We start from the raw sequence: 72,089 nt of genomic DNA on the forward strand, positions 1-72,089 counted from the left end.
GTTGGTAAAGAATTTGCCTGCAATGCAGGAGACCCGGGTTTGATTCCTGGGTCAGGAAGATCCTCTGGAGAAGGAAATGGCAACCCACTCCAGTATTCTTGCCTGGAGAATCCCATGGACAGAGGAGCCTGGCGGGCTACAGTCTATGGGGCTGCAAGAGTAGAACATGACTTAGCAACTAAACCACCACCACATATGCTCTCTACTCCTCCAGATCCTCCTCTTGTCTTTTTATTTCTTCTCTCTGAGCTGGGTGTCAGTGGACACTGCCCAGCACTGAGAGGGCAATGAACAATTGAGCTGGGATGGGGGTGAGTGTCAATTTCCTTAACATCTTGAATCCTGTGGGTCCAGGAGTAGTCCTGGTGACTTAACTAATACCCCTGGCTCCCACTCCCTTTTCCAGCTGTGTCTATGCCCAGGAGAGAGGCATTATTTCCTTGGGGCGACACCCAGCTCAGAGGTCGATTCAGTCCATCTTGATATTGGTGTCCCAGCACTGGGGAGCTTTCAGGCAAAAGTGCAGAAGGAGTGATGGGTGCGCCCTGGTGACCTTCAGCATCTCATTCCTCTCATTTGTAAAATGGGGTGGGGGGGAATGTGGTGGACTCTGGAGTCTGAGATAACCAGTTTGGAATCCTGCCATTTAGTAGCTGTGTAACCTAGGCTGAGTTACTCAACCTCTCTGTGCCTCAATTTCTCCGTTTGTGAAGCAAGAGACTCTAACAACTCATAGGGTTCTTGTGAGATGATCCATACAGAGCCCACAGCAGCATGCCTGTCATAGCTCGAGCAGCCACCAAGTGACAATAACTGATGACTTTTCTGTATACCACAGGCTAGTCTAGGAAAGCCTCTGCCCTCTGCTACAAGGTCAAGAATCACTGGGGTGGGGGGAGTCGGGGTGTGGCAGGCCCTGGTTAGTATTTTGACCTCCAGAGGTGATTCCGATGCATAAGACATTCAAATTGCATAAGGTGTCTTCTCAGCATCCCCTGGTACGTGAGCACAGCATTCTCTCACTGCACCAGGTTGGCATCACCTGGGGGCTGCTGGGCCCATCCAGAGTTTCTGATTCAGCAGGTCTTGGTGGGGAACCTAGGAATCTGCATTCCCCAAAATTTCCTGTTGATGCCTTGCTGGTGGTCCAGGGACCACACTTTGAGAAGCACTGCCCACATCAGGCCATTGAGATGTGCAGCCACAGATGAGCCATTGGCCTAAGGGCTGAGCACCACCAGAGGGCTCTTCTCACTGGTCCAGCCTCACCCCGCCATCTACCTTGGCTGCGTATTCATGCAGAGAGAGGGCACAGCCCTGCACGACGAGTCCTAAACAGCCCGCTACAGGGCTGAAGTTCAGAACTCAAGGGATTGAAATCTAGTCCCATCTGACAGCAATGCCAGTGCTTTTCAGTTTTACACTGACGGTGGTTCCCATTCCCACCACTGACACCCGGGAGCCAGGCGTGAGAGGGCGGGCAGGTTGAATTCTCAGGGTTCTCTCCTGCCCTGTCTCCCAGGGTCAGGGTCCTGACCTCAGTTACGATTTTTATGAACCTTGGAAACTGCTGGGTGGGGCTGCCTGTCTGGCTGTGAGTGGCCGCCAGGGAGAGCCCTTGGACCATCTCTCTCTAAGACTGACTTGCATGTGGGATCAGCCTGAGAGTCACTCTGGCAGGAGATGTGAGGGGCTGGGTCTTTCATATGAATAGGGGGAAGCTCCAGGACCCTCTAGATGCCCTCACTCACCCGTGAGCTGAAGCTCAGGGCAGCCAGAGCAGTGGTGAAGCCTGGCCTGGAAGGTGACCCCAGGCTCTCTGACTCCCAGCCCAAGTTCCTTCCAAAGGATCAGGCTTCCTTGAAAGGAAGGTAGCCAGGATTCCCATCCCCTGAGATTTGGGGCTGGGACAGAGGGAGAGGGGTGCAGACTCTGCCCTGCCAGTCAGTCCCAGCTCTGCCCACCATGGGGTCCTCAGTGGAGGCTGGAATTATTCTGCCTGATGGACCCCCACCCAGGACCCGCCGTCTGGAGGAAGAGCTCAGGCCGCAGGGGAGCTGGTAGGGCCTAGTGGTTCAGTCTAATTGCACCGGGAGTCACTGGAGTCTATGTAATGAGCGGTGGATTTGCAATAAGAATCCTCTCTATGTGAGTTAGCATCTGTCCTCTAAGGGAAGGAAAGGCTGGAAGACAGCGACCAGGCTGAGGCTCCCCTGCTGTTTGGAAGCCACAGGAGGCTGGCCCAAGGTGCAGCCACAGGAAGGGCAGGACCTGGCTGGCAGAGGCTGGAGGCCAGGCCAGCTCAGTGGTTCCCGGGCTGGGAGGTCCTGGGCTCTAGCCCCGCTGACATTCTGATTCCTGATGTGTAGACAAGGGATAATAATAAGCCTTCCAGGTTAATGTGAGGGTCAAAGACAATGATGTGAGGGGCTGGGCACAGAGGGGGGCCAGGTTAATGTGAGGGTCAAAGACAATGATGTGAGGGGCTGGGCACAGAGGGAGTCCCTACAAGGGACTTGTAGGTCTTGTAGGGCCTTGAAGAAAGACTCACCTGTGATCCATCCATCCAAATAGGGCCATAATAATCTACCCATGACATGTCAGTCATGTTTCAATACAAAGTTATGACTTCCTACGAATGGACGGGTGCTTGTGCTGCCCTATTTGCTTAAAGATACAGAAAATGGTGTGTTTATGTGCCTGTATTTGATCAAGTCTGGTTTACATTCAGTTCAGTTCAGTTCAGTCGCTCAGTTCTGTCCGACTCTTTGCGACCCCATGAATCACAGCACGCCAGGCCTCCCTGTCCATCACCAACTCCGGGAGTTCACCCAGACTCACGTCCATCAAGTCAGTGATGCCATCCAGCCATCTCATCCTCTGTCGTCCCCTTCTCCTCCTGCCCCCAATACCTCCCAGCATCAGAGTCTTTTCCAATGAGTCAACTCTTCGCATGAGGTGGCCAAAGTACTGGAGTTTCAGCTTTAGCATCATTCCTTCCAAAGAAATCCCAAGGCTGATCTCCTTCAGAATGGACTGGTTGGATCTCCTTGCAGTCCAAGGGACTCTCAAGAGTCTTCTCCAACACCACAGTTCAAAGGCATCAATTTTTCAGCGCTCAGCCTTCTTCACAGTCCAACTCTCACATCCATACATGACCACAGGAAAAACCATAGCCTTGACTAGATGGACCTTTGTTGGCAAAGTAATGTCTCTGCTTTTGAATATGCTATCTAGGTTGGTCATAACTTTCCTTCCAAGGAGTAAGCGTCTTTTAATTTCATGGCTGCAGTCACCATCTGCAGTGATTTTTGAGCCCCAAAAAATAAAGTCTGACACTGTTTCCACTGTTTCCCCATCTATTTCCCATGGAGTGATGGGACTGGATGCCATGATCTTCATTTTCTGAATGTTGAGCTTTAAGCCAACTTTTTCACTCTCCACTTTCACTTTCATCAAGAGGCTTTTGAGTTCCTCTTCACTTTCTGCCATAAGGGTGGTGTCAGCTGCATATCTGAGGTTATTGATATTTCTCCCGGCAATCTGGATTCCAGCTTGTGTTTCTTCCAGTCCAGCGTTTCTCATGATGTACTCTGCATATAAGTTAAATAAGCAGGGTGACAATATACAGCCTTGATGTACTCCTTTTCCTATTTGGAACCAGTCTGTTGTTCCATGACCAGTTCTAACTGTTGCTTCCTGACCTGCATACAGATTTCTCAAGAGGCAGATCAGGTGGTCTGGTATTCCCATCTCTTTCAGAATTTTCCACAGTTTATTGTGATCCACACAAAGGCTTTGGCATAGTCAATAAAGCAGAAATAGATGTGTTTCTGGAACTCTCTGGCTTTTTCCATAATCCAGAGGATGTTGGCAATTTGATCTCTGGTTCCTCTGCCTTTTCTAAAACCAGCTTGAACATCTGGAAGTTCACGGTTCACATATTGCTGAAGCCTGGCTTGGAGAATTTTGAGCATTACTTTACTAGCGTGTGAGATGAGTGCAATTGTGCGGTAGTTTGAGCATTCTTTGGCATTGCCTTTCTTTGGGATTGGAATGAAAACTGACCTTTTCCAGTCCTGTGGCCACTGCTGAGTTTTCCAAATTTGCTGGCATATTGAGTGCAGCACTTTCACAGCATCATCTTTCAGGATTTGAAAGAGCTCAACTGGAATTCCATCACCTCCATTAGCTTTGTTCGTAGTGATGCTTCCCAAGGCCCACTTGACTTCACATTCCAGGATGTCTGGCTCTAGATGAGTGATGACACTATCGTGATTATCTGGGTCGTGAAGATCTTTTTTGTACAGTTCTTCTGTGTATTCTTGCCACCTCTTCTTAATATCTTCTGCTTCTGTTAGGTCCATACCATTTCTGTCCTTTATCGAGCCCATCTTTGCATGAAATGTTCCCCTGGTATCTCTAATTTTCTTGAAGACATCCCTAGTCTTTCCCATTCTGTTGTTTTCCTCTATTTCTTTGCACTGATCGCTGAAGAAGGCTTTCTTATCTCTTCTTGCTATTCTTTGGAACTCTGCATTCAGATGCTTATATCTTTCCTTTTCTCCTTTGCTTTTTGCTTCTCTTCTTTTCACACCTATTTGTAAGGCCTCCTCAGACAGCTTTTTTGCATCTCTTTTCCATGGGGATGGTCTTGATCCCTGTCTCCTGTACAATGTCACGAACCTCATTTCATAGTTCATCAGGCACTCTATCTATCAGATCTAGGCCCTTAAATCTATTTCTCACTTCCACTGTATAATCATAAGGGATTTGATTTAGGTCATACCTGAATGGTCTAGTGGTTTTCCCTACTTTCTTAAATTTAAGTCTGATTTTGGCAATAAGGAGTTCATGATCTGAGCCACAGTCGGCTCCTGGTCTTGTTTTTGCTGACTGTATAGAGCTTCTCCATCTTTGGCTGCAAAGAATATAATCAATCTGATTTCAGTGTTGACCATCTGGTGATGTCCATGTGTAGAGTCTTCTCTTGTTGTTGGAAGAGGGTGTTTGTTATGATCAGTGCATTTTCTTGGCAAAACTCTATTAGTCTTCGCCCTGCTTCATTCCATATTCCAAGGCCAAATTTGCCTGTTACTCCAGATGTTTCTTGACTTCCTACTTTTGCATTCCAGTCCTCTAAAATGAAAAGGATGTCTTTTTTGGGTGTTAGTTCTAAAAAGTCTTGTAGGTCTTCATAGAACCATTCAACTTCAGCTTCTTCAGCATTACTGGTTGGGGCATAGACTTGGATTACTGTGATATTGAATGGTTTGCCTTGGAAACGAACAGAGATCATTCTGTCGTTTTTGAGATTGCATCCAAGTACTCATTTCGGACTCTTTTATTGACCATGATGGCTACTCCATTTCTTGTGAGGGATTCCTGCCTGCTGTAGTAGATATAATGGTCATCTGAGTTAAATTCACCCATTCCAGTCCATTTTAGTTCGCTGATTCCTAGAATGTCGACGTTCACTTGTGCCATCTCTTGTTTGACCACTTCCAATTTGCCTTGATTCATGGACCTGACAGCCCAGGTTCCTATGCAATATTGCTCTTTACAGCATCAGACCTTGCTTCTATCACCAGTCACATCCACAGCTGGGTATTCTTTTTACTTTGGCTCCATCCCTTCATTCTTTCTGGAGTTATTTCTCCACTGATCTCCAGTAGCATATTGGGCATCTACTGACCTGGGGAGTTTCTCTTTCAGTATCCTATCATTTTGCCTTTTCATACTGTTCATGGGGTTCTCAAGGCAAGAATACTGAAGTGGTTTGCCATTCCCTTCTCCAGTGGACCACATTCTGTCAGATCTCTCCACCATGACCCACCCATCTTGGGTGGCCCCACGGGCATGGTTTAGTTTCATTGAGTTAGACAAGGCTGTGGTCCTAGTGTGATTAGATTGACTAGTTTTCTGTGAGTATGGTTTCAATTTCTGCCCTCTGAAGCCCTCTTGCAACACCTACCATCTTACTTGGGTTTCTCTTACCTTGGGCGTGGCATATCTCTTCATGGCTACTCCAGCAAAGCGCAGCCGCTGCTCCTTACCTTGGACGAGGGGTATCTCCTCACCGCTGCCCTTCCTGACCTTCAACGTGGGATAGCTCCCTAGGCCCTCCTGCGCCCACGCAGCCACGACTCCTTGGACGTGGGGTCCTCCCGGCCGTCGCCCCTGACCTCGGACGCGGGGTAATTCCTCTCGTCGCCGCCCCTGACCTCAGAGGCAGGGTAGCTCCTCTCGGCCACCCCGCCCCACCCCAACCCCCCCACTCCACCCCACGCCTCCCCCCCACTCCCCCCCATCCCCCCTGCCGACCTCGGACGCAGGGTAGCTCTTGGTTCCTGCGCCATCGCAGCCTGGCACTCTCGACCACTGCCCCTGACCTCGGACGTGGGATAACTCCTCTTGGCCACCTATTAGAACAAAGCTTAAACTGAGTTTGAGGTGGGTGGAGGAGAAAGCTGGGGTATCAGGGTCCTATGGGAGAGGGGCAGAGAATAAGAGAGATGATGGAAGGATCTCAGACTGTGTTGGCCTCTGACGGGTTCAAGGAATAGAACATTCTGGTAGTGCTTCATTCTTCCCAAAGCAACAGAAAGAACAAGCTCTTTTTGTTTTAAGGCATTTGCATAAGGAGTGGTCCCAGACTAGTAACAAGAGTGTAACTGGGGGCAGAAGTCTGGGCTGATGGGCAGCTGGCCCCAGCTCAGCATGGACATGTACCACTGCGGTCACCTGGTGGCCTGAGGGATGGCATGCTGCGGGCAGCAGTGGGCAGCCAGGAGCCCGAGAGGCAGGCGGGCTGCAGCTGGGACCAGGGAAGTGACTTCCCTTGGCAGTCGTGCTAACAGCGTGTCATTGGCCTTAAGGCTTGTTGGGATCAATGAAGGGAGGGGAGGAGCCCTGAGGGACCCCCACCCCATGAGCAGCCTGGTTGTCCAGATAGATTGTTTTGGAGAGCTTTGTGGCCTGAGGAAACTTACTTTCCCTCCAGACAAAACACTGGGGGGATTTATGGAAACACACGCTGGTTGGAGTGGAGGTGAGAGCATGGGCTTGAATTGAGCTCCCCACCCCATCTCCCCACCCTTGGTTAGATGCAGACCCTGAAAAGACCAACTGCGATGAATCCTCACCCTCCCAGCCGGGCTCCAGAAAAGACCTCAGGTTACAGTTCATAGGTTCTGTCGGCTGAGAAAGGGGCCCTGAGGCCTTGGGCTGCAGCGGGGCTGCTGTGGACACAACAGTTACAAGAGGTCACACGTGTCATGCTCACTGCAGGTCAAGCTCTGCTCTGATTCATTTGTTCCTCCCAGCAGCCCCTGAACTATGTCCTCACTGTCCCCATTTTCACAGGCACAGAAAGGTCAACTGGCCAAGATCACACAGGTTTAAGTGGCAGAGCTGGGATTTGAACCCAGTCATGGGGGTTTAGGATCTTAAATTCTGTTTGGCATTCGCCTTGCAATTTATACCCAGGGGAAAAGAGTAACCAATATTTTTTCATACTAACCATCTGATTTGGTGACTTGTTACATTTATTAATTTTATCTTCAGGGAGACTATTATTGTCATCCCCATTTTATAGATGATGAAACTAAGGCTCAGAGAGTACATTATGTAATTTAAACAAAGTCACAGTTACTCCCTGACAGAGCCTGGATTTGAATACAGGTCTGTCTCCCTGCAAAGCTCAGCAGGTAGTAGAACCTCAGGAAATGTGGAGCCCCTTCTCACTTTTCTCAGGTCCAGGAATCATCTCCTGGCTCTTGTGTGTCCTGCTTTGGCTGGACCCACCAGAGGTTCTGCAACAACCAGACCACTTTCTGTTGGAAAGCCAGCCAGAAAATGCCAGAGAAAGTGTGGAGACTCTAGGCAGGGGCTAATGGAACATAACTGTCCTCTTTCCACCCACCAGCCTCTCTACAGGGACCTTTGAGAGGAGACAGCCACACAGACAAGGACCACATGCATTGGCAGCCAGTACTGCCGCCCCCAACCAGGGTGGACAGCCAGGTGCCTGAGACTGCAGGAGAGAGGGGTCCCTCTTCTCTCCACTCACAGGAGAACTGAGAAACGCTGACTCTGTGATTTTTCCAAGAAGCTGGTCAGAGCCAGAGAATGGGACCATCTGTGCCACGGGCTCTGTTCTGGATGTGGCTCAGACCACAGTCTGAGGGAGCGTCAGCTGGAAAACTCTGCATGGAGGAGGCCAGAGGAGCAAGGGTAGGGCAGCTGTCCCAGGAAACAGGGAGCCCAGGCCAAGCAAGGAGCAAGAAAAGGGCCTGAGGATAGGGCACCAGAGGGCTTCTCCATTAACTGTTTCTGCTAAAGGGCTGGGGGAAGCCCTGGGGATCCAACAGGTGGGCTTCAGGGCCACAGCTCCCCCTCCCCAGACCTCTGGACCCAAGGCACCTCCCTCCCCTCTGCCTTTGGAGACAGGCCCATGCAGGCATCTCTCAGCTCCTCCCCCAGCCTGTCCATCAAGGCTGCAGGGAACATGCAGACCATTTGCCAACCATCCCTCTTCTGACCTTCCTTCTCCACTTGGTCTATTTTTCAAACTGAAATTTTCTTTTCTTAAAGATAATTTACTTGCATGTTTCAAAATCAAAATGCTCTAAAAAGCCACATATCGAGAAACCTCGCTTCCACGTGTGGTCCATGCCCTCTCCCCTCAGCTGCCCTCTCATCAGTGCCAGGTAGTAGCTGCTCCATTGCACCTTCCCGTGCTCCATGATACAGAGCAAGTACATGCAGATTTATTTTCTATTTCTCCCACTCACTTTACATTAAAAAAGGATATAATATGTTGTTCTGTATCTTACTATTTTTACTTAGGGTATATTGGACATTTTTCTTTATCATTATTTTGAGAGCATCCTCATTTTTTCCAGCTGTATAGAATTCCCTCTTCTGTCTACACCTTGGTTCATTAACCAGCATCTTCAACATGACCATGTGAGTTGTTTCCAATCTTTCCAATCTTGTTTTCAAGCGAGATCTTGAGTCGGACCTTGATTCTCACCAGGCTGCTCTGGTTAGAGAAAGTGGTGAGTGAGGAAAACACCCTATTTTCAACCCCCATCAGCTCACCAGAAACTCACATCAGGGACAAGACTCATCTGTTATATGGTGGCAGAACTAGAACTAGAAACCAGATTTCTTGGGTTCTGCTTTCCATACTCCTCATGGTTCATCCCTAAGGGGCCAGACCACAATGGTGGGACCACTGGACTGGAGGCAGGATGACATGTGACTGTGAACCCAGACGTGGACCCAAGATCTGCCCCTCTCTCTTACTCTGGGATTCCACTAAGCCATCAGGGAAGCCTAGGGAGGACTACGCATGCTTGCTTTTCTTGATGAAAAATGAATCATTAGTCAATCTAAGAAAGAAATGGAGTTTTTTATTTGAGCTCAGTGGTAAAGAATCCACCTGCCAATGCAGGAGGTGCAGGTTTGATCCCGGAGTCAGGAAGATCTCCTAGAGAAGGAAATGGCAACCCACTCCAGTATTCTTGCCTGGAAAATCCCATGTACAGAGGAACTTGGCGGGCCACAGTTTATGGGGTCGAAAAAGTTGGATACAACTGAGCGAGTAAACAGCAACAACGAAGAATATGACCCGAGTGACAATCTTTCCAGAAGCTATGAAACTGTTCTGAAGAGGTAAGGGAGGAGGCCAGTATGTATGTGACTTCAGGGGTACAGGCAACCAAGCACATAGTTTTGGTGGAATGTTACTGTTCTTCATGAGGAATAGATATTAGTTAACGGTTTGAGTGCTTTTCTAGGTATGGGAAGATGCAAGAAACTGGGATCATAAAAATTTCTCTTGAGAAACTCTTGCTATCTGAGGTCCAGCTTTATAGATCACAGTGTCTCATCCTGATGTTCAACCTAAATTCCTTCCAGGGTGGATTGTAGGCCAGTGACTATGGTGGCTAACTACTTGATTCTTGTAGAACTGAACAGTGGGTGACATTTTTTATTTCACAGTCCTCTCCCTTTTTATCTTAATTTTGACCAGGATTTAGGAAGCATTTTAAGGCCATTTTGTCACAGGTCACTAGGAATGTCTATTTTGGTCGCTCAAGTGCTATTACTCACCCAGTCCTGGTAACAGTAGCCTCTGGACCACCTGTCTTACAAGAGTGTCAGCTCCAGGAAATGGTTCCTTCCTATCACTTCTTCCCATATCTAGAGTCACACTATTACAATCAAGGATCTTATAGACTATACATCAGGTCAATCATTTCAAGTCAACATTAATTTTTTACCAGAGGCTCAGTCACACACTTGGCAATGCAAGAAACAATAATCTTGTAAAATAGGCCGAATACAAATAATACAGCTGTGACATTAATAAGGTCATAAGTTGTGTTAATCTTCTAAGGAGTTATATGACTGGGGCCAGAAGAAGGAAAATTCACCTTTAAGGCTGAGCAGAGAGGTTGGTTAACACATACTACAGATGCACAATGGACTCTAGAGGGGAGGGAGGAGATTCAAATGGACAGAGAACAATTTTATCCTGAAATTTTTCATCTTGCCTTAAATATGAATTTTTTTTAGTCCTTCTTAAGATTTCCCCAGGATAGGGACAGCCTCCTGGGAGCCCGCCCCATTCATCCCACCTGCCACTGGGTGAAGATCACATGACTTCATCCCAGTACAGGAGTGAGGGGCAGCAGTGGGCGTCCTTCCCCTCCCCTCCCCCACAGCCATGCTTGCCTGGCTCCTCTGGCCCTGGTGAAGCTACTATGCTGGACTCTGAGGCTTTGTGACTGAGAACAGGAGAGGAAGAAGGTTTGGGGTGGCTTCCTCACCACAGTTTACAAGGGGCTGCTGGTGCCAATGCCAGCGTGCACATGGACATGCACGCTCATACCCAGGCAAACATGCTGTGCATGCACACAAGCACACAACTTTTTAAAAAAAAAAAAAATGTTTTTGCCTGCGCTGAATGGCAGGTGGGACCTTAGTTCCTAGACCAAGTATAGAACCCACTCCCTCTGCAGTGGAAGCCAGGAGTCTCAACCAGTGGACTACCAGGGGAGTCCCTGGCACAAACTATTAAAGAAAGACATCGAGGAGCTGGCAAGAGCCTTTTAAGAGTTATCTGATGGGATATTGGGCACTGGGGTGGGGCCCAAACTCTAGTTTTCCAAGGATGGCCCACTCCCTAAGGTCTAGCTCAGGTGAGGGCGGGAAGACAGTGGGAGGGACCCCACCCATGTTTGGGTGGGTGAGGAGGGAAATCTGTTAGGCCTCTTCTGAGCTCTAGATAAATTTGGGTTAACTAGGATCTCTTGATTAGTGAGGAGGGGACAAGGCATGGTTTCGTTTTGTTTTCCTTCATCTTAATATTGAGGTTAAAAAAGTACATTGTGATTGTGGAGAAGGGACGAGATTTTCTCTATGACTGATGGCAAAGGGCTGATGGAACCAGAAGCTCCTGGGAGTAAGATATACATACTTATACATTCATTTAGACCATCTTATTCATGAGTCCCAGAGAAGCAGGAAGCAGCAGAGAAACCACTGATACATAGAATCGTACTTCTGTGTGCAGCAGTCAGGGATGCAATTCCTTTCACTATGGCAGAAGGAATTTCCACTGTTTGAAGTAACCCCGCTGGGAAAAAGAATGAAAAGAAACTTCCCTTTTAGGAATAGGGATATTCACTAATTTTTGCCTTCCTGATGAAGGGAAAAAAAATCCAGGCTAACATCACCTTTAAGGCTGCAGGGGCCACACTCTTTTCCCTGCAGAGGCAGGACCTGCCATTTTGATCACTGAGGCAGGAGGGCCACATCGCTGCCCCTCACCAACACTGCAGACAGGTGTCTTTAAGACCCTGGGGTTCTCTGCCAGCTCCTACTTTGATGTCCAGAAAGTAATTGGGATGAAAGTCATCACAACTTCCTCTAAGAAGCCCTCTAGGCAGTGGGTGTTTAGTGAACCTGCAAAAATTCTGGAGCCAATCTCAGGTGGGGCTGAGCACCGGATGGGGCCCAGGGACCCAAGGTCTCTGCTTCAAGACTCCCACCCACTGGGAATTATTGACCTCCAGAGATTTTGTTTTAACTTAAAAAGAAGCCGACTCATTAGAAAAGACCCTGATGATGGGGAAGATTGTAGGCAGGAGGAGAAGGGAGTGACAGAGGATGAGATTGTTAGATGGCATCACTGACTTAACGGACATGCATTTGAGCAAGCTCCAGGAGATGGTGAAGGACAGGGAAGCATGGTGTGCTGCAGTCCATGGGGTCGCAAAGAGTCGGACACAACTGAGAAACTAAACAACAATAATACTCTACAACCCCCTCCACTGGGAAAAACGGGGTCCAATCCCTAGCTACCCGCACTCACCCCACTCCACACACCTGTACCAACTAAGACATAGCCAGAGTGACAGACAACCAGAGCCTCCAGAGGCCCAGGGTGTGCACAGCTGCACAGAGGGCTGTGTGCTGTGGAGTCAGCACCTTAGGAGGTGAGAGGGCAGAGGGGGAAGGAGTCTCAGGTCCTGATGGATCAGAAGAAGGAAGATGGAGAGTGGTGATCAGGACACAGGAGATGAGAAAACCAAGGAAGAACAGAAAAGGGCCAAAAAGCAGAAAATGTAGAAAAGATGGAACACAAGAGAGAGGCAAAACAGAATTACGGGCAAGCACAGGAGACAGAAGGGAGACAGAGAAGAAGGAGGGAAGGAAACAGGAAAGAGCAAGATGAATGGGAAAGGATGTGAGAAGGGAGAGAGGGAGCCAGGAAGAGGACATCAGAGGACGACTGAGCTTGGTGAAGATGCCTCCACTGACAATAAGAGGGAATCGGGGGGCCTGGTGCAGAGCCTCAGAAGCTGATAAAAAAAGCGGCGGGCCAAGTCCACCAGGTCCACCACGTAAATCAGCAGATTGACGGCAGTCAGGACGGCCACAGCCAGTCGCTGGTCCCAGGTGCACATGTAGGAGCTGAGTTTATCACGGCAGCTCACGTCGCTGGACCTCTGGGGCTGCCCGCCGAACTCCCCATTGAACTGGTAGAGCGGCCAGAGGACCACAGCGGAGGCATAGAGGAGGGCGGAGAGCAGGGTCAGCCCCAAATGCACAAGGGGGACGGGGACAGGCAGCCTGTTGTCCCAGTTGTACCAGTTCAGCAGGAGGGTCACGGCTGACAGGAGGAAGCAGATGGAATACACGGCCACGCACCACTCCAGGGCCGGCTGGTGCACGTACAGATGGGGGCTGCTGATGAAGGCGAAGATGACACAGGCCACGAAGATCTCCAGCCTGTGAAGCAGGCCTGGCAAGGTGAGCACAGAGCAGGAGAACTCTCCAGACCGGGCGCAGGTCCAGACCACTTCAGTGGCATAAGCCACAGATGCAAGGCTGGAAAAGGCAGTGACCGCAATGGCGTGGTCACCGAAGGGGCTGTGAGGCAGCAACTGGATGCAGGCGGTGGCAAAGACGATGGAGCCTGAGAGACATAAGAAGGTGGCACAGGAGGCGCTGGTGATGAGAAAGCCATCCCAGGAGAGGTGGAGGCGAGACTGAAGCCCACACAACTCTACTATGAGGATGATGAAGGTCACGATGAAGCAGAAGCACCAGACAAATATGGACCAGTTACCTGCAGCCACCTGCAAAGTGCTCACACCAGCCACCAGGGAGAAGGCCACGCAGGTGGAGAGCAGCTGCAGCAGGCGGAGAAAGTAGCCCATGATGATGGTCAGAGCCCAGGCCTGAGGACGATCCTGTGGAGGTCCTGATGGTTGTGCAGGCCTAGGTCATCGATACGGCAGTGGTCTTTGCTGACACCCACCAGAAAAAGATCCAGCTCTGGAGTCAAGATGCCTGGAAAAGGCTCAGGGCCCTGTGAGGGCCGAGGCTCAGGATCTGCGGAGTTGGAACCAGTGGCTCAGACACTCGGGTGACAGCACAGCCGCTGCAGAATGTTTCTCCCACATCAGCCTTGGCCTTGTCAGGAGACTCGTCTTATCCCAAACCTTATAGCCATGTTTGGTCTGGCCTCAAAGCATGAATATTTTCTCTGAGCTGTGTACCTTTATCTATGGAGACAGAAGTTAGGCTGGTCCTTATCTGCAATCCCAACCTTTCAAGGCTATAAAAACTGAAAAAAGAATTTTGAAAAAACTCATTTGGTAACAAGTTTTGACCTGAACAAACATGAGAAATTTATGTTCAAAAGTTCAGTTGCAGAAACACTCCTGTATCTGATTAGAAGGTGCTTTCAGACCCCAGTGAGTGTGATATCACACAGAGTAGATGCACCATGGAGCTGAAAAATTCAGAATTCTGGAGCAGACCCAAAGGTTTCAGAAATGGGATATTGGATTGTACTGCTAACCACATTTTACAGATGAGAAAACTGAAGCTGGGTGGTTAAGCATTTCCCTGAGGTTGCCCCATAGATAGGAGTGGGAAATCCAGATGAAAATGCCAAAGCTGTAGGTTTGAGCGCTTTGCTCTACAGTTCAGCAGGTCAGCCAGAGTGGGAGCCCAGGACCAAAGCTCGGGGCTCTGAGACCCAGGACACACCTTCAGGGCCATGGCCTCCTTCCACAGCAACCTGGAGACACGTGTCCTGGCCTGTCCTCCCAGGAGCCATCACTGGAAGGAGCTGCCATCTGAGAGGACACAGCTCCACCCGGGGGAGGGCAGCTTCAGAGATTAACAGGGAGGAGCCATGGGTGAGAGCAAGGCCTGTGGGTGCCGGGGACCAGCCCCGGCTGATCCAGGGTATTCGAAGGAGAGACGGCTAGGCGAGGGTCAGGGAATAACTGCTTAATTACACTTTAATTAAGGATACAAAGAGTAATAGAATAAGGATAGCTCAGTGAGGAAATTCAGTGGAGAAAAGCGGCTGAAATAAGGATAGCTCAGTAGGAAAATTCAGTGGAGAAAAGAAGCTGAGTGGCTTGGTTTACGCGGAAAATCAATATAACCCGTGACACCAGGTTAGCTCTGACCACGGAGGCCGCAGGCGCCCTCTCGAATAGCGGAAGGTGCCCCACCTTAGACACCTTCTCGAGTGGGTCTTAGAAGCCCAGGCAAATAAATGGTCGCAGAGGATATCCACGCTCCAGATGGACACTCAGCTGGAAGTTAAAGGGAAGAATGACATGGGGAGACCAAGCGTTGGTGAGCAAGGCCCGCACTTTATTTTCCAAAGTAGTTTTTATACCTAAAGTTGTGCATAGAGGATAATGGGGGAAGGGGTGGAGTCATGCAAGGACAGCAGTTCCTGGTCCTAATCGAAGCCAGGCTTTCAAACTTATCATATGCAAAAGTTCAGGTGATTGACATCATCTTCTTGCCCGGAGGCCTGTTAACATTTTAAGAAACTTATTTTTCTCTAAAGGTGATTATTCCAAAGTCAGGCACCAGCCTTCCAAAAAGCATTAGACAAAGCTGCATTTTACATTTCTATACACCCATTATATCAATCAATACACTGCCAAGGACACAGTAGGTAAGGAGTATGGAGACTTAGCAGCAAACATTGGCCCAACAAGTGAAAAACCCTTCACCAATACAATTTCTAATCAATCTTTTAACTACTCAAAGGAATCTGTGTTTAGGCAGTTTAGAACATCTCCTGCCTCTCACAGTTGGGAGGCTCTGAACAATCACATGTGGCCGGAAAAACCCATTCAGGCAGGCTAGAGGATTTCCAAAGGAGTTTGTAGGTTGAAACACTGTCACATCCAAGAATTATTAACTGGAGCTGTAAGCTAACTCTCTTTTCAGAGAGAGGTAGTGGGAGACAGCCCCCCGTAAAGTCAGAGGTGTAGGTGAAAGCACAAAGCAGAAAGTAGGCAGACTCTGGTTTTGGGGGTAGATGCTCGAGAATTTCCAGGGGGACTCCTGAGGCTCGATCCCGCCTTTGCGTATGCCGAGCCTCCTTCCTCATGACCTTTGTCATGGGCGGAGTGCCTCACGCTGGCTCCCAGCAGTGATAGAACTCCAGTTGAGCTATTCCAGATCCTGAAAGATGATGCTGTGGAAAGTGCTGCACTCAATATGCAATATGCACTCAATATGCAATATGCCGGCTCCCGGCATCGGGGATGTGGGGACAAGATGACATGGAAAATAGGAACTGTTCTGAATCCCCTCCCCTGCATTTTTCCTTCCCATGTGACTCTTGCGCACTGGGGCAGGGAGACTCCAACCCAGCATGACTCCAAGGTGGAGTGTCCCGGAGGAACCACAGAATAAATTAACATAATGTTTAGCTTATAAGCTCCAAAATTGCCATCCAGATTCAAGTCTGGAAATATCTAGAAGTATGGCACCCCACTCCAGTACTCTTGCCTGGAAAATCCCATGGACGGAGGAGCCTGGTAGGCTGCAGTCCATGGGGTCGCTGAGGGTCGGACACGACTGAGCGACTTCACTTCCACTTTTCACTTTCATGCATTGGAGAAGGAAATGGCAACCCACTCCAGTATTCTTGCCTGGAGAATCCCAGGGACGGGGAAGCCTGGTGGGCTGCCGTCTATGGGTCACACAGAATCGGACACAACTGAAGTAACTTAGCAGTCCTACCTGAGTGAGGATTCTCCTGGCCTGGGAGACTGGTTAGCAGCTTCCAAGCTGGGAAGAAGGGATTGGAAATGAACAAGGATGCTGTGTCTGATTCTGATGTGAAGTCTTTCAGGGCATCCCAGGGAGGGGGTGGGGATGGACGGATCACTGGCCCCCTTTTAAGGGCAGGAGCTGAAAGAGGAGGCACCTGCTGGACCCCTAGGAGGGGACAGCCCTGAGAAGGCAACCAGGACTGGAGTGGGGGCTAGGTGACAGATTGGGGATGAGTTGGGTGGGGACGGGTGTGGATTCCAGGGTCTCAGTGGCCTTGAGGCAGCCCAGTAGGTGTCTTCTGACCCAGAAGGGATGCAGGCATGGAGCCAACCTTCCCATGGAGGAGGGGCCTGGGCTGGAACTGAGACAGGAGAACAGGGGCCTGAAGGGGTTTCAGGGCTGTGACAGGGACACGTGGCCAGAGTGGCAGGGACCCTGGAGACCACGGAATTGTCCAGGTCACCTGCCCAAGACAGTCCCGCCAGCCAGGGCTGCAGTCCTGCTCACACAGGGGCTCCTCCACGGTCCAGTGTGTGGGGGGAGTGAGGCCTCTCCCAGCCCGCCCCCTCCGCAGGGACCGCTGCCCTGTTTCCAAGGGACTATTTGCTGAGAGGCCCCCAGGGCTGAAGGGCCAGCACCCTGAGCCCCAGCCAGCTTCCTACCATCAGGGGCCTTGTCACCTTTGCTGATAATAAACCCTGGGACAAGCTGAGGCTGGAAAGAGAAACACAGAGCAAACCTGAGAACCTCCCTGGACTCACAAAGCTCCCTGAGCCCCAATTGCAGGGGAGCACTGGAGCCTGCTGGCCTCCCAGTGGGCATGCCGGGGGGGGGGGGGGGGGAGGGGCACTGGCATGAGGGCTGATGGGGGTATCTGTCCCCGAAGCTGTTCCCAACTTACCTCAACAAAATGACCCTGCAATTTACATCTAAGACATTTACATCAGTCATTCAGTCATGTCCGACTCTTTGCAACCCCATGAATCACAGCACGCCAGGCCTCCCTGTCAATCACCAACTCCCTGAGTTCACTCAAACTCATGTCCATCGAGTCGGTGATGCCATCCAACCATCTCATCCTCTGTCGTTTCCTTCTCCTCCTGCCCCCAATCCCTCCCAGCATCAGAGTCTTTTCCAATGAGTCAACTCTTCACATTAGGTATCCAAAGTATTGGAGTTTCAGCTTTAGCATCAGTCCTTCCAAAGAACACCCAGGACTGATCTCCTTTAGGATGGACTGGTTGGATCTCCTTGCAGTCCAAGGGACTCTCAAGAGTCTTCTCTAACACCACAGTTCAAAACCATCAATTCTTCGGCACTCAGCTTTCTTCACAGTCCAACTCTCACATCCATACATGACCACTGGAAAAACCATAGCCTTGACTAGATGAACCTTTGTGGGCAAAGTAATGTCTCTGTTTTTGAATATGCTGTCTAGGTTGGTCATAACTTTCCTTCCAAGGAGTAAGCGTCTTTTAATTTCATGGCTGCAATCACCATCTGCAGTGATTTTGGAGCCCCAAAAAATAAAGTCTGACACTGTTTCCACTGTTTCCCCATCTATTTCCCATGAAGTGGTGGGACCGGATGCCATGATCTTCGTTTTCTGAATGTTGAGCTTTAAGCCAACTTTTTCACTCTCCACTTTCACTTTCATCAAGAGGCTTTTTAGTTCCTCTTCACTTTCTGCCATAAGGGTGGTGTCCTCTGCATATCTGAGGTTATTGATATTTCTCCCGGCAATCTGGATTCCAGCTTGTGCTTCTTGCAGCCCAGCGTTTCTCATGATGTATTCGGCATATAAGTTAAATAAGCAGGGTGACAATATACAGCCTTGACGTACTCCTTTTCCTATTTGGAACCAGTCTATTGTTCCATGTCCAGTTCTAACTGTTGCTTCCTGACCTGCATACAGATTTCTCAAGAGGCAGGTCAGGTGGTTTGGTATTCCCATCTCTTTGGACCCATTTAATGGCACAGACGGAGGGCTTGGGGAAGGAGAGGATGAGGTTCCTTCTGTGTGACCCTGGGTGAGGCCTGTGCCCTCTCTGGGCCTCAGTTCCCCCACCTGGAAAGCAAGAGGTTTGCCTGAGTCTCCCAGCAGCCCCTCCTCCACTCTAATCTATGAGCCTGGACATGGTGCCCCAGAGAGATCACAGCCTGGATATGGCTGAGCCCTGCCTGCCCAGCAGCCAGGTGTGTGGACTGGAAGACAAGGAGCCGGGAAGGTCATGGCCGGGACAGAGGAAAGAAGGAGGCGATGCCAGAAGGACAGAGAAGGAAGAGGGAAGATGGACACCAGAGTGACAAGGATAAGACATCTCATAACTGGATGATCCTGTCCATTTACTCATCAGAGCCTCAGGTTCCCCATCTGTGCACTGGGCTTATAACCTACTATGTATCAATTAAATGAATAAAAGCACGTGAAGGGCTCCTCAGAGGGTTTCTGGCACGGCACTCTCAATCCATGCCCCCTACCTGTTCCCCTCCCCGCCCCCCTCACAGAGGACCCAGAAGGCCCTGGCCCCCTCTGGACATCAGCACATGCAGCTTGATTTGCTGCAGATCAGGGGCTGCAAACCAGCTTGCACTGCAGGTGGACTCTTGATGTGTTCAGTTTCCCATCACAGTATTTTTATGAAGAAATGATATAGAATCACTATTTCTTTCCCTAAGGGTTTGGAAGCGGCAGTGGTTTAATTTCGCATGAAAATTCAGACTCCCAGCTCCTTTGGAAGCCTCAGGAGGTCTGGTGTCACCGGGCTGTGTGTCCTTGAGGGGTTGGGTTGGGGGGAGGGGCTGGAGCTGATGTGGCTATGCTCTCTATATTGTTTTCCATTCATATCTTCATGTAGTTTTCTATATTTCTGTTATTCTCCTGTATAATTGACATAAAGCAAGTCTATGATCATCTCACATGTCCTGATTTCTTCTCTTGGGCATGACCAGGCTTCCTGCCTGTTCACAGGAACGTCCAACCCTCCATCCAGGGAGCATTTGTGTCCTCAACCTCATGTACAATCTTCAACACATTTCATATGTTCTGAAATGTGTGTACATAAATGCACATGTTTGTAGGGCATATCTGTATTGTTTTTCCATTTTATACACATGAGAGTGTGTCATGCACAGGGCCTCCTTCTTTTCTACCCTGGCAGGTGCAGCTGGTCCTCTCCAGGGGCCCTAGTCCTCTCCATCCCGTTTACTTATTTCTGTGGGCATTTGGACTGACTCCCCTTCTCTAGATCAGTGGACCCTCCCCTGTGAGTCTCAGACACTGGGGGAACAGGAAATAACAAGGGGACCTGCATGTGACTACCATGCTCTAGAGTAGGTGAGCTAGCTTTTCTGGTAATTTATAAAAATATGAGAGACTATACTTTCCAATTCTTTATTTATTTTTATTTCTTAGGGCTGTTGCATAAGGTTACCATGAGCTTGGTGGTTTAATACAAGAGAGATTTATTCTCTCATAGTTCTGGAGGTCAGAAGTCTGAAATCAAGGTGTCAGCAGGGCTGTGCTGCCTGTGATACTCCAAGAGGGTCCATCCTTGCCTCCTTTAGCTTCTGGAGACCCCTTATCTTGTAGCTCCCCGCCTTAATTCCATCTCTGTCTTCATGTGCTCATCTTCTCTCAACTCTGTGTGTGTAAATCTCTGCGTCCTTTCTCTTGTAAAGACACCAGTCACTGGACTGTGGTCCCACCCTCCATCCAGGATGATTTCCATCCCCAGATCTTTAGTTAAGTATGTTTGCATCACCATGCTTCTATATAAGGCCACGATCTGAGGTTCTGAGTAGACATGAGTTTCAGGAGGACCCTCTTCAACCCATTACAGTTCTCTCTCCTATCTTCCTGTCTTTTTTTCACCGTGTCTTTTTCTAATGTGTTTATCATTAGTGTATTTGTTTATCAAAGTGTACTGGTTTGCTGAGTATTTCATACTGGTGTGCATTCACTGGAGTTCCTGGGACTCACAGCAGGTTGATCCCTCACGTACTTTGTCATTAAACTGTGACACCCCTCCCCCCGCCCCTCCGCCTTTTACAGGACTCGCTTTTCTGGGACAGTCCTGACACCTTTATTGGAAGCTTCATCCAACATTTGCTTCTGCTCAGGACCCTCCAGGCCAAACACCTGTGGGTCCAATTGTGTTAATTTCCAGGTTGGCATTGTTTGACCTCAGAGGTCATGTATATTTGGGCCCATTTCACCGGAAATGAAGACTTAGATTTTGCTTCTCTTGTGGAGACTTAAAAAAAAAATCCAAAATTCCTGTCAAGGTGGGTATTAGCCTTGACATTTCCTCTTGCTGAAGGGCATGCTTTTCCTTGTCTACTCTACCTCTGAATTTGTGAACAAGGTGGTCTAGCTTTAGAGAAGTGTCTCAGCTCCAACTCGTTACTTTCTGCTACCCCAAACCTCATTCCTGACCCAAGTGGGCATATAGACCAGCCTCCAGTTGGCCAGAGTCAATTCTCTCTTCTCCATCCTCCCACACACAAGCAAGAGTCACATCCAATCTGCCATTGAAACTTCATGAGATCCTCGAGCAAATCATATACCCCAAAACTCTTCCTCACTTCTTTGCTTTGTTAACCTTTTTATATGTCCTTTAAGACTTGACTTTTAATCACCTCCTCCAGGAGGTCTTCCTTGATTCCAACAACTCCATCTCTGATTGCTTCCAGAGTGACACTTCTGGGAAGTAATCTGATGTGGGCAGCTCCTGGGTTTCACGTGAGCACAACAGGTGAGGTGGGAGGAAGGGAGGTGTTGCAGGAGCAGCAGACAGGGCTCAGTGTAGATGGACCTGGACACCAGAGACACAAGTAGGATCTTAGCTGTAAGTGATGAGGCCTCGCTGACATTCTCTAAGGAGGGGCTGATCCATCAGAGGCCCACTCTGGAACTGACACTCTGGGTGTAGGAGGAAAATGGGGTGGAGGCTGGCCAATAAGCTGGGTGGCCAGTTTGGAGGCTGATTGTAGAGTCCACATATGGGATGATGGGCCTTGAGCAAAGACACTTCAGGGGTGGAGGGCAGGGGCAGATTTATGAAATATTTGAGAGCAAACATTCGACTGGTCTTGATGAGGGGAGGGGCCAGGATTACTGACACTTGATGCCCCAGGGACAGCTGTAACCTCACCTCTCCCTTCTGCTCTCTTAACATCTCAGGCTCCGTCCCAGGTGCTCCCAGCGCCCCGCCCCTCCCTCTGGGCACCACCCACTGAGTGTGCTCTGGGAAGGGAGGCTAAGAAAGGGGGAACCAGCTGGAGCTCAGGGAGGCGGCCTGGGCTCCTGCCTCCTCGTTTCCTGGAGGCCCCTCCAGATACACGTGCTGTTCCTCCACCTGCACCTGAGGCCCGGCTCTTGTGCTTCTAGAGGGAGGAAGTTTATTAAGAAATGGCTCTCTGCCCTCAATTCACCAGGAACCATTCTCTGGAGTGATGGTCCCCCTGCTCCTCAGCCTCCCATCCGTCCTTTTCTCCCTTGTCCTCCTCCTGTCCCATTGTCTGAGGGTCTCAGGTCCTCAGGACTCCAGCCTCAACCCCCTCTTCTCTGTGCACCTTCTAGTCCTTATCCAGTCAGATGGCTTTGAGTGTTCTAGGCACTGGACAGAGAGCAGAGAATGGAACCAATAGTTTCTTCCCTCACGAATCCTACTTATCTAGATGGATAATATGCAAACCAATATATAATAGCATGTTATCTGGTAATAAATATAATGACAAGGGGAAAAGAGGTGAAGAGGCAGTTATTGGAATGTGGGGAGTAGATAAGACTGCTCCATGGATATGACATTTAAGAAGATGCTGAATGAAGTAAATAGGCTGAAGTAAATTTACTTTTGCGAAGTAAAAAAACATCGCAATTCCTGCCTCCAGAGCTAATCTCTGCTGAGTGCTAGAGTCTTATCCAGCTACCTCCTGAGTGCTCTCTCTGAATCATGTATGGTACCTCACACTCAACATGTCCAATCCCACTTCTTGAAACTCCCGGCCCCAAAACATGCTGATCCTTCCTCATCTTTCTCATTCAGTCAATGGCAGCACCTTCACAGATGCTTTTCACAAAATACTTGTGAATCCATCCTCTCTCTTCTTCATTTCTAGAGTCACCACCTGGTCCAGATCCATCCATCCCCTCACTCGCTCTCCTGCCATATTGCTGCTGCTGCTGCTGCTAAGTCGCTTCAGTCGTATTCGACTCTGTGCGACCCCAGAGATGGCAGCTCACCAGGCTCCCCCATCCTTAGGATTCTCCAGGCAAGAACACTGGAGTGGGTTGCCATTTCCTTCTCCAATGCATGAAAGTGAAAAGTGAAAGTGAAGTCACTCAGTCGTGTCCAACTCTTAGCGACCCCATAGACTGCAGCCCACCAGGCTCCTCTGCCCATGGGATTTTCCAGGCAAGAGTACTGGAGTGGGATGCCATTGCCTTCTCCAGCCATAAGCTTCCTGCTAATGACTCTGTCTCCATTCTTTACCTCAATGTCTACTTTGGACTGAACTTAACTAAGAACACTTTTCAGGCTTCTCTTTGCTCCCTCAGGATGAAACACACATTCCAAAATATCACCTCCAAAGCCCTGAAAGCTCACACCTCTTTCTACCTCTCTTGCCTCTTTGCCTCCCTCCCTCCAGCCACTGAGAACTTCTCCCAATTCCTCTTGGTCATCTCATGGCCTTTCCGCTGACATGTCTACACATCCCCCAACCCTGAACTGAGACCAGAGTTCAGTCTGGAACATGGCAGTCCTGTGCTCAGTCAATGATACTCTAAGCCTCAGTTTCATCACCCAGAAAATAGAGATTATTAGCACCTGCTTTTAGACATGATGGGCTCTTGATTAGACCTGCAGAGAACATCTCTGGCAACTTCAGCAGAGAACAACTGTACTAGAGAGCTGCTGGGTAGCTTAGAGAATTACTAGGGTGGGACCAGGCTCAGAAATAGGCTCAGACCAGGAAGGCAGGAGCTAGGCAGCCAGGGCACAGCCAAGGGCAGCTGGTCCAGGCGCCATGGCCATTGGAAGCACACACTGGATGCTACTGCAGGCCTGGATCGTGAGGCTGTGAGGTAAAATTCATAAGCCTATATGATAAAGTCATATTCATTCAACAAATACTGCTTGTGTCAGCCCAGTTCAGTGCTGGGAATATAGTCATGAGTGAAAGAGGCAAATGCTCTACCTGGTGCCTCTATATTGTAGTGTTTATGTTTGAAGCCTCAGCGTTTACTTGAAGCTGAATGTAGAGTTTTGCATTCTATTTTACAATAGGTCATAATAATATACACATAACATATCAGGCCTGTTTCAACAAAAAAATAACAGCTTCCTACAAATGGACTGGGGACTCTGTCCCCCTATTTGTTTGATGACACAAAATCCTGTTTCCTTACATGCCTATAAGGAGCAACTTCTTGACACCAAGAACAAAGCTTAAAACAAGTTTGTGGAGTGGGAATAGGAGAAAGCAGGGGTGCCAGGGTCCTGTGGTGGAGGACAGAGGTTGAGATGATGGAGGGATCTGGGTCTCTGCCAGCCTCTGCAGGGTCCGGGAACAGAATATTCTGGAATCCCTCCTTCTGCCTGAAGCACCAGAAACACAAGCTCTTTCTTCTTAGGGATTAGCATAAGGAGTGGCCCCAGCCTAGCAACGAGAGCGTTCCTGGGGGCAGTGTCTGGGCTGATGGGCAGCTGGCCCTGGCTCAGCAGGGACGTGGACCACTGCAGTCACCTGCTGGCCTGAGGGATGGCGTGCTGCGGGCAGCGGTGGGCAGCTGGGAGCCCGAGGGGCAAGCAGGCTGCAGCTGGGACCAGGGGAGTGCCTTCCCTTGGCTGTAGTGCTGAGAGGGCGTCATTTGTCCTAAGGTTTGTCAGGGTCAATGTAGGGAGGGGAGGATGCCCAGAGGGAGCCCCACTCCATGAGCTGCCCAAATGGATGGTTTCTGAGAACTTTGTTGCCTGAGGAAGTTCACTCTTCTTCCAGACAAAGCACTGGAGGGATTTATGGAAACAGATGCTGGTTGGACTGGGGGTGAGGAGATGGGCTTGAACGGAGCTCCCGTCATCACCTCCCAACACCTGGTCAGAAGCAGATTCAGAAAAGAATCTCACCAGCCCAGCCTGGCTCCAAAAGAGACCTCAGATTACAGCTCACAGGTTCTGTCGGCTGAGAAAGGGGCCCTGAGGACTTGGGGCTGCAGCGAGGCTGTGGTGGACACAACAGTTACAAGAGGTCACACGTGTTGTGCTCACTGCAGGTCGAGCTCTGCTCTGATTCATTTGTTCCTCCCTGCAGCCCCTGAACTATGCACTCTGTGTCCCCATTTTCACAGGCACAGAAAGGTCAACTGGTCAAGATCACACAGACAGGAAGTGGCAGAGCTGGGATTTGAGCCTGGATACTTGGTTCAAGATCTTAAACTCTCCCTGGATTTGGCATTGTACCTGAGACCCAAGAGGAACGGAATAGCCATTTGTGCAGCAACAACACTCTGACTAGGTGACTTATTTCTATTTCATCTTCAGAGATATATTTATTGTCATCCCCATTTTATAGATGTTGAACTGAGGCCCCAAAACTACATTATATCTTTTGCTCAAGGTTACACAGTTACTCCTCGTCAGAGCCTGGAATTCAAGTCTGGCTTCCTGCAAAACTCAGCAGGTACTAGAACCTCAGGAAAAGCTGAGCCCCTTCCCTCTTCTCTTGGGTCCAGGAATAATCTCCGGGCTCCTGTTTGTCCTGGTCTAACTGCAATGCCCCAAGCAGAGGTCCTGCAGCAGTGCCCTCATCTCAGCCAGACCACTTCCTGTTGACGAGCCAGCCAGAAAATGCCAGAGAGAGCGTGGAGACCTTAGACACTGCCTTCTCCTCAGCTCATCTGCCTCCCTATAGCCACCTTGAGACAGGAGACAAACACAGAGACAAGGGCCAGGACTGGCATCCTGCACTGTTTCCCAGGGCAGATAACCAGGTGCCTGATGTCCCAGGAGAGAAGAAATCCTCTTCTCTCCACTCAAAGGTAAATTAGGGAAGGCTATCTCCATGATTATTCCAAGAAGCTGCTCCAGAGCCAGAGAATGGGAACATCTGTGCCCCGGGCTCTGATCTGGATGCGGCTCAGGTCACAGTCTTGGGGAGTGGGGGCGTCAGCTGGAGTCACGATGCCTGGAGGAGGCTCTGGCTGGCCGGCTGAGGAGGGAGCCTCTGGCCACTGCCTTGGGAGACAGAGAGCCCAGGCCAGGCAGGGAGCAAGGGTAGGGCCTGAGGCTTGGGCACCGTCTGGCTTCTCAATCAACTGTATGTGCTAAAGGGCTGGGGGAGTCCTGGTCATAGCAGGTGGGCTTGGGGGCCACAGCTCCCCCTCCCCAGCCGCTGGACCCAAGGCACCTCCCTTCGCTCTGCCTTTGGAGACAGGTTTGTGTGGGCATCTCTCAGCTCCTCCCCCAGACTGTCCATCAAAGTTGCAGGGAACATGGAAACCATCTGCCAACTATCCCTCCCCTGACCCTTCTTCTCCAGTTGGTATAGTTTTCAAACTTAAATTTTATTTTCTTGAAAAGGTAATATATTTACATGGTTCAAAATAAAAATATTCTTTTAAAAGCCATATATTGAGAAACCTCATTTCTACCTGTGGCTCCATCTACTCTCTCTTCAGTTCCTCTTCCTGATTAAGACCAGGCATCTTTTCCACTGAGCTCATGGGGTTCCTTTCTGTGTTTCTCGAAGCAAACCAATCATCTATAGATATTTTTATTTTTATTGTATTTCTCTCCCTATTATACAGTTTAAAATAGCATACTATATATCTTACTTTTTTACTCTGTATACACTGGAGATATTTCCTTATCATTATTTGAGAGCATCCTCATTTTTTCCAGCTGTTTAGTATTCCTTCTTCTGTCTACACCATAGTTCATTAACCACCATCCTAAAGATGAGCATATGAATCACCTCCAATCTTTCCAGTCTTATTTTCAAATGAGATCTTGAGTGGGAGTTTGATTCAAGCCAGATTGCTCTGGTTCGAGAAAATGTGGGGTGGGCCAACACCCTACTTGCAACCCCACCATCTCACAAGAAACCAAGGTCTCCAGAGGACATAGCTTAAAAACCACGATTTTAGCCTAATTTGCCTATTTTATAAAAGGGAAACTGGAGCTCAAATCGGTGACAAGATTCATCCATGCTCATGAGTTATCCTGTGGCAGAACTGAAACCAGAAACCAGATCTCTTGGGCTCTTCTCTCCATGCAACTCATGGTTCATCTCCAGGGAGACCAGACCAGAACTGTGGGGCTTTTTGACTGGAGGCAGGACCACTTGTGACTGTGGACCCCAATCTACCTCTTTCTCACTCTGGGTTTCCATTTCCTCTTCTACCTTTTGGGATCAGTCCCTTTGTATTCCCAGCAGAAAAGATCAGGGAAAGGTGGCGCTGGGAAGGACCAGGATCTCTGGCACCCCTCCCCCATCTAGCAGATGAGAAAATGGACTCAGCAGCAGTGAGTGCCCTTCTCGGGGGGACAGGGCAGGTTTGTGCAGAACGAGGGTGGACGGAGCAGAATCCCAGCCTGGAGGATGCTGCGGCCACACTTGTCACAAGCAGTGTGGGGCCATGGACGGACAGCCGGCCTGGGGACACGGCACCTGGGTCCTGACTCTGACTCTGCCACACACAGGGTGACTCTGGACATGTCCTGCCCCTCCCTGGGATCCAGCTGCTCCTCCTCTATGACGAGAGGGTTGGACTAAGCAGAAGACCTTTACACTCTCTTTTGAGCTCCACAGTGAGGGGACTGGACCAGCCTTGGAATTGCGACAAATGACCCTTAACTCTCCAACAGGAGGGATGGAGCAACTGCCCTGATAACCACCAGTCTTGGACAGTGAGCCCCTCAGGTGGGCCCACCCTGGGCAATTCTTTTACTAAAGCAGAGAGGCACCTCCATTCTCCTGGGAAGTGAGGTCCCAGGGCTGTGTCCCATTTGATTCAGGAAATATAAGATACTTATATGATATATGATACTCCTGCACAAAAACTTGGGTGTATCAATGTGTTTATCAATGAAAAATTAGTCAGTAGTCAACTTAAGAAAGAAATAGAAGTTTTATTGGAGCCAACCTGATGAGTATAACTGGGGAGACAGTCTCTCAGGAAGCTCTGAGACCTGTCCTGGAGAAGTAAGACGGAGGGCAGGATGTATGTGATTTGGGGACCCACAGCTTGGTATAGGTTACTGCTCTTCATGAGGACCAGATATCTTGGGTAATGGTTTTAGTGCTTTTCTGAATATGGGAAGATGCAAGAAACTGGGCTCCTAAAAAAATTCTTCTGAAAATATCTAACTATCTGAGGTCTGGCTCTCACACTTGTCCCAGAGCACAAAGTACTTTATTCTGATTTTCACCCTGATTTCCTTCCAGGGTGGATTATAGATCAGCGACTGCAGTGGCTAATGACTTGTTTCTCTTTTTCAAAAGCATATATTTTTATTTATGTATGTGGCTAGGCTGGGTCCTAATTGCAGTATGTGGGATCTAGTTGCCCAACCAGGGATCAAACCCGGGGCCCCTGCATTGGGAGTGCAGACTCTTAGGCACTGGACCACCAAGGAAGTCCTGGCTTGATTCTTGTAGAACTGAGTGGTCGGCAACATTCTTTATTATACAATTCCCTCTATTTCTGTCTTAATTTCAACCAAGGTTTAGGAGACATTTTTCACCAATTTGTCCCAGGGTGCTAGGAATGCTCATTCCCAGGTCAGATGGGGATTTCACTGATAGGCCACTCACATGCTATTACTCATCCTGTCCTGGCAATAGTAGCTAAAAGATGGCTGGACCACCTATCTTACAAGTCTTACAAGTCTCTCAGTTCCAGGAGATGGTTTCCACTTGTTGCTTCTTCTCATATCTAGAATCACACTACTACAATCATGGATCTTAGAGAATTATATATTTCATTTCAAGTAGCCAGTGCTTATGTATGCTCAGTCGCTCAGTTGTGTCCAACTCTTTGAGACCTCATGGACTGCAGTCCACCAGGCTCCTCTGTCCATGGGGATTCTCCAGGCAAGAATCCTGGAGTGGTTTGCCATGCCCTCCTCCAGGGGATCTTCCCAACCCAGAGATCAGACCCAGGTCTCCTGAATTGCAGGAGGATTCTTTACTGACTGAGCCACCAGGGAAGCCCAAGAGTACAGGAGTGGGTAGCCTATCCCTTCTCCAGGGGATCTTCCCGCCATAGGAATCAAACCAGGGTCTCCTGCATTGCAGGCAGGTTCAAGTAGCCTAGTTATCTTATTTTTTTTTTCATCATTTACTCAAGAAATAAGAATCTTGTAAAATGGGCAGAACACAAGCAATACATCTAGTGACCCCAGTAAGGTCGTAAGTAAGTAAGCAGTGTTATCTTCTAAGAAGTTCCCTGGCTTCGGCTAGAAAAATTGATCTCTATGGTGGAGCAGATATTTCTGCTCTTTAGGAGGTCAGATTAATGCACAATGCACACTAGCAAGGAAGGAGGAGGCCCAAATGGACAGAGAAACATTTTATTTGCAAATTTTTCTTCTCTTGCCTTAAAATATGAATTTTATTTCATTCCTTCTTAAGATTTGCCTGCATTAGGATGACCTTCTGGAAGCCCTCCCCCTGCACCCCCCTACCAATGGGTGAAGATCACACGCTTCATCCCAGGACAGGAATGAGGGGCAGCAGAGGGGGTCCTTCCCCTCCCCTCCCCCGCAGCTCTGCTTGCCAGCCCCTCTGGTCCTGGTGATGCCAGGATGCTGGGCTCTGAGGCTTTGTAATTGACAACAGGAGACCTGTGGGACCTTCACAGCCACCAGTTACTGTAAAGGCCTGCTGATCTCAGTGCAGGGGAGCACAAGGGCGCACACACAGGTACACAGTGCACTGAGCATGCACACAGCACACACCTTTATAGCGAGGCATCCAGATGCTGTCACGGCCCCTTTAAGAGCTAGGGGACAGGATCCTGGGCACTGGGGTGGGGCCCAACATCTAGTGTCACAGGCTGGGCCACACCCCCAGGCTCTAGTCCAGGCCTGGGTGGGGAGTCAGTGGGAGGGGCTCCCAGAGACCTCTGTTTGGGTGAGGGTGGGAATTGATTGGGACTCCTCTGAGCTCTAGGCAAATTTGCGGCAAGTACAGTATGTGGATTTTGTTTTGTTTTGCTTTCTTTCTTTTCCTTCATGTTTATATTGAGGTTGAAAAAGTTATTATGAAAGTGGAAGAATAGAAAAAGCCATTCTCTATGATTGACAGCGGAGAAGGCAATGGCAGCCCACTCCAGTACTCTTGCCTGGAAAATCCCATGGACGGAGGAGCCTGGTAGGCTGCAATCCATGGGGTCGCAAAGAGTCGGACACGACTGAGCGACTTCACTTTCACTTTTCACTTTCATGCATTGGAGAAGGAAATGGCAACCCACTCCAGTGTTCTTGCCTAGAGAATCCCAGGGACGGGGAAGCCTGGTGGGCAGCTGTCTATGGGGTCGCACAGAGTCGGACACGACTGAAGCGACTTAGCAGCAGCATGATTGACAGCAGTGCTGATAGGAACAAGAGGCTCCAGAAAATCTTTTTAAATTGTGCACATTTATATAGTTCAAATTATGCCTGAGTCCCAGAGAAGCAGGAAGCAACATCAAAAAGCAACCAACACAGAAAAACACACGTATGTGTCCTCCCACACCCAACAATACAGTTCCTTTGACAATGGGAGCAGCAACCCCCACACCCTACAAACCACCCGCCCAAGAAAATTTGAAACTTTCTCTTGACGAACAGAGTCACTCAGTAATTTTTGGCCCCCAGAACAGAAGGAAAAAAAGGAAAAACAAAACAAAACACTCAGACAGGTTGGCAGTGTCCATGCTCTTCTGCCTGCAGAGGCAGGATCTGCTGTTTTGATCACTGAGTCAGGGGGACCACATCACTGCCCCTCACAAGCACTGCAGACAGGTGTCTTCAAGACCCTGGGGATCTTCACCAGCTTTTTTTTTTTTTTTTTTTTTTTTTTGATTCCCCAGAGAGTAGTTGGGATGGAAGGCATTTACCCCTGGCTTCCTCCAAGATGCCCTCTAAGCAATGGATGTTTAATGAGCCTGCAAAAATTCTGGAGCCAATCTCTTGGAGGACTGAGCACCAAGTGGGGCCCAGGAACCCAGAGTATCTCATGCAAGAATCTCGCCCACTAGAGATTATTGACCTTCAGAGGTTTTTTTTAACTTAAAGGGGAGGTGCACTATACAGTTGCTCCATAGGGAGAAAAAAAGCCCAATCCCTTCCTACCTGCCCACATCCCGTAAACTCTCCCAGCCACACCAGTAAGGCACTGCCAGGGGGACAGACACGCTTTGGCAATGAGGCCCCTCAGGAGGCCCAGCATGTGATCAGCTGCACAGAGGGCTGTGTGCTGTGGAGTCAGCACCTTAGGAAGGGGGAGGGGGCGGTGGGCAGAGAAGGAAGGGGTCTCAGGTCCTGATGGATCAGAAGAAGGAAAATGGGGAGAGGTGGTGGACACAGGAGAAGATAAAACTAAGGATGATCAGAAAAGGGCCAAAAAGCAGAAAATGAAGGAAAAATGAGAGAAGCAAGAGAAAGAGACAAGACAGAAATTGAACAACCAAAGAAACCAGGAAGGAGACAGCAGCAGGAGGGAAAGGAACAGAAAAGAGAGTGAGATGCGTGGGGAAGGATGTGAGGAGAGAGAGAGCGATCCAGGAAGAGGGCATCAGAGGATGTCAGAGTTCACTGAGGATACCTCCTGTGAGCAGAGGATCAGGAGTCCCTGGGCTAATCTTCAGTCCCTACAGACACCTGGCGGGCCCAGTACCCCAGGTCGGCCACATAAACCAGCAGGTTGATGGCTGTCAGGACGGCCACAGCCAGGCGCTGGTCCCAGGCGCACATGTCATAGGTGAGCTCGTCCCTGCAGTCCCCATCACTGGGCCTCTGGGGCTGCCCGCCGAGCTCCTCGCTGAACTGGTAGAGCGGCCAGAGGACCAGAGCACTGATGTAGAAGAGGACAGACAGCAGACTGAGCACTAGCTGGAAAATGGAGAAGGGGACCGGCAGCATGTATTTCCATTCAGCCAGGTCCAGCAGGAGGACCACAGCTGCCAGGATGAAGCAGATGGCGTACACGGCCACACACCACTCCAGGGCCGGCTAGTGCAGGTACAGGGAGGTGTTGCTGAGGAAGGCAAAGATGACACCGGCCACAAAGGTCTCCAGCACCTTCAGCAGGGCTCTCATGGTGTGCACATAGAAGAAGATCTCCTTGAGCTCATAACAGTCCCATATCCCGGCCACCTCTATGACATACAGCACAGACACGATGCAGGAGAAAGCAGTGGCGGCAATGGCCCGGTCCCTGTAAGGACCATAAGGCACGAACTGGACATAGGTGATGGAGTAGATGATGGAGGCCGAGAGGCAGATGAGGGCAGCGTAGCAGGTGTAGGTGACCGAGATGTTGTACCAGAAGAAAGGAAAGCTGGATGGGTGCCTGCAGCGCTCAACTATGGTAATGATGAAGGTCATGGTGAAACAGACACACCAGAAGGACATGGACCAGTTACCTATGGCCCCTCTCTGAATGCCCATGTCAGCCACAAGCGAGAAGGCCACGCAGGTGGAGCAGAGCTGCGGCAGGCGGAGGAGCCAGAACACCCAGAGGATGCCTTCACTGCTTGGGGATGTCCGCCGGGTGGACATGGTGTCATGACCGTAAGGCAGGTCACAGTCACCAGTACAGCAGTGGTCTTCCCTGACGATCCACCAGAGAAAGATCCAGTTTTGGAGGTGGATTAAGTCAGATGCCTGGAAAAGGTTCAGGGCCCTGTGATGGCTGAGGCTCAGGATCTTTGGAGTTGGAACCAATGGCTCAGACTCTCAGGTAATAGCACAGCCACTCCAGAATGGCTCTCCCCACTCATCACCCGTGGCCTTGTCAGAGACTTGTCTTATCCCAAACCTCACAGTTGGGTTGGGTCAGGCCTCAACCATGAACACTTTTTATATCTCTTTGTGCTGTGTGCCATTATCTATAGAGACACAAGGTAGGATGATCCTTATCTGCAACCCCAAACCTTCAATCCTCTGAAAACTGAACAAAAATGTTTGAAAATTCATTTGGTAGCGAATTTGACCTGAACAGATCTGGGATAATTTATGATCTTCATTTATTTTATGTATTATGGGTGTTCAAAAGTGCAGTTGTAGAAACACTAATGTATTTGATTACAAGGAACTTCTAGATCCCAGTGGGATGTTATGTCATATAGAATAGATGCACCAGGTCACTTGTCTGAAACTGAAAAATTCTGAATTCTGGAGGATATCTGACCCAAGGGTTTCAGAAAAGAGACTGTGGATTATACTGCTAATCCCATCTTATAGATGAGAAAACTAAGGCTCAAGGAATCAAATGCCTTCACCTAAGGTGGCATGCATGACCAGGAAGAGGGAACTCAGAAAACACACCTAAAGCTGTGGGTTTGAACACTTTGCTCTACAGCCCACATGTCGGCAGGGTCCATGGGTAGGAGGCCAGGACCAAAGCTCGGAGCTCTGAGACCCAGGACCCACCTTCAAGGCCCTTGGCCTCCTCCCATAGCAAGCTGAAGACACACGTGTCCCGGCCTCTCCTCCCTGCAGCATCACCAGAAGGAGCTGCCATCTGAGGGACACAGCCCCATCCGGAGGAGGGCAGCCTCAGAGGTGAACAGGGAGGAGCCCTGGGGTGAGAGCAAGGCTGTGGGGACAAGATGACGTGGGAAGTAGGAAGTCTTCTAAATTCCGCCCCCCAATTTTGCCTTCACATGTGACTCTTCCCCACTGGGGCAGGGAGACTCCAACCCAGCATGACTCTGGGGTGGCGTCATGAGGAACCACAGAATAAATTGACATCATGTTTGATTTTTTAGCTTCAAAGCTGCCATCCAGATAAGAGTCCAAAAAAATCTAGAAAGTAGTCCTACCTGAGTGAGGATTTTCCTGGCCTGGGAGACTGGTTAGCAGCTTCCAAGCTGGGAAAAGGGATTGGAAATCAACAAGGATGCTGTGTCTGAGGCTGAGGTGGAGGCTTTCAGGGTATCCAGGGAGGGGATGGGGATGGACAGATGACTGAGCCCTTTTTAAGGGCAGGAGCTGGAAGAGGAGGCACCTGCTGGACCCCTAGGGACCCCTAGAAGGAGACAACCCTGAGGATGCTCCTGGGAGAGGGCTGGGGGTCAGGGGGGCAGAGTGGAGATGATGGGGGGTGGGAGGGGGGTGGATCCCAGGGTCCCAGTGGCCCTGAGGCAGCCCAGTAAGCATCTTCTGACCCAGAAGGGATGCAGGCATGGAGCCAACCTTCCCATGGAGGAGGGGCCTGGACTGGAACTGAGACAGGAGAACAGGGGCGTGAAAGGGTTTCAGGGCTATGACAGGGACATGTGGCCAGAGTGGCAGGGACCCTGGAGACCACGGAATTGCCCAGGTCACCGCCAAAGACAGTCCCTCCAGCCAGGGCTGCAGTCCTGCTCACACAGGGGCTCCTCCAGGGTCCAGTGTGTGGGGGGAGTGAGGCCACTCCCAGCCTGCCCCCTCCTCAGGGACCACTGCCCTGTTTCCAAGGGACTATTTGCTGAGAGGCCCCCAGGGCAGAAGAGCCAGCACCCTGAGCCCCAGCCAGCTTCCTGCCATCAGGGCCTCTGTCTCCTTTGCTAATAATAAACCCTAAGAATGGCCATGGCTTGACAACGAAGCAGACAGGAATGTGGAAGTTCTCTAGATGGAGGCACTGTTGTGGTTGTGTGAGCCATCCAGGGAGCCTCTATGCCTTTCTCTTCTAAACAACTATTTCCTGTATGTTCACTGTGTGCCAGGCACTGCAGATCCCACAGCAAAACCCAATTCCTGCCCTGAACGAGCACCTGAATCAACTCAAAGACATCCTGTCTAGAGCAGGTGAGCAGAGGAGAGCCAAGGACTCTTGAGGACTTTTCAGAGAACTCTCCAGCTGAGCAGAGATTGAAATTCTCTGTGCAAGTCCAGAGAGCAGGGCAAGTGGAATTGCACCCCTTAAGGAATGAAAGCTGCTGCAAAATAAGATGGCCCACTGTGGGAGGTGATGTTGTTAGAGCCTTTCCAGACAAGCTGTTGAACCAGTCTAGGGGGAGGGGGATGTGACTGATGGTTCCCAAAGAGTATCCCATGGAATACTAGTCCATGATGTTCCATGGAAAAAAACAGTTCCCTGATCACATAAGTCTGGGAATCACTTACTGCTATAGATCTCTTTTAGTCCTAAGAAGTCCTGCAAAAAAGAAATCTGTTTAACTTTTTAACCCAGCTTTAGGTGTATTTGGCCAAATAAATTTTTCTTGTTTTAAAATACAAATTTTATTTTATTGCTTCTTAAGATTTTTCCTGCCACGAGGACCACCTCCTGGGAGCCCTTCCCCTCCATCCAACCCACCTCTGGGTGAAGATCACACACTTCATCCCAGTACAGGAGTGAGGGACAGCAGAGGGGGCCCTTCCCCTCCCCTCCCCTACAGCTCTGCTTGCCTGGCTCCTCTGGCCCTGGTGACTCTAGGATGCTGGGCTCTGAGGCTTTGTGGCTGAGAATAAGAGAGGAAGAAGGCTTGAGATGACTTTGCCAGTTATTTAAAGAGCTGCTGGTCTTCATGTATGCCTCCCCACTGACACACACACACACACATACAGTCAGTATGCACAAAGCACACGCCTTTAAAGAGAGGCATCCAAGGGCTGGCAGGGCCCCTTTAAGACCTAGGCTCTTTCTGATTTCTAGTCAAGTTTGGGCAATTACGACCTGTGGATTTTGTTGGTTTCATTTTCATTTTGTTTATTTTATCTTTGAGATGCTTAAAAAAGAACATTGTGGATGTGGAAGAAAGGACAAGATTTCCATGGTTGACAGCAGGGGCTGATGGGGATTGGAAACTCCAGGTAATTAAAAGAAACCATACATATTTTTTTCTACATTTATTTAAGTCACTTTATGCCTGAGTCTCAGAAAAGCAGAACGCAGTGGCAAAAAGCCACTGATGTGTGTGCGCACACACTCAGGTACTGCCATTCACTTGACTACAGCAGCTGAAATCCCCACTCAGTCAACCCACCTTCCCCAGAAAAATAGAAAAGAAATTTCACCTTTAAGAACAGGTCCACTCAGTCAATTTTGTCCTCCTGACCAGAAAAAGAAAACAAAAAATCTCAGGCAGGCTAACATCAGCTTTAAAGCTGGCAGGGCCATGCTCTTCTCCCTGCAGAGGCAGGACCTGCTGTTTTGATCACTGAGGCAGGAAGGCCACATCGCTGCCCCTCAGTAACACTGCAGACAGCTGTCTTCAAGACTCTGGGGTTCTTCACCAGCTCCTGCTTCGATTCCCCAGAGAGTAGTTGGGATGGGGGGGCGGCATTCAGCCTTTGCTTCCTTTAAGATGGCTTCTGTAGGCAGTGGGTTTTCAGTAAACTTGGAAAAATTCTGGAGCCAATGTCAGATGGGGCCAACCACCAGCTGGGGCCTAGGGACCCAGGGTCTCTGTTTCAAGATTCCCACCCACTGGAAATTACTGACCTCCAGAGACTTTTTTTTTAACTTAAATGGGAGACATACTGTACACAAAGAAAGAGGACCCAATGCCTAGCTACCCACCCCCATCCCCAAACCCATCACACATACACCAGAGGGACAGACTTGCTTTGGCAACAAGGCCCCTCCGGAGGCCCAGGGTGTGAACAGCTGCACAGAGGGCTGTGTGCTGTGGAGTCAGCACCTTAGGAGGTAGTGGGCAGAGAAGGAAGGGGTCTCAGGTCCTGATGGATCAGAAGAAGGAAAATGGGGAGAGGTGGTCAGGACACAGGAAACGAGGAAACCAAGGATGAACAGAAAAGGGGAAAAAAACAGAAAATGTAGAAAAGATGAGAGAGCAGCAAGAGAAAAAGGCAAAACAGGATGTGAGCAACCAAAGAAAACAGGAAGGAGATAGAGCAGAAGGTGGGAAGGAAATGGGAAAGGGAGTGAGATGAATGCAGAAGGATGTCCGAAGGGAGAGAGGAGAGCCGGAAAGAGGACATCAGAGCTTGGTAATGAACTTCAGGTGAGACAAGGGAGGAATTGGGAGCCCTTGGGCAAAGCCTCAGCCGCTGTTAAAATTCAGGCGGGTAGAGAACACCAGGTCAGTCACATAAATCAGCAGGTTGATGGCTGTCAAACTAACCACAGCCAGTTGTTGGTCCCAGATGCACACGGAGGTGGGAATTCCACTGCTGCAGTTCACGTCACTGGACCGCTGGAGCTGCCTGCCCAACTCCTCGTTGAACTGGTAGATCGGCCAGAGGAGCAGCGCAGTGATGTAGAGGAGGACAGAGAGCAGGGTCATCACAACCTGGAAAATGGAGAAGGGGATGGACAGCCTGCTGTCGCATTTGCCCAGGTTCAGCAGGATGGCCACAGATGACAAGATGAAGCAGATGGAGTACACGGCCACGCACCACTCCAGGGCCGGCTGGTGCAGGTACAGGGAGGAGTTGCTGAGGAAGACAAAGATGACACAGGCCACGATGGTCTCCAGCCCCTTAAGCAGGCCTGGCACGGTGGCCATATAGCCTGTGATCATGTTGCGCTGGGCCCTAGTCCAGGTCACATCCATGGCATAAGCCACAAAGGCGATGCAGGAGAATGCAGTGGAGATGATGGTGCGGTCCCAGTCATGGCTGTTGGACAAGAACTGAATGTAGATGATGGGGTAGATGATGGAGGCCGAGAGGCAGAGGAGGGCGGAGTAGCAGTTGCAGGTGATGAGAAAGTTGTCCCAGGAGAAGGGGAAGTGGCCCTCCAGCCCGCATAACTCAACTATGAGGATGAGGAGGGTCAGGACGAAGCAGAAGCACCAGATGAACATGGACCAGTTACCTATGGCCCCCTTCCAGGTGCCCACGCTGGCCCCCAGCGAGAAGGCCATGCAGGTGGAGAACAGCTGCAGCTGTCGGAGGCAGCAGCCCATAATGGTCGGGGAGCCCAGGGCCTGAGGACGATCATGTGGTAGTCGTTCTGGTCCTACTGGTCACCGGTGTGGCAGAGGTCTTAGCTGAGGATCCACCCGAGAAAGGTCCAGCCCTGGAGGTGGATTAAGTCAGATGCCAGGGAAAGGCTCAGGGCCCTGTGATGGCTGAGGCTCAGGATCTGTGGAATTGGAATCAATGGCTCAGACACTCGGGTAACAGCACAGCCACTCCCGAATGGTTCTCCTTCACCCATCACCCTTGACCTTGTCACAAGACTTGTCTTATCCCAAAGCTCACAGCTGGGTTGGGTCTGGCATCAGACCATGAACATTTCTTCACCTCTTTCTGCTGCATGCCATTATCTACAGAGACACAGGGTAGCCTGACCGTTATCTGCAACCCCAACCTTTCAAAATTCTGAAAATTGAACAAGAATTTTTTTAAAAAAATTGTTTGGTAACAAAATTTGAACTGAACAGACCCAGACCATTTATGGTCTTTATTTCATGTAGTGTGAATGTTCAAAATTCAGTTGCAGAAACACCAATGTGTTTGATTACAAGGTGTTTCAGACCCCAGGCGGGTATTATGTCATGTAGGATAGATGCACCATGTTACATAAATGAAGCTGAAAAACTCGGAGTCCTGGAGCACATCTGACCCACAGGGTTTCAGGAAAGGGACTGTGGATTGTACTGCTAACCCCATTTTACAGACAAGAAAACTAAGGTTGGGGGAATTAAGTCCTTCCCTAAGGTGGCACTGGAGAAGGAAATGGCAACCCACTCCAATATTCTTGCCTGGAAAATCCCATGGACAAAGGCCTGGTAAGATATAGTCCATGGGGCTGCCAAGAGTCAGACACAACTGAGCACACTCGCATACTAAGGGTGCATGACTAGGAAATGGGAACCCAAATAACAGTGCCAAAGCTGCGGGTTTGAAGGCTTTGCTCTATAGCCCACATGTCAAAAGGGCCCATGGGTGGGAACCCAGGACCAAAGCTCAAGGCTCTGGGACCCAGGATACACTTTCAAGGCCACGGCCTCCTTCCACAGCAACCTGAAGACCTACGGGTCCCAGCCTGTCCTCCCTGCAGCATCATGAGAAGGAGCTGCCATCTGAGGGACACAGCCCCACCCGGAGGAGGGCAGCTTCAGGGGTGAACAGGGAGGAGCCCTGGGGTGAGAGCAAGGCTGTGGGGACAGGATGACATGGGAAGTAGGGACTGTTCTGAATCCCCTCCCCCGAGTTTTACCTTAACATGTGACTCTTGCGCATTAGGGAAGGGAGACCCCAATCCAGTATGACTCCAAGGTAGAGGATCATGGGGGAATCATAGAATAAATTAATATGTCTGGCTCTTAAGCTCCAAAGCTGCCATCCAGGTGGAAGTCTGGAAAGATCTAAGAGTAGTCCTACCTGAGCAGGATTTTCCTGGCCTGGGAGACTGGTTAGCAGCTTCCAAGCTGGGAACCAAGGGATTGGAAATGAACAAGGATGCTGTGTCTGATGCTGAATGGAGCCTTTCAGGGCATCCCAGGGAGTGGGTAGGGATGGATGGATGATCAGCCCCTTTTTAAAGGCAAAAGCTGAAAGAGGAGGCCCCTGCAGGACCCCTGGGAGGGTCCAGCCCTGAAGATGCACTGGGATTGTGGCGGGGCTGGGGGGAACAGACTGGAGTTGACTGGGGGCATTCCAGGGTCCCAGGGGCCCTGAGGCAGTCCAGTAGGTGTCTTCTGACCCAGAAGGGAGGCAGGCATAGAGCCAACCTTCCCCATGGAGGAGAGGCCTGAAGTGGAACTGAAGAAGCCCCATGAAAGCCTCAACATGTCTGAAATGCTATGAATTGTGAGCCCCGAGAAGTGTCTCTGGACAGTGACATGCCATTTTCACCATCTCACCTTATAGCCCAGTGTTTGGCTCCCTTGTGTCACCATGGAGTCCCTCTGAGCACCACACATTCTGGGGAAATCCTTATAGATGTGACAGAGCCAGCCTGGCCTCTGGGAGCCAGAGTGGTGTTAAGGACTCAGGCCAGAGCTATTACTCAAACAAACCAACAATCTCAGGGCCAGAATAGCAGCAATTATTTAAGTATTCTTGGAAACACCAAAATTTTCTTTCTTCTAGTTTGTACTAATTTTTTCCTCCGGGCTGCAGAACAGACTTGCATTGTCAGCATAACAGCACCAGCTCCCTCATTCCACCCTCCCTTCCCCAAGACACCACACACACACACACACACACACACGCGCGCGCGCTCAGAAGAGAAACCCATGAGGCAGAGGCTTCTGTGAGTTCATAGAAAGCCCACGACCCAGGGAACTGGAGCCCATCCTCTGTGAGCCCTGGTCAGTGTGGTGGAACCCAGCTCTCCTGAGAGATGCAGCAGGTGGAGGAACCAAGGTTGGCAGAGAGGGGTGTTGGGGACAACAGCTGGAGAAAAGGGTCCTCCTCAAACAGTTCAGAGCCATGGAGAAGCCGCCCAGCATACTTAACTACACCTTCTTTGCCCCCAGTAGATGCAGAGATCCACTTGATCTCCTCAGACAGTAGGTGGCGCTCTTGTATCTGGTACTCAGCACGGTGGACACACTCCCTCCCCTGCCTGAGGCCTGACACTCAGGTGCCTCTCCCATAATGGCCCCTGAGGACCAGTAGCTGCCACCTAGAACCAGCTTCTCCAGTAACAGCAGCCTCACTCCTGTCTCCATCACCAATCACATTAGTGAGGGCCTCAGTGACTGTCAACACATCACCAGGCTTTTACCGGGGTCTCCAGTGACATCACTTCCTCCACCCAGCTCCCCATTTTCCAGTAATTGTGCCCAAAGCATGCAAGCTAATTGAAACAAGACGTGGACTTTTGTGCTAAAGTAGCCTTCACCAGAGAGGCAAGGGCGGCTTCTGGAAAATGTTAATGCTGTTTCCTGTTGGATGCAAATTCTGCTTGGAACTTAGCTTCAAACGAAACCTCATCTGTAAAATGAGGGGGTTGGACAATCCCGAAGAGCCATGCTGGCTCTGAGAGTTTATGCTACTGTGAAAAAAATTCCAACTGAGCCCTGGGTCGGGGAGCCAAAGGCTACTTCTGGTTGGCAATGGTGTTGTCACAAAGTGGCTGCAAATCAGTTTTTATTTTAGGCCCTGCAGCTGATAGGTTAATTTCTATTTTGTAGGACATACTCTGAATAATTCCATAAAAATCTCTCCACTGACATCACCAACCACCAGATAGGAGGTCCCCAATGTGCAAACCTTAGGCTGAGTCACTTTTCGAAGACTTGGCTCCAGGTAGAAAAAATGGTTGTTTATGATTGGGACCCCCTAGTTGCCATGGAAACCAAGTTTCTCCCTCTCTATTCATCTTCAGGAAGTGTAAGCTTCAGAGGGTTTCCCACTTACCCATGCCCAGAACCGAACTTAAGAAGTCCAATCTTGGGTCAGGCAAATCCACCAGATATTAAAGACAGACAAAAGTTCTGTGCTCTGGACAGCCGGACAACCTGAATTTGGGAGGTGTGCACCTCACTGCTATATAATTTTGGCTTGGAGGTTTATTGTTTGTTTGGTTGGTTAATTATTTCTTGTGGAATTTCTCCACGTAGGTCCAGTCTTCCTGAGACTTCCTAAGTTCTTTATTTGGAAAAGAAAAAGATCCTTTTAAAAAAAGAGAGAGAGAGAGAAAAGAGGTTTATAATCATTTCAGCTGGAGACCCAAACTGCTGAGTAGAGAAATGTGTTTAGAGGAGATCAGCCAGGTATGAGATGAACCACAGCTAAGACCAGCAGACGATTTCTAAATCGACAAAAGCAAAGAGCTTTCTCTTTACTCCACTTCGAAATTCTTTGGAACCTCCACACTGAAAGAAGTCTGAGAAGTCACCTGGTATATCCACCCAGGTTACGGCAGCCTGTGTTCCTCCATCCTTGGCAACTGTCAACCGACTCTCTGCTTCCCTGGGCAGTCAATTCTATATTCTTATAACTTGGCTGAAAAAAACCTCCTGAGGTTCTTAGAATGAGCTGAAATCAGCCTCCCTGTTACTCCCATTCACCAGTCACAGGTTTGTTCTCAGGAGGACCATGCAGAGAAAAAAGTACAAACTCTAGTCCCAGGGAGCTTGGACAGCACTATTGGCCACGGGTGCCATGTCATCTTCTCTTCTGGATGAATACCCTTAGTTCTTTTCATCGCTCCTCATTTTCAGGCATTTCCAGGCCCTTCACCCTCCTGGCCACCTGCCTCTGGATGCTTTCCAAAACATTGGCTTCCCTTTCACGCTGTGACTGGAATTCTGTTCTGATGATCTGGATTCTGAGTTGATGGACTGACGGATGCAGAAAGTGAAAGTCACTCAGTCATGTCCGACTCTTTGCGACCCCACGGACTATACAGTCCATGGAATTCTCCAGGCCAGGATACTGGGGTGGGTAGCCTTTCCCTTCTCCAGGGGAATCTTCCCAACACAGGGATCGAACTTAGGTCTCCCACATTGCAGGCAGATTCTTTACCAGCTGAGCCACAAGGAAAGCCCAAGAATACTGGAGTGGATAGCCTATCCCTTCTCCAGAGGATCTTCCCAACCTAGGAATCAAACCAGGGTCTCCTGCATTGCAGGTGGATTCTTTACCAACTGAGCTACCAGGGAAGAGATAAGCTCAAACCTGAAACTGCGAAGCCACATATGGGTGGCTCACCAGAAATGGGCTACAGGGACATGTCCTGTCATGAAAGGACATCTTTGAGTTGCTTTGCAAACACTATGGCATGTTGTCTACCATGAGAACCACATGCTGAAGTGAAAGTGTTAATCACTCAGTCGTGTCTCTTTGCAACCCCATGGACTGTAGCCTGTCCAAGAATCCATGTAGGTTCTCCAGGCAAGAATACTGGAGTGAGTTGCCCTCCTACAGAGAAATCTTCCCAACCCACAGATCAAACCCAGGTCTCCTGCATTGCAGACAGATTCTTTACCATCTGAGCTACCAGGGAAGCCCCAACCACATGCTACGTATCCTTAAGTGTCTCTAGAGAATCAGAGTATAGTTGGAAGTGATTCCTTTTTCCTTCAGTGAATGCTTAGTATCAATCTTCTAAGATTCTATCTCTGATCATAGATGAAAGGCTTTGGAGCCATGATAATAGATGGTCCAGTCTCTAACTTCAAGGAGATTCACTGGGATAATCTACAACAGCTTAATTGGCCCAGGTGTGCTAGCTCTAAACAACTTTGGAAGAATTCTGCTTGTGATTTTAATAAAAAGCATAATCATAGATGATCATAGATGATTGAAGATGGAAGGACTCTCAGAAAGCTTGAATTGATGTCCCTTGGTTTATATATGTGCAAACTGAGCTCCAGAATTTGTAACTCATCCACCTGGCCATCTATCCTTCCATCCATCAACACAACAAATGTATTTATTTAGCAGCCGCAATTTGCAAGTAATATATTTTGGGAGAGTCCAAAGTGAACAGCAATACCAGATAAGGGGTAGGAAGTAACTTTTTTGGTATATGGATAAAAAACTCGTATTGAATGATCTGGCCAACATAATCTGGTTGGTTGACAGGCATCAAAGCCAGGACTCGAAACCAGGTCTTCTGCTGTCTGGCACAGGGCTTTTCCAAAGCACATGCTTTCACCAGTAAATGACTGATGGTAGGCTATAGAGCATCTGCTCTATGTCAGGGAACCCTGTCCTGATGGAATCCTATTTAGACATTTCACACAGTACATCTGTAATTGGTGAATGTGCTGGTTGCACAGATGTAGTGCTTCACCACTGAAAAGCACGATGCAGAAGATAAACATCATTTCTGTCTATCTTCCAGAAGCATAGACAGTCTCTCCTTAACTCCTTCATTCATGACTCCTCCTTGCCAACAGTTTACCAAAACTCTCTCCCAGGATCCACCAGAGAGCAAATCCAACTTGTTTTCTTTAACTTTCCTGCTCTTTGTCCTCCATGAGATAGGATGCTATTGGCTTTCCTGAACATCCTCCTTCCTTGGTTCCCATATCCTTCTCTCTCAAGTCTGCCCACTTGCTGACACTATCCCTTGTCAGGCCCTTAACCATGAACATTATCAAGAATATTACCTTGTACATTATAGCTTCTGGATAAATGTATTTGTTGAAGGGATGGATAGTTGAATGGATGGATGGATTGCTATGTGAATTAATGACAAATTCTGGAGCCCAGTTTGCCCATTTATAAACCCAAGGATATTAATTCAAGCTTCCGAGAGTTCCCCATTCTTCATATTTTGCCATAATGTCTCTCTTTTGAGGACTGACTCATTCACAAACTATCGGCTATCATCTCTATGTATGAAGTTTCCAAATCTACATCCCCACCTTAACAAGAACCCCTTGTTCCACTTGGCTCTTGTTCTGCTGCTTCAAACCCAACAGATCTCTGATCAAGCCATCCTTGTCTGATCCCCACCCTGCAAACTGAACATCCATCTCTTTTCCACAACCCTGACCAGCAGCCCTCCCTTTCAGACTCATTCTCTTAGTCCATCAGGCTCAAAACATTGAGACAAAATTCAATTTTCCTCTCTTAAATAAATGAGTCATCTACATAAAGTCATTAGAGATATCTCTCTCAGATAAGCTTAATTTTATCCATCCATCTATCTGTGAATCCATCCTTCATCCTTTGAAAACATCCCAGCTTTCTCTGGGATGACCACATCATGTGTCAGATAAGCCAAATCCCTCTCCTGCAAGTTCAGGGTGATGTCACATCTCAGCTAGAATTGCTGGTGTATGCATCCCTCAGGCATTTGAGCCATGCCCAGCCAGATGCTTCCCTCACCTTCCTTTCACCTTTGAGTACAAGTCCAAGACTGAGAGCATGTGCAGGGCCACAGAGATGCCTCCCCATCAGAAGTCTTGCTGGAGAGCAAATGGCCCTCTTGCTCCTCTGGGAAGGGAAACTCTGCAGGGGCTCAATGGGCCATAACCAGACCCTGTTTAGAATAGGCAGCTAAGAGTTCAGGGTTCCCCGGGGCTGAGCAGTCACCCCTCCAGTGCAGCCCACTCCCAACTCCCTCCCTCCTTGACCTCATAGCCCCTCTCCCCAACTTCTGTTCCTGACACCAGCATCCAGCCCTTCTCTATGATTGTCTGCAAAGAGATGGAGGGATGAGGGGGGCTGTATACTAGTTAAACATCTTTGTTTATAATTTCATTTTATTTATTTTTGGCTGTGCTGGGTCTTCGTTGCTGCAAGGGTTTTTCTCTACTTGCAGCGAGCACAGGCTACTCTCTAGTTGGGTGCATGGGCTTCTCATTGTGATGGCTTCTCTTGTTGTGGAGAACAGGCTTTAGGCATGCGGGCCTCAGTGGTTGCAGCACCGGGGCTCAGCAGTTGCAGTTCCCGGGCTCTAAAATAAGGCTCAATAGTTGTGGTGCACGGGCTTACCTGCTCGGTGGCATGTGGGATCTTCCTGGATAAGGGATCGAACCCATGATTCCTGCATTGGCTGCTGGATTCTTATCCACTGAGCCACCAGGGAAGCCCCAAACATCTTTAACATGGAGGCAAATGTCCAGGAGAAAGCCCCTTTGGGGAGTGTTGCGGCATGCAGAGTGGCTAGCATCCAGGCGTGACTGCCCACGTACTCATGTAAAGATATTTCCAGTCTGATTGCAGTATATCTGCATCCAGATGTCCAGACTGACAGAAAATTGGAGCTTTGAGGGCCCTCAGCAACCAATCAATGCAATCCTTCCCCTGTGCAGATGAGAAGACCAAGGCTCGGTGACCTCCCACAGTCATTCAGTGAGGCAGAGACAAAGCTGGATCTAGAAGACAGAGGGCCAGTGTGACAGGCAGGATAGTGACAGCGAGCCACCCACTCACTGAGATAGACCCACAGCAGCTGGGGGTTCTGGGTTCTCCTCCTTAAACTTTGAGTAAGACAGCTTCTGCTGGTGGAGCCAGGTGGGTGGTGTGAGCCCAGAATGGCAGTAGAGAACTGGGGTGGGGTGGGGAGCACATCCAGTGAGAGAGAGCCCATGCTTGGCCTGGGAGCCTAGCACAGTGGGAGAGGCAGACAGAGAACAGCCCCACAAGGACTTGAACTTCATCTTCCCCGCCAGGAGCCTGATCACCTGGGAAGCCAGTCAGTTTCACAGAAGGGCCCCTCCCTGGCCTCTCTGCCTGCTCACAGGGACGGCTGGCCAGGAGGCAATCCTTCCACCCATGGCTCCCATGGCTGTCCGGGACTCGGGCATCCTGCCCGCTCACCTCACCCCTCGCATCCAGACGTGCTCAGGAGGCAGGCTATCTTTGCCAAGGGCCCTCAGAGGTCCAGACAATCTTGATCCAGTTCCAGGGACTGAGTCTCCCAGTGTACCGAAAAATAGAAAGATGCCAAACAGGGCTCCAAAAATTGAGGTGTGTTTAAAGAATTTCCTGTGTACAAATTAACACTCTTCACACACACACACACACACACACACACACCCCAAACATAAAGCAACATAATCGTGCTATTCACAAAATAATCATAGAAATTATATAAACATTCAGAGCCCACCCCCCACAACCCCCAACTTGGCAGCACGGCCTAGCAGTGAACAAGGATTTAAAGTTGTATGGTGAAGGTCGGCCTCAGCAACTCTCTATGACTGCATGTGTGAAACTTCTCTCAACGTGAGTCTCTCAAGTCAAGACGGGGACCAAATGGCTCTTGGGTCCCAGGCCCTCTCCTTCGGTCAGCTCCACACCGAGGTGTGCAGTTGAGGGACCGAACCTGAGGCTGACAGGCCCTGCGGGGACTGGGCCTGACCTGGTGGCCTCCACACCCACACCCAACCCCACGCCCGTACCTCAGGGAGAGAGGGAGGGAAGCCAGGCCGCCCCCAGGGACAGTGCAGGAGCCTGGGCTGCCGGTGGGCTGCCAGGCCTGGCTGAATGAAGCCTTTTCATAGCACACCACCCAGGAGGGGGGTGTGATCCCTCCCCAGCCACACAGAAGCCTCTCAACCCAGGCAGCACAGTGCCCTGTTCACACAGCTCGGGAAACAAAATAAATATATTCTCCCCCGAAGACCCCACAATGGGGCTTTTTCACAGCACAGAATCAGAAACGGCCCTCTCGCTCTCCACCCGGCTGACAGGCTTCTGGTCCCTATAGCCTTTGCCTGACCCTTTCTAGACTAGCCAGGGTTCCCTAGTAGCTCAGACAGTAAAGAATTTGCCTACAATACAGGAGATCCAGGTTCAAATCCTGGGTAAGGAAGATCCCCTGGAGAAGGGAATGATTACCCACTCCAGTATTCTTGCCTGGAGAATCCCATGGACAGAGAAGCCTGGCAAGCTACAGTCCATGGGGTCACAAAGACTGGGACACCTCTGAGCGACTAACACTTTCTAGACTCAGGGTCCACCTGGCCCAGCCTAGGCCTGTCTTTCTACTTTCTGGTCAAGTCCTTGTATGGTCAAGTGGCCTCCTGGGTAGGTATTGGGAACAATCTGTAAGAATTTGGAGAAAGGAAGGAGACAGGACCCAATGCTTATTGATTTTCTACTAAGTGTCAGGAAAGTGAGGGACATGCTTACCTGCCCTGGATGGTATACTTCCCTCTGTCTGGAATGCCATCTTCCTCTCCACTCTACTCTCTCTAAAATTATGGGGAATAGTAAAAAACAAATAGATAATATTCGCTGAGTGCTGACTCCAAACCAAGCACTTTTTGGAACTCAAGCATCACCTCTTACAGGAAGCTTTCCCTGACTTCACTCTGCATTGAGATCATCTGTCTAAGAATCTCTCTCTGACTGGATGGGGAGGGCCTAGAGGTCATGGCCTTGCACCCCATTTCTGAGTACCTGGGTTCCTTCCCAGAGATGACCACTAAAGGTTGGGTGAATGTGGTTGCCTCTACTTTCCTCACCAATACAGTTGCTTATAGAGCACCTTGAACTAGTGCAAGCCCTGAGCCACAGAGACTAATGGTTACAGTCTTGGAGTCAGCATCCCAGCTGTTAGTCCTGGGCCAATTCAACCATCTAAGCTTTTCTTTTCTTTTTTTTGCTTTATTTGCATTTGTTGTTGTTTTAGCTTTTAATTTCAAGCACAGCAAGTTGGTTAATGATATCCTTTAGCTCAAAATATATGATCATCATTAGTTAGTGCAAAGCTCTTTCTTATTTCTTTTTATAGCTTTAATTGACATAGAATAATATATTTTTTCTTTTTTATTTTCTTTTTTTTTAATTTTATTTTATTATTTACAATATTGTATTGGTTTTGCCATATATCAACATGAATCCGCCACAGGTATACATGTGTTCCCCATCCTGAACCCTCCTCCCTCCTCCCTCCCCGTACCATCCCTCTGGTCTTTTGGACTGTGGGAGAGGGAGAGGGTAGGATGATTTGGGAGAATGGCATTGAAACATGTATAATATCATATATGAAATGAGTCGCTAGTCCAGGTTTGATGCATGATACTGGATGCTTGGGGCTGGTGCACTGGGACGACCTAGAATAATATTTAAAGTGTGCAATTTGATGAGTTTTGGCATGTTCATACACTTGAAGAACCCATCACCATAACCCAGGTAGTGAAAAAATCCCTCCACAAGTTTCTTCGTGCCCTCTGGTCATCTCTCCCCCCACCACTCCCCTCCTCCTATCCCCCACTCTGGGGGCAACCACTCATCTGCTTTCTGTCACTACAGATTAGTTTGTGTTTTCTAGAAATGTATATAAATAGAATCATACTATCTGGACTCTTTCATTCTGTGTAATTTTTTTGCAAGTCATCCATACTGTTGTGTGTATCGTGGTTTTTCCGCTTTTATTGTTGAGAAGTAATCTATTGTAGTTATAGTACAATTTGCTCAACCACTTATCTGTTGATGGACACTGGAGTGGTTCCCAGTTTGGGTCTATTACAAATAACGTGAACATGTATGTAGAAAACTTGGTGTGAACATATACTTTCATTTCTCTCTCGAAGTAGAATGACTGGGTCATATTTTATTTTCTCCTTCATTCCCAACCTTTACTCTCCCTCTCCCTTAAGCACCCACTCTGATATTAAATGTATTCCCTTAACTATGAATAAATTCTCATAAAATGGGCAGAGCTGTTGTGTATGTGGTGGGTAGTGGGGGGTTAGCTTATGTACCTTGCTGTAAATCTAGTTGTTTCTTACCTTTTTCACTTGATCTTATTTTGGGAGCTCCACTATGTATACTCTTCAATTAGAAGTTTGTTATTTCTAATTACTGTGCAGCATTCATAGTGTGAACCCATCACTTTACTTACCCTTCCCTTTAAAAGAAATATTTACTTGGCTGCACTGGGTCTTAGAAGCAGCACACTGATCTTCATGGCTGCATTCGGGCTCTAGTTCCCCAGTCAGGGATCGAACTCAGCCCCCCTGCATTGGAAGCTCAGAGTCTTACCCACTAGATCACCAGGGAGGTCCCTATCCCTCCCTTTGATCAACTCCAAGGTTGCGCCCAATCCAGCCCTCCCATAAATGATGCCACAGGGAATATGTCATCCTCCCAGTCCCTTGCTGATCTGTACAAGCACTGAGTTGGATATCTGGGTCCCAAGGTGTGCACTTACTTTATATCACTCAGCTCTGCTGGCTTGACTGTTTTCTCACCACCTGAGCCAACTAGTTACCTGCCTGCCCTTCAGCAGTGCTCCAGCCCCATCTCCCCACATCCTGGCCAGTGCTGAATACCCATTTGCTTTACTGATCTTTGCCATTCAGATGGGTGTCAAGTGATATTATGTTTCAATGTATATTCATCTTATTACTAATGAGATTGAGCATTTTTTCTTCTTTTTTAAGATTTTTTTAATATGGACCATTTTTTAAAGATTTTATTGAATTTGCTACAATATTGCTTCTGCTTTATGTTTTGATTTTTTGGCAGCAAGGCATGTGGGATATTAGCTCCACAGCCAGGAATCAAACTTTACCCTCTGCATTAGAAGGTGAAGTCTTAGCCACTGGACTGCCAGGGAATTCCAGAGCATCTTTTCAATTACTTGTTAGCTCTTAGGATTTCTTATTCTGTGAATTACCAATTTGCCTTCTTTGCCTATCAAACTTTGTACTTCCTAACTTTTCCTTACTGAGAAGCAGGAGTTCTTTGTTTTGCTTTGTTTGTATTGAGATATGACAGCATATTAAAAAGCAGAGACATTACTTTGCCAACAAAGGTCCATATAGTCAAAGCTAAGATTTTTTCAGTAGTCATATATGGATATGAGAGTTGGATCATAGAGAAGGCTGAGAGACAAAGAATTGATGCTTTTGAACTGTGGTGTTGGAAAAGACTCTTGAGAGTCCCTTGGACTGCAAGGAGATCCAACTAGTCAATCCTAAAGGAAATCAGTCCTGAATATTCATTGGAAGGACTGATGCTGAAGCTGAAGCTCCAATACTTTGGCCACCTGATGCAAAGAGCCAGCACACTGGAAAAGACCCTGATGCTGGGAAAGATTGAGGGCAGGAGGAGAAGGGGACGACAGAGGATGAGATGGTTGGATGGCATCACCGACTCAATGGACATGAGTTTGACCAAGCTCCGGAAGATAGTGAAGGACAGGGAAGTCTGACGTGCTGTAGTCCATGGGGTTGCAGAGTCAGACATGACTGAGTGACTGAACAACAATAACTTCCAAAAAGTAAAGTGCACAGATATTTAGTGTGGAACTTGGTTAGTTTCTACACATGTTTACACTGGTGTAACCATTGCCCAGATCAAGATTTAGAGCATGTCCAGCCCTCACAAAGTTCCTTGTGTCCCTCTAGTCAGTAACCTCTTAAGGTAGCCACTGTTCTGAACTTTATCACCTTAAATTATCCCTGAAACTTCATGTAAATGGAATTAAACAGTATGCACTTTTTTCACCAGCTATTATCTGTGAGACCCATCTGTGTTACTGTCTGCAGCATTAGGTCATTCTTTTTCATTGCTGCATAATATTCCATCATGTGCCTATACCACAATGAATTCACTCTTTTTCTTGTTGCTGGACATTTGGGTTATTTCCAATTTGGAGCTATTGTATATGAATAAAGCTTCTATTTATTTATTTGGCTGTTTCAGGTCTTAGTTGTGGCATACAGAATCTTTCACTTCAGTACACAGATTCTCTAGTTGTGCCTCAGGGGCCTAGGTGCTCTGAAGCATGTGGGATCCCAGCTCCCTGACCACGGATAGAACCCAAGTCCCCTACACTGCAAGATGGATTCCCAACCACTGGACCACAGTGAAGTCCTGTGAATAAAACTTCTAGAAACATTCTTGAACAAGCTTTTGGGTGGACATAAGTACCAAGTGCAGTTGGGAGTGGGATTGCTGCATCAGGTTTAGCTTTAACGGACACCACCAAGCATTTTCTAAAATGTTTGTTCCAACTGACACTCTTACCAATGGCATTTGAAAATTCAAGTTGCTCCTCACTCCTGACAATGCTTGATATTTTCAGTCTTTTTAATTATAGCCACTCCAGTGGGTTTTGTAAGCGAGGTCTATATATCCTAAGAGATTCACTTCTTTGGAGTTATATACTGTGTTGTAGATGTAATTTTACCCATTATCTTAGTCTATCCTGTACCGTTGGTATCTGTCTTCTTATCTGTAAATGAGGATAATACCACCTACCTTCAAAACCTGGCAAACAATAAACAGGTGCTCAATTCATGTTAGCACGCATTTCTGTCTCCACCTTTAGACGGGTGCCCTTCCAGGGCGGTGCCTGGATCTTAATTTGTGTAGCAAACAGAGCCCAGCTCTGGGCTAACAAGGATTGGTTTTTCAATAAAGTTTGTTGATTGACTAAATGACCGAGCCTCCCAGAAGCAATCTCCAGACCGCAATTCAAAGATCTGAGGGAGGAAATGATGGGCTGTGGCAGTGAAATTGGAGGAACATTTCCCTTTCAGGCATTTAGCGGGTGAGGGAGCCCCCTCCTCCAGGCATGGGGCCGGGAACCTAGCGAGGAGGGATGGGGGTGGGTGGGAGCCAGGGCTGAGAAATGGTAGTTTTTCCTCTTGAGTGCTCGCTGCCCGGGTGGGCGGCGCGGAGCCGGCCAGCTGCCGTCTGCCCCTCTGCCCGTCCCTTTTTTCCAAAGGCTCTGCCCAGAGGAGCAGGAGGAGGAGTAGAAGGAGGCGGCGGTGGCAGAGACTGAGGAGGAGGGCGCTAGTCTCGCCCCCGCGCGGCCGCGGGAGCCTCCCTCGGGGCCTCGCTGCCCTGGGCGGGCGCTGCTGGACCGCGCGAGCAGCCGCTGGCAGCCAGACGGAGGCGCCTCGCCGCCTCGTCGCTCCGCCACCTGGCTGCCGCCTTCCCCGCCGCCGCGCCGCCCCCTCCGCCAGTAGAGCAGCCCGCAGGCCAGAATGGGCAGCCACAGGGGCGCCGCCACCGCGGGCATCACCCTCCCCCGGCAAACAGCACTTCTTAGCTGGAGGGTTCGCCAGTCCTGCACTCAACCCTTATAGACTGGCACTAGAGTTTAGTCCATCCTTCCCCTTCCCTACTAGGGCCTGAGGATGGGGAGGGGAAGCAACTGGTCTAAGATCGCATGGTGAATTAGGAACAGTCAGCACTAGGCTCAAACCTCCACTCCCTGTCCTGCCTTGCCTCTGCCCTGTGGCCAACACACAAGCATTTTGCTCAAGTGTGCCTCCCCAATCCCCCTTGACTCCCCAAGCTGTCCCCCCACCACTCCCACTCCCGAGTCCCCCACCCAATCCCCTCTCTGTGCATTACCTGGGGGCTGGCAACAGCCTTCACAGGTCTCCTGCCTTCCTTCTTGTCCCCTTAACATACCATCCTCCATCCAGCAGCCAAAGTGATCTTTTAGAACATGAATCTGATCACCACTCTGTTTTAAGCCCTGATGTCTTCCAGCACAGGGGGGAATATGGATGAAAACCTACTACATCCCCACACCTCCACTCCCACCCCTACAACCCCAGACCCCTGGGTTTACTCCTCAGACCCGTATATTCAGTCCCTTGACCTGGGCTTCAACTTGCCAGGTTCATTTACACCGCAGGGACCTCAGGGTCTTTGAACTTGCTGTTCCCTCTTCTCCCAAACACTCCTTCTTTAGGGGTTCTTAATCAGAAGAGTCTATGGATTGAGGTCAATTTCAGTTTAATTGTTTTCCTGTGTAACCCTGCATATATTGTTTTATGTGTTTAAAAACATCGTTTGGGGACAGAGTCCATCGGCTTCACCAGACTGTTCCAGCACCTGTGGTACAGAAGAGTTTAGAAACCCCTAGACCTTTGCAGAAAGGCAGAAAGTGAAGAGGAACTAAAGAGCCTCTTGATGAGGATGAAAGAGCAGAGTCAAAAAGCTGGCTTAAAACTCAACATTCAAAAAACTAAGATCATGGCATCCGGTCCCATCACCTCCTGGCAAATAGAAGGGGAAAAAAATGGAAGCAGTGACAGGTTTTATATTCCTGGGCTCCAAAATCACTGTGGATGGTGATTGCAGTGAAATTAAAAGAAATTAAAAGACGCTTGCTCCTTGGAAGAAAAGCTATGACAAACCTAGACAGTATATTAAAAAGCAAAGACAGTACTTTCCCTACAAAGGTTCATATAGTCAAAGTTATGGTTTTTCCAGTGGTTATGTACAGATGTGAGAGTTGGATCATAAAGAAGACTGAACACTGAAGAATTGATGCCTTTGAATTGTGGTGCTGAAGAAGACTCTTGAGAGTCCCTTGGACTGCAAGGAGATCAAACCACTCAATCCTAAAGGAAATTAACTTGAATATTCACCAGAAGGACTGATGCTGAGACTGAAGCTCCAATACTTTGGTCACCTGATGTGAAGAGCTGAGTCATTGGAAAAGACCCTGATGCTAGGAAAGATTGAAGGCAAAAGGAGAAGAGGGTAGCAGAAGATGAGATGGTTAGATGGCATCACCGACTCAATGGACATGAATTTGAATAAACTCTGGTACATAGTGAAGGACAGGGAAGCCTGGCATGCTGCAGTCCATGGGGTCGCAAAGAGTTGGACACAACTGAGTGACTGAACAACAGACCTTTGCACATCTGGCTCTTCCTTGTCCTTCAAGTTCTAAGTCAATGTTACCTCCTCAGGGAGGTCTTCCCTGGTTCTGTCAGCTAAGGTTGCTCCCTTCCTCATCTGGTCACTACTTAATACTGTATTTCCCTAAGTATGGTCCCTGGACCCATAGCATCACTCAGGAATTTGTTCAAAATACATGTTCTTAGGATCCATCTTAGACCAAGTGAGTGAGAAACTCTGGGGAAGGGACCCAACACTCTATTTTTAAGAAGCCCTCAAAGGTGATTCAGATGTTGGATCTTCAACTTGGACAACTGCTGGTTCAGCATGGTATCACAGTTTTCGCCATCCATCCAAGGAAAGTTGGAACCTGGGGGCTTGAAAAGAGGAAGCAGAATGGGGGCAAAGATGGAAGAGGAGCTGGCTGGGTAATGAGACAGAACTATACCAACGTATAACCCACAGAGGCCAAGCTGTCTTGGGGAAGGTGCATGGCTTGACTTCAGCCAGAGTAGGGCTTGGCAAGCCTGACTTCTGTCTCATGTTGGCTGGCCCAGGTCAGCATCAAGCTGGAGAGAAGGAGGTCCACATTTCTGTGTTCATGGGTGACACGAGAGGAGCTTACATTCCCCTGGACACTCATACCTCTTCCCTGGTCTGAACATTAACCAGGATCCCTGAGGTCCCATTTGGAATCAGCCACAGTCACTCCCATCTCATACCAGCCTGGTCTCCTGGCCTCGACTCTACTGGCCACAGGAAGTTCCAGGGCGATCCCAGGGCCCTCCCATCCTGTTTCCTGTGCATTTTCCAGGAGGGCCAGATGTTCATGCAACCTGAGTCTGAGCCTTTCTTCAGACTGGAGATCTGGTCCCTCTTTGCCAGTCCCTGGGAGCTGCCTGATGCTTCCTGCAGACCGGCTAGGTGTGGCCTCTGGCTCTGGTGTTGAATAAGGAGGGTTAAGGCCCTCTTCCCCTTGGCCACTAGTCTCTGGCCTTTGTGCAATTCCCAGGCCCCGAGGAGGGAAACTAGACACTTTTAATTGACTTCCCCAATCTGATGATAGAGTATTGGGTATCAATAGACCGCAGGCAAGCTATTTTCATCCATGATTTCAGATGGCAGCTGAGGCCCAGGCTACCACCACCATCCTGCCACACCACCCCAGGGGATGAGCTCACCCCTGTTTGCTAGCACAGCAGCATTTGCTGTGGCCAGCCAGTCTGATGCAGGACCTCCCAGCGAAAGTTCTAGGAAGCGGGGGTGTAAGCAGTTACAGCAGTGGGCTGAACCAGGGCCTATTGGAGAACAGCTTGGAGTCAGGAGACCTGGGCACTCTCCCAGCTCAGCCTCTTCCAAGCTGCGGACAATGGATGGATGACTTGTCCAATCTATGCCTCAGTTTCCTCGCCTGCCAAGAGGAGGCTGAAGTAGATGACAATTCTTGGCTCTGGAATTCTACAATGAAGCCTGAATGCTTTTTTCCACCCTGTCTTATTTCAGAGTCCTGAACCTTGCTAGCTGTCATCAAGATAAGAATCACCAACTTAACAACACTCAGGGGGTCCTGAGTTTGGTTCCGACTTCCCCACTTGCATGCACGTCCTGAACCTTGGCCAGCTCTCCTAAGTACAGGATGGAGATATCATCTCTAAAGTGTTTAGGGCACTTCACAGTTATATGTATACACTCTGGGTCCAGTGTGAGCAAGCATAAATTGAGGAGGAAGTGATATGACCAGGATGCTTGTGGGCACTTCTTCTCCTCACAGCCCCCTCATCCAACCCCTGCACGCAGCCTTTCACTAAGCATGACCTGACTGATCTACATGCCACCCCTCCACTACCAGTCTGTGACTTCAAAGGCAAGGAGGGGATCTGATTACCTCTGTGTCTACCAGACACAGTGGGCACCTAATAAGCAGTCATGGAACAAATGAATGAATAAGCAAATAAATTGATAGATGGATGGATGAATGGGTGGGCAGATGAATGAAAGAAAGAAGGCAGTCCACAAAATGCATGCTTGCTTAAGACCCTGTGTGTATGTGTGCATTGTTGCTAGGTGGGGAGAGGACAGGATTAGTCACAATCAAGGAGGAGGGGATTCCACGGCTCTGCCTGGAAGCCTTCCCCCTCAGTCACGGTCTGCAGACTCAAGAATAGGGAGAAGCTTTTCTCTGCGAAAAAAAACCATAGAATCATGGAATGTTGGCTCCAAGCAAAAACCACAGGTCACTTAATCCGCACCCCTCCAGTGAGGAAGCAAAAAGCCCAGACAGGTTCAGTTCCTGCCTGTACTCTGAGCTCATCATGGAAACTGTTGTTTTTTCCATGAAAACTGAGCCAGGAGGGCAGAGGAGAAGGGGGCACGGGAGGAGTCAGCATTAAACAGAAAACTGTTAATCACAGAGAGAGTGTGTGCTTTCCCAAGGACCTGAGCAGCTTAGGGCAAGGGGCTCACAAAGCAAAGGTGGGCTTTGCCAAGCTTCAGGGGTGCCAGCTTGCCTGGGCCGGGCCATCAGGCATTATGTAACCAAGCCCAAAGCCTCCAAGAAACACCTAAACTGGTGTTCATCCTGGAACGCGGTTTTCTGCTATTTCCTTATAGAGGGAGGTTTTTTGCTGAGCACAGGGTTTTCTGCATTTTCCAGCCCTTTGCTATTAAAGAAAAATAGGAGACAAAATAGAAAAATCCTACCCCAAGGTTGCCAGAAATCTCCCAGTTTTGAAAAAGGAAGAGCTTAAGCTCTGCGCCGTGGTCCCTGGAAGCCTGATATGTGAAGCAGCAGGAGCTAATCCCAAGGTGCAATCTGGTCAAATAGGCAGCTCCACTCGGAGCTGGCAGGGAGCAGGGTGCTCAGCCCTGAGCTTACATGGCTCCAGGAGGAGAGAGGGCGAGAGGACAGGGAGACCAGCGCAGGAGGGTTAGAAAGGAGCTCTAGTCCGAAGGTTTAAGTCAGCTTTGGAGAGGCTGAAACAGGCCCTGCTAACTTCATCACTGAAATGATCATCTTTGCCTTAGTGTCATGTCTCCAGAAATCCCCACTTAGAGAAAGACAGTTGTCTTTAATGCATTCCTATGGGGGCGGTGAGTGGGCTTCCTAGGTGGCTCAGTGGTAAAGAATCTGCCTGTCAATACAGGAGACATGAGTTCAATCCCTGGGTTGGGAAAAGATCCCCTGGAGAAAGAAATGGCAACCCACTCCAGTATTCTTGTCTGTGAAATCCCATGGACAGAGGAGACTGGCGAGCTACAGTCCATGGGATCACAAAGAGTCAGACACGATTGAGTATCCATGCATGTACACACACACACACACACAAGGACGTTGGACACAAGAGGAACTGGTTCCAATGGCCCCTCCCTCATCTGGGTGACTTCGCTGAAGCTTTCCATGAGCTCTCAAACCTTTGTGTTCCCAAGTATCTCATCCTTAAGCTTTTATACACCACACCACAGTCACTCAGCACTTTCAGTGCCTCCACCAGACTAAGTTCCCTAAGGGCAGGAACCATGCTGTCCCATTGCCCAGCTCAGTCTCTCGCTGCACCAGCACAGCAGGGACACACACACACACGGGATTTTTCTGAAAAAACTTGGAATTTTGTGATTTAGTCATTAAGTCATATACGACTCTTGCGACCCCATGGACTGTAGCCTGCCAGGCTCCTCTGTCCATGGGATTCTCCACTCAAGAATACTAGAATGGGTTGCCATTTCCTTCTCCAAGTGATCTTCCCGACCCAAGAATAGAACCCGGATCTCCTGTATTGCAGGCAGATTCTCCTGTACTGCAGGATGGGGAACACATGTACACCTGTGGCGGATTCATGTCAATGTATAGCAAAACCAATACAATATTATAAAGTAATTAGCCTTCAATTAAAATTTTAAAATTTATATTAAAAAAATAAAAATAAAAACTAAAAAGCATCCTAGTCCCTATTATAGGAAAAGTCAAAATTTTGTTGGTCGCCCTTACACTCCTATTAGTTTAGTGTGGCTTTCATATGGGGCATATTCTTCTAGGTCCATAGCAACTTTCAAAGTTTCTTAGAGCTTTGTTGGTTTAAAAAAATGTGTATATATTATATATATATATATATATATATATATATAATGGCCAAACACATCATTTCTTAAGAGAAAATCCATAATTAAGAATAACATTATAAGGACTTCCCTGGTGGTTCTGTGGTTAAGAATCCACCTTGCAATAAGGGGACACAGGTTCAGTCCCTGGTCAGGGAACTAAGATCCCACCTGCTGCAGGGCAACTAAACCCACATGTCACAACTACTGAAGCTTGCGCACTCTGGAGCCTCCAAGCCACAACTGGAGAGACTGTGCCCCACCGACGAAAGATCTCATGTTCCGCAACGAGACTCGACGCGGCCAAATAAAGACATAAAACGTTTTAAACAATGATCATATATCAGATTCACAAGTTTATTAAAAAAGAAAAAAAGAAGAACATTATGAAGTCAGATCTGGGTTTGAATCCTGTCTCACCATTCAGCCAAATGAGGACTTGAACAATTTACTTAATGTACCTAATACAACATGACCCCCATGAATCCCTTGTTTCTTTATCTAATGATTTATTTGGCATTTAGTGAGTGCCTACCATGTGTCAGCACTGCTCTAAGTGCCTGGCATACATCAGCACACAAAACAAATAAAAGTGGTGCTTATATTCATTCATTCATTAGTAAACCATAATCAATTAAGTAAAGTATATGTTAAGTCAGAGGGTGACAAGTTCTATTGGGAAAGGAAAAAATGGTAAAGGATTAAGCAATGGGGTGCTGAGGGTTGGAGTGAGGGGCAAGCTGCAGTATTAAATGTTTTTGAATACAAAACATTTGACATGATAAGTAAGAGCATGGATACTGGACCCAGACCTGGGTTTAAATCCCAGGCTGTGAATCTTTGCAACCCCATGGATTGCAGCATGCTAGGCTCCTTTGTCCTCCACTATCTCCCGGAGTTTTCTCAAATTCATGTCCACTGAGTTGGTGATGCTGTCTGACCATCTCATCCTCTGTCACCTCCTTCTCCTCTTGCCCTCAATCTTTCCCAGCATCAGAGTCTTTTCCAATGAGCCAGCTCTTCGAATCAGGTGGCCTAAGTTTTGGAGCTTCAGCTTCAGCAACAGTCCTTCCAATGAATATTCAAGATTAATTTCCTTTAGAACTGACAGGTTTGAACTCCTTGCTGTCCAAAGGACTCTCAGGAGTCTTCTCCAGCACCACAGTTCGAAAGCATCAGTTCTTCAGTGCTCAGGTTCAGGATCTTGCTTGTGAACAGCACAGTCCTAGGATGTGGAATCCTAATCTTCAGCACTGGACCGCCCTTTTATGGGTATGCTACAATGCTCTTCATTCTTTCCAGTTTCATATCCTTGGAAATGAAGCCAGAGCTCTGGACTAGATGGCTGCTAAATTCTGCCTGGGCCTAGGGGCACTTCATTTACGGCTGGGGCCAGTCCAGAATCCCTTACCCAGAAGACTGCTGATGGTAGACCCAGGACTGGAATGGCGTTGCTTGTAGGAGTGCTGACCTGGAGGTCAGGAGACTGAAGCTCCATCCAGTTTTGTTTGTACCATGAAATATGTGGATGAAGATGGGGGTGGGGGCAACTGTTCTTAACTGTCCCATTCGAGTGATTACAAGTTTGACCTTTTAAGGAAAGTTTCAATGATTTTATCCTAAATGATTTTCTTTGAAAAATACTACTACTGCTATTAACAGCAGCCATCTCATAGGGGAGAATTATAAGAACTAAAAGAGTAAAATACCTGTAAAGTGCTTGGAACAGAGCTGGCACATGGCAGAAGCTGTATTTGTGTTGAATAGAAGCAGTAGGAAGCACTGGCTAAATGTCAGTATTTAAATGTCCTAGAATCCTGAACTCAACCTTCTTTCTCTGGATCCCCGTAGGTTGTGGGCATGGGAAAGGGTAGGCAAGAGGTCCCTCAGCCTCTTCAGCTCAAGACTTAGCTGGAATCCCCTTCCTTTGCTTGGCGGTGAAGGGTGGGGGCAAGTCCACCAGCTCTGGATGAAACTGATTAGGGCCTGAGACCCGTTTCCACCACTAGCTAGCTGTATGACCTTGAGCAACTCATATGGTCTCTGCAAGACTTAACTCTTTGTCTCTGTTCATGCTAAGTCACTTCAGTCACGTCCGACTCTTTAGGACCCTATGGACTGTAGCCCACCAAGCTCCTCTGTCCATGGGATTCTCCAGGCAAGAACTCTGCAGTGGGTTGCCCTGATCTCCAGGGGATCTTCCCGACCCAGGGATTGAACCTGCATCTCTTGCGTTTCCTGCATTGGCAGGGGGGTTCTTTACTACTAGTGCCACCTGGGAAGCCCTCCTCATCTCTAATGTGAGGGTACTAATGACTGAGTATTGAGAAATGGAGTATTTCTTGCCATGTCAGTAAACAAGGATGTCACAGTCATCAGCAACTCCAGCCCTCCAAATGTGATTTCCTGAGCCCTAAGGGCACTCAGGAAGGAGAATACCTGTGATCTGACAGCCATCATGCTACAGCCACTACCTACAGTGAACCCTGCGGAACTGAGATGCATACGATAGCTGGCCCCATAGCTGAGATGCATATGAAACTAATGATTTCAGTCAGCCCAGACTCTTACATCTCTTCAAGCGTAAAAAAGACACTGAATTCCTTAACTTGGGATATCTGCTTTTGTTCAATTAACAATAATCTTTTGATGTTCAGACCACCTGCCCTTTATTGTAAGACTTTTTATACAACCTGGCTCCTCCTCTCACCTGCTTGGATCAGCTTTCTCAGGGTCACTTGAGATGCTGTCTCCCACCGAATAAAACATAACTCTCAACTTTTAGGTTGTGACAATTTTTTAAGTCAGTGGTATTTAGCATGACCCAGGCACTATTATTCTAACTGCTCTGTAAATATCACTTCATGTCATCTTTGCCACAACCTTGTGAGTTGGTTCTTTTGTTATCCTCTTTTACAGGTGAGGAAACTGAGGCACAGATAGGCAAGAAGCTTCCCTGGTGGAGCCAGGATTTCAACCTCATCTGCCTGACCCCAAGAGCTCCCTCGTCCCTCCCTGTAGTAACACCTAGGGTGAGTGTGAAACACACACACTCCAAGCTCAGAGCTTGACACCCGGCAGTGCCCTTCCCATCCTCAGTTCTTTCCCCGTGACTGGCTGGATAGAAGCAGGGTAGTCTGGGCCCAGGTCTCATTTGTCTTTTGTTTGCATTTTTAAAGTTCTTTCTGCCCAGAGAACAATCATCATGGGATCCGAGTTTGCAGTTGACCTATATTTTACACCCTGTGCCTCCTCCAGGCCCCTCCCCACCACCCCCCCAAAAAAAACACCGGGTCTCTGCTACTCAGTAACATCAAAATAACTAAATTATTAAACATCTATATTTGGTCCAAGCTCAGCCCTCTAAGAGGGATCTGGCTAAACTATGTTTCAGAAAGAAAAAAATTTTTTAGATGAATGGGCTAGATTGTTTGTTCATTTTAGTGAAAAGACTCAGAGAGGCTGAAATGGCTGGAGATGGGTAGGGTCAATAGGGGTGTACAGTCATTCTTCAGAGAGAATCCCAGGGGGCCGTGTGGACAATCAGAAATAAACCGACTCGTGCTTATTCCAGTGTGTAGGTCTTTAAATAGAGCCCGGGGTGCATTTCTGTAAATGTGGGACAAGGTGTCCCTTCTGAAGGCTGTTTATGGGACTCGGTGGTTCTGGCCTTCAATGGGCTGCTTTGTTGTGAGTCTGCTTGCTCAGCCACAGCGGCTGCCGAGTGGCTCCAAAGCTCATGCTCCCTCCGCCACTTTCCTTAAACAAACTCCAGAAGCAACAGTCACCCTGGGAGTGAGGATTGCACAAGAGCGGATGGAACCCAGGCTATGCCCGAGACCTGCCAGGGCTCCCCAACAAGGACCGCCCTCCTGGGCCTCCTGTGCAGTGTTCCAGAGCAGTGCTGGTGGGACCCCAATAAAGTCTTGGCCCCTTGGTACCCCAGTTCCCTGCCCTTAAGGGGCTCGCCTTGCTCCTTGACCCCTAACACAGTACACTTTCCACTGCAGGGAGTCAGAGTACCTGGGGCCCACCACAGAAGGTCACGATGAGTTCAGCCCAGCCAGCCAGAGGACAGGCGAATGTCTATTTGTTCAGTCTCTTCTCCGTCCGTTCAGTCACCCACACTCTAAGCTACTGCTGTGTGTTGGGCACATGAGCCACAATCACAATAGCTAAGTCTCTTGGCTGTTTACTGTGTACCTGTGCTCAGTCGCTAAGTCATGTCTGACTCTTTTGTGACCCCATGAACTGTAGCCTGCCAGGCTCCTTTGCCCACGGGATTTCCCAGGCAAGAATACTGGAGTGGGTTGCCATTTCCTTCCCCAGGGGATCTTCAACTCACAGACAGAACCCAAGTCTCCTGCATTGGCAGGTGAATTCTTTACTGCTGAGACATCAGGGAAGCCCTCCTGTGCACCTGGTTCTCTTCCAAACTCCCACATCCCTTCTTTCTTTAATCCTCTCAAGGGCTCTGAGTGTTTTACCCTCACTTTATTCCCATTTACAGATGAGAAAACCAAGATTCAAATTACTGGCAAGGAGACCAAGTTCCTGCCGTTAGTCAAGACCAGGACTCTCATCCAGATGTGTTCAATATCAAAGCACGCAGTCTTTAGCATTAAACTCTTTTACCCTGAGGATACACTAAACACCATCCCTGCCCCCCAGGAGCTCAGCCTGATGGGAAAGACAAGCAAAAAATCAGACCATTAGAGAAGACCTATAGGGATGCTAACTCAGCCAAAGTCTAGTCCAAGCAGGGCAAGTAGGTCATAAGAACTTAAAAGAGATGATCTTTGAGTTCACACTTAAAAAAGGTAAAAGTTAGCCGGATGGAGGAAGCAGGTCTGCTCTCTGTCTAAACTGAAAGATTCTTCAAAATGGGAGGAGATGAGTGTGTGTGTGAGTGTGTGTGTGTGTGTGTGTGTGTGTGTGTGTGTTCCAGTCTGACTGTTGATTTAGGGAACAGTGAGGCAAGACTGGACACTCGAGACTTCAGTAGATATAGGGGTAATGCCATTGGTGTCAGCTACTGACTTTGATCGTTTAATAGCCGCCCATATTTACTGAGAACCTACGTTAGTGACATCTTACATGTCACTATAGCCTTGGGGTGTCAAAGCTCATTTGATCCTCATCATGATGCAACCCAGACACACTGTTTTTCAGATGGGGAAACTGAGGTTTGGTTAGATTAAAACACTTGCCAACATGCATGTCACTGACTTAGTTCCTAGGACCTAAGGACTTTTGGGATAGGACATGTCCTTCAGAGAATCTCCTGCAACCACTCATCAGTTCATGATTCCCCTCCAGTTCAGTTGCTCAGTCGTGTCAGACTCTTCACAATCCCATGAATCGCAGCCCGCCAGGCCTCCCTGTCCATCACCAACTCCCGGAGTTCACTCAAACTCACGTCCATCGAGTCAGTGATGCCATCCAGCCATCTCATCCTCTGTTGTCCCCTTCTCCTCCTGCCCCCGATCCCTCCCAACATCAGGGTCTTTTCCAATGTGTCAACTCTTCGCATGAGGTGGCCAAAGTATTGGAGTTTCGCTTTAGCATCAGTCCTTCAATGAACATCCAGGACTGATCTCCTTTAGAATAGACTGGTTGGATCTCCTTGCAGTCCAAGGGACTCTCAAGAGTCTTCTCCAACACCACAGTTCAAAAGCATCAATTCTTCAGCGCTCAGCTTTCTTCACAGTGCAACTCGCACATCTATACATGACCACTGAAAAAACAATAGCTTTGACTAGACGGACCTTTCCCCTCCAGACATCCCGCCAAAGTGGTTGCCATACTTTTTGTTTGAACACACTTAATGAAAGATAATTCATTATCTCTTTTTTGTTGTTGCTTAATTTATTTTATTGAAGTATAGTTGATTGACAATGTGTTAATTTCTGCTGTACAGCAAAGTGATTCAGTTATATATATATATATATAAACATGCCTTTTCATATTCTTTCCCATTATGGTTTATCGCAGGACACTGAATGTAGTTCCCTGTGCTATACAAGAAGACCTTGTTGTTTATCCATCCTATATGTACTAGTTTTCATCTGCTAATCCCAAACCTCATCTGTCCTGAGAGAGATTTTACAGTTACTGACAAGTTCTTCCTTATTTTGAGAGTGTCTCCAGGTTTGGGGCCTCTCTGGTTGATCAGCAGTTAAGAACCCTCCTGCCAATGCCGGAGACGCAGGTCAGGAAGATCCGCTGGAGAAGGAAATGGCAACCCACTCCAGTATTCCTGTCTGGAGAATCCCATGGACAGAGGAGCCTGGCAGGCTACAGTCCATGGAGTAGCAAAGAATCAGACCTGACTTAGGGACTGAACAACCAAGTAACAACCAGGTTCTTTGATCCATCCCTCCAGTCCCCTTGGGGGACCCTAGAGAGCAGCATCACTCTCTTCTAGAGATCAGCTCTTCAAAATTTTAGAAAAGACCCTTGGGTCTTAGCCAGGAGGCCTCAGGCATATGGTGAGGCTGGTCATAGAGGCCTCTGTCCCACTGCCCTGCCGCCTCTGAGCCATGTGTCTGACATCAGGCCAACACGTGTCTTGGAACGTGTCTGGTTCCAGGGACAGGGCACCGTTTGCAGATCCCAGCACCTCTGCCTGGTGGCCCAGCCCCAGGGCCATCTGCCCAGCCAGGTTCTCGGACTGGCTCCAGCCAGCGCCATCCTCCCCGTTGGGCCCACGTTGTCTGCTGCTGGTTCAGCTCGCCTTTCCCTTTCCCTGTGCTAGTAAGAGAGGGTGAGGAGCCAGGCGGCAGCAGAATGCCCTACTGTTCAGGCCTGCAAGCCGCCAGCGTGACTCTCTGGGGACGCGTGGCCCCCTGACTCACTGGGGCCCGCCCTGGGTAAACGTCTCGTGCTGGGAGACCAGGGGCTGTCCTTTCAGAGCGTACATTTCCATGAGGCCCAGCTTTGGTTCCCAGAACAGCCTTAAAGGAAGGACCCACACATCCTCTTGGCCCCTCGGCCCCTCTTGCTCAGCCATTGTTGACAGAAGAGCCATGTGACATAGAGGGAGGCAGGCGGAGGGCAGGATGAGTGAGACAGGAAGCAGAAGGCCTAGCTGGTCAGCACCTGGGACGACGCCGGGCGTGGTCCACACACCCCTTCCCCTGATTCCCATTGTGGGGCTTGCATTGGTTGAACCCTGCTCAGTTCCTCCACCCACAAAGGGCCAGTCCCCAGGAAAACATCTCCTGCTTGGGCTCCGGGGGCAGCAGGTAGACAGCCTGCCTGACATCTTCTTCTCCCTCCCTCCTCTGCCCAGCTCCTTGGTCAAGTCCTGGTGGTGTAGCGAAGCCTCTGCATCTGGAATCTTCCAGCCCTCCTACTCCCTTGGCTGGGTGTATTTGTCTTGGCTGCCTTCACCTGGGCTTTCTGAAACAGATTTTCTTTCCTTGCTCTCCCCCAGCAGCTGGCCTCCACGGCACAGCACACAGAGCAAACCTTGTTTTTTAAGGAGCCACAGAACCCTGCTGTGCAAGGCAGCCCACCCGTGTCTTCACCCTCACAGACACTTTTCTCTGGGGCCACAGAGCAAACCGATGAGCAGGGGACTGGGAGAGTCAGGGCCTGGGACCAGAGAGCCAGGAAGGGGGACAGATGGGCTGAAGTTATCAGGAGCAGGAAGAGAAAGGCGAGTGCACATCACAGCAGGCACACGGCTCCCTTACACTGAGATGTGTTGGAGGAAAACAGGGATCGAATGGAGAAAGTCGAGTCCCAAAACCACATGACAGGGAGTCAAGCTAGGGAGACGGGACCTGCATTCAAGTCCCCATGCATGCATGCTAAGTCGCTTCAGTCATGCCCAACTCTATGCAACCCTATGGACTGTAACCTGCCGGGCTCCTCTGTCCATGGGATTCTCCAGGCAAGAATACTGGACTGGGTTGCCATGCCCTCCTCCAGGGGATCTTCCCAACCCAGGGATCGAACCCGCATCTCTTGACTCTCCTGCATTGGCAGGTGGGTTCTTTACCACTAGCACCACCTCGGAAGCCCCATTCTAGTCTCTATCTGTTCTGTATTATCTATAAGAGCCTCTGTGCCCTATTCCTAAACTGTCACATGGGCACAATAATATTATACTTGCTCCCAGTAAGAAACTGGACTTCTGGAGGCACTTTCCAGTTCGAAAACCTATGACTTAATAGTTTTGTTTTGTTTTTTTAATGTCAATAAAAGGTTATTTGTGTGCAAATAGAACATTGACATAATGAGGTGTGCCTGGGTGACATAATGAGGTGTGAGTGGGTGACTTTCAGATCAATTGTAAGGACTAAGTCAGTTCTGACCACAGCCTGTCTTCCTGGGGTGGATGGTTTCTGAATGGAGGGATCTTTATGGTTCCCAGTCCACAGCCCCTCCTAGGAGCACAGGGCAGAGGGCAGACATTCTCCTGAAGTCCCCAGTCTTAGCCTGACATTCTGCCTCCTCTTCCTGGGCTGCTAAGGCCCCGCTGCCCCAGACTTTGTCTCTAGCCAGCTGGCCCACAGGGCGGGCTTGGTGCCCAGGACAGACTTCCCTGCTCCAAGGACAGTTCTGGGCTTGTTCTGGAGGCATGTAGCCTGTGCCTGAAGTTCAGGAAGCCCGGTGCTGATCAGAAAGTCCTGTCCACTCCATCTCCCATGCCATGGAGGGAGGGATGACTCCTCATCTTCAAGGCCCAACCCCCACTGCACCTTGGGGTGCTCTCTTGGTCAAAGAATTCCCTTCCAAGTATACCTGCACCCTGCCCCACCCCCATGCCAGCTGAGACCCATCTCCCACTGCATCCCTGCAGGGCTCAGTCATTTCTCTATGTGGGTCCCTCCTCCTTGCCGTGACCTCTGACTGACAGTGCTGATGGCCCAGCTGTCCTCCTCACAGCCTCACAGCTGCTGGCCCCTCATTCAGCCCCAAGAATCCCATCCCCTTGACACTTCCTGCTGTCCATCCTGCCTCTGCTTCATCCCACGCTCCCCTCTCTTCTCTTGGTCAATTCTAATAGACGTTGTCTATTTCTTGCCATTTGGTCTGCAGAAAATTCTCCTTAGTGGTGGTAATGTTCTATAAGTCACTGCAAACACTGAATTAGCAAACGCTGAAACATTGGTCCTCTGGGGAATATAGGGTTAGGCTCCTGCCAGCCTCTGGTCACATTTTCATCAACCATCAATTCATAGCTCTGTTTTATGTGTGTTTCTATTTAAGGGCATCTTATTTAATAATATAGTTGGTTCCTCAGCATCGAATTCACAGTCAACAGCACCATGACTCATGCCTGAACCAAGCTTATCTAGTATGTGTATTTTCTCCATAAGGCACATCACGGCATTCTTGCTCTTAGGAAGCCAACCAACTATCTAACTGCTGCCACAGACCATATGCAAATGAAGAACTGTTACACAAAACAGGGGTCCCTCCACTGGGTCTACAAGAGTCTTGTCTCCTTACCTGTCTCCTGGCTCTTCCCTCCTCTTCCAGCTCATCAATTTCCACTCCCTGAATGTCATCCATTTTTGCCTACCTCTGCTGGAAATCCTCCCCAGTGCCCTGACTTGAGAGTACGTGCTGGTCAGGGACCAGCACAGCAGGGGACATTTCTTTGCTGAAGAGACAAACAAGTACATAAATCAGTGTCCTATATTTATGACTGCACAGGACCTAACTCTTGACACCAATGCACTTTACAAATATTTCAAGTCAGCTCCACGGTTATATTTAGAAACAGACCCCTTCTGGGGCCCTGTCTGGAAGCAGCCCCTGAAAAATCACAAGTGCTTCTTTAGGGATGAGGTATCTGCTGGTCTCCAGCCCTACGTTTTCCTCAAGGGAGGGCCCTGAAGACAACATGGGCACACCGTTGAGACAGGGAAAGAGGGAGCCTTCTCTTTATTTTTTCCTCCTCATTCTTTTTTCTCTCCTTTTTATTCCCTCTTCCCCTCCCCAAGGAAAGCCAGGTAGTTAGGAGGCTGCTGAAGGTTGCCTCTGGCCTAGGGTTTCAGAGAGCAGGGTGGTCAAAGTCCCTGTTTCTGGGCTGTCCCACCAGCTCTTCCTCATTCTGTGGGAATAACACTCTCTTGCACTTGGCCTGGGATCCCCTGGGATTATACCTCCTGGAGATGCAGCCCAGTTGCATGCAGGAGGAAGGACTCCCAACAGAGGTCTGTCCCCAACACAGAGCAATGACCTCTCCCCACCAGGGAAGGAGACACCAGGGGATGGGCCAAGGGAGTCAAGAAGAAAGTGAATTCCCAGCCCCCCGTCCCTTGTTAAATCCCACCACAGAGATCATCCTCTGTGGTCAAAGGTAGCCCCAATCCTGGAGCCCCATGGCTCTGACCCCATCGACCTATGTGTGTGGGCTCATACACTCGTACAAATGTGGTCTCATGGTCTGCAGGGCAGAAAAAGAATCTCAAGTCATTTTAGGGTTTCTTCTCAGTATGTCACTTCTACTTATAAAGTCTCCACTCCATAGGGAAAGATTGCGAAAATCTGGGACATGAGTCCTGGGGCCCCAGGTTTCGGGGAACTGTGGGTTGGTGTGAAGGTGAGTCCGTTTTCACACTTGCTCATAAGACTTCCATGGATCCATACAAAACGCAGCCTCACATCACCCTTCACGGCTGGGATCCATAAGGGGACTGGCCCAACACCACACAAAGGACAGAGACCCCAACAGAGGTAAAGAAAGTGGGAGAGAACACAAGGGAACAGGCTCTGGGGAGGACCTTTCACATCTGCACATCTGGAAGTAGCTCCGATGTGGTTGTAGCCTCAGGATCACAGCAGCCTGGAGCAAACCCTGAAGATGCTGTGTGGACCCATGCCCTCCTGGAACAGACGGCCAGGTCTACTCAAAGACCATGTGAGCACTGAAGCCTACAGAAATCACATGTTTGAGAAATGGAAGCACTGGAGGGGCACAGAGTGGCCAGTTATGAAAGACTCGAGCAGCCCTGAGTCAGGCAGATACACCTGTGTGACCTGGGCCCATCAAGCTCTGCACTCTTCATGGGTCCCACACGCTAACACTAGACTTCTCCTCACAGGCTTGTTGGGAGGATTAATTAGGTAAGGATTAGCTTTTTTTTTTTTTTTTGTATTTTTTTTAAAGTTTGTATTTTCATCCTTCCTAGAGGAATACAGGGCTTCCTTTGTGGCTCAGCAGTAAAGAATCTGCCTGCCAATACAGAAGACATGGGTTCCATCCCTGGGTCAGGAAGATCCCCTGGAGAAGGACATGGTAACCCACTCCAGTATTCTTGCCTGGGAAATCCTATGGACAGAGGAGCCTGGTGGCCTACAGTCCATGGGGTCGCAAAGAGATAGACACAACTTAGCAACTAAACAACAACAAAGAGGAATACAGATTTGAGTTAAATACATTCATTCCATAAATACATGAGCAGCAAAACTTTCCCACCAGAGTTCTCTCTACTCAGCCCAGAGGTTGTGTCTTAGAGCAGGAGAGCATGTTCTGTCAACCGTCAACTTCAGGATGTGCTTGCTTCTTGCTGAAGGCATGATAGGCATGAGAGAGACCAGGTGAAAGATCAGCTGGGTGGATGAATTAACCAGGGACTCTCAAAATACACCTACGTGGTGATTAATTAGATAGTACCTGCCACGTAGTAAGTCTGTAAAATCTTAGTGGCCTTGTTGACAAAAATAATAATGATGATCATAGAACTCCTTTGTGTGTACATATGTGTGTGTATGTGTGTGTGTGTATGCTTAGTCATGTCCGACTCTGCAGCCCCATGGACTGTAGCCAGCCAGGCTCCTCTGCCCATGGAATTTTCCAGGCAAGCATACTGGAAAAGGGTGCCACTTTCTACTCGAGGGGATCGTCCCGACCCAAAGATCCAACCTGTGTCTCTAGCATCTCCTGCACTGGCAGGCAGATTCTTTACCACTGCACCACCTGGGAAGCACAGAAGTCCTTTAGCTTTTAGGAATAAAGAGTTTAATCCAAGTTTTCATTTTTACAGTCCTCTTTCTTGTCAGCCCTAATTGGTTCTTCTATAAAACGAGATGGCGCAGCCAAATGAGTCCTAAGACTGTTTCTAGAGCTAATGACTTAGGACTCTAGGAGTTCCCACATTCTGGGACTCATTAAAATTAATAACCTGTTCATCAAAAGACACTATTAAGAAAGCAAATAGAGGGAACTTCCCTGGTGGCCCAGTGGTTAAGACTTCACCTTCCAGGGCAGGGGGTGCGGGTTTGATCCTTGGTCTGGGAACTATCATGCCTCATGGCCAAAAAACTAAAACAGAAGCAATATTGTAACAAATTCTGTAAAGACATTAAAAAATGGTCCACATCAAAAAAAAAAAATCTTTTTAAAAAAGAAAGCAAATAGATAAGCCAAAGACTGAGAGATGTTTGCAATACATATACTGACAAAGTAGTCCTATTTAGAATGTCTACTTTTAAAACTCCACAAGTCAATGATAAGGAGAGAAACAACTCAGTTAAAAAGTAGGGAAAATATTTGAACAGAAACTTTTTAAAAAGATGTCCAAAATGGTTATTTTGAGAAAAAAATACCCAACATCATTATTTGTCAGGGAAATGTAAACAATAACCCAATGAGACATTGCTACATACCCACCAGGAAGACTAAAATTTAAAAAATGGACAATCCCAAGTGTTGGGGAGGGTGCGGAGAGGCGTAACACTCAGACAGTGCTAGTGGGAGAGTAAGTCGGTTCATCTGCTTTGGAAAATCATTTGGTAGAATCTACTAAAGGTGAATAGCACTCTATGACTCAGTGATCCCACCAACAGAGAGGAGCACAAATGTTCACCAAAAAGACATGAAAAAAAAAAAAAAAAAGTCTGCAGCAGATTTATTCACAATACCCAGCATACTTTAAAGTATAAAATAGAAATGTCTTCTAAATGACTTTAGTCTTAGGGTTTTTTGTTTTGTTTTGCATTTTTGTTTTGGTTCTGCTGGGTCTTTGTTGTGGCTTCTCGCTGAAGCATGCATGCTTCTGAAGTTGCAGGGCATGGGCTCCAGAGCCCAAAGCCTTTGCAGCTCAAAGGCTTTCTAGTTGCCCCACTGCATGTGGGATCTTAGTTCCCCAATCAGGGATGGAACCCACGTCTCCTGCATTGGGAGACGATTCTTAAGCACTGGACCAGCAAGGAAGTCCGTAGCCTTAGGTTTGAAAGGACACAGCACCAGAAAGGAATACGTGGAAGACTGCACTGCACTGCTTTGTTCAGAGAAGAGACTGATGACAAAAGGGAATAAAAGCACGTGGTACCAAAAGAACTCTGCTTAGATGATGAACCTGGAAGCGGGGTTGGGGGGGCGGGAGGCGGGCCTGATCCAAGCTAGCTAAGGGAGCCCTGTCAAGCTGTATACGAGCTTGAGAGGAACAGTCTCTCAACCTGTGCCCTGACACTGTTGCTTAGTTGTTAAGTTGTGTCTGACTCTTTGAGACCCCATGGACTGTAGCCAGCCAGGCTCCTCTGTCCATGGGATTCTCCAGGCAAGAACACTGGAGTGGGTTGCCATTTCCTTCTCCAGGGGATCTCCCCAACAGGGATTGAACCCTCGTCTCTTGCATTGGTGGGTGGATTCTTTACCACTGAGCCACCAGGGAAGCCCTGACCTTGGCCCTTGCTTAGACGGAATTTTTGTACCCTGTTGGAAAGGATAGGAAAGGCTCTGCCAGAGAGACCACAGAGAGCGAAACCTTTTGAGGGGAAATGTCTCCCTTTTACGTGTCATGAGTAGGCACCCACCACCCAATGAGACTCTTGAACACTGAGATAAAGTTCACTGGTCCCAAGCCCACAGTGAAGCTGATTCTGCTTCTCAAGAGCTGGACCTTCAGCCACCTCAAAGCCCATCTACACTGGTCAGCTCCTCTCCTCCCACACATGCTGCCAAGGTGGGGACCCTGGAAATCTCTGGGCCAGGAACACCCATCCACCCACAGTGATGGTGTACGCCCAACCTGACATCTTTTCTGAAAGCAGAAATAACCTCATCCAAACACAGAACGGAAGAGATGTTTGACAAGGAGATTTGCAAGCATTTCCTGGGGTAGGCACTATAGAGCTTTAGAACCGCAGGAAAAGGACACACACGGGGCTTGGTCCTAAAGTCACCCAGCTCTCACACAGGAAATATTTGGGTAAACCTCTCACCTCAACACACACACTTGATTAAACTCTACCTCTTGGTGATAGGGGGAGAAC

At 48.9% G+C, this 72,089-nt stretch overlaps 3 pseudogenes; all 3 read right to left on the reverse strand.

The window, feature by feature from the left end:
- Nucleotides 1–12,797: 12,797 nt before the first annotated feature.
- LOC129634509 (myeloid-associated differentiation marker-like) lies at nt 12,798–14,589 on the reverse strand (annotated as a pseudogene).
- Nucleotides 14,590–31,407: 16,818 nt separating this feature from the next.
- Nucleotides 31,408–32,393, reverse strand: LOC129634300 (myeloid-associated differentiation marker-like; annotated as a pseudogene).
- Nucleotides 32,394–36,829: 4,436 nt separating this feature from the next.
- LOC129634510 (myeloid-associated differentiation marker-like) lies at nt 36,830–41,109 on the reverse strand (annotated as a pseudogene).
- Nucleotides 41,110–72,089: the final 30,980 nt, after the last annotated feature.

The sequence above is a fragment of the Bubalus kerabau genome, chromosome 19, assembly GCF_029407905.1.
Source record: "Bubalus kerabau isolate K-KA32 ecotype Philippines breed swamp buffalo chromosome 19, PCC_UOA_SB_1v2, whole genome shotgun sequence".
Lineage (NCBI taxonomy): Eukaryota > Metazoa > Chordata > Mammalia > Artiodactyla > Bovidae > Bubalus > Bubalus kerabau.